The sequence below is a fragment of the Dermacentor andersoni genome, chromosome 4 (genome assembly GCF_023375885.2).
Source record: "Dermacentor andersoni chromosome 4, qqDerAnde1_hic_scaffold, whole genome shotgun sequence".
In the NCBI taxonomy this organism is placed as follows: domain Eukaryota; kingdom Metazoa; phylum Arthropoda; class Arachnida; order Ixodida; family Ixodidae; genus Dermacentor; species Dermacentor andersoni.
Genome location: NC_092817.1, coordinates 161,584,825 through 161,656,913, shown reverse-complemented (window position 1 = coordinate 161,656,913; position 72,089 = coordinate 161,584,825). Strand labels below are relative to the sequence as shown.

The window sequence follows — 72,089 nt, the reverse complement described above, 5'->3', positions numbered from 1 at the left end:
AGACCTGCGGCCGGAACATCTTCAAGACGCTGATGCTTGTGGGATGATGCCGCGCGCTGAACTACGTGTCGCTTTTCTGTTGAAACGAATGAAACGCCAATGATTACAGTGACTATATAGTAACACGCCTATATCGTAACGCGTCGTTGTTCTGCTTTTTGCTGGCGTTTGTTCTCACCGAAATCTCGCAGTTACAAGTTGTCGCTCAGAACAAGACGCGCCTGCTCAATCTAAAATTTCCTTGATCTTTGTCGCCAATTCTCAAGCTCTGGAGGCCTGTCTCGCAACATTTCGCGCGATTCGCGAATAGCGCTGCCCTAGGCTAGCCGAATAAAACATGCACTTGCTCATAATTCAGGCGCACAAGGAGAAATTGACGAGTGCACCGGAAAGTTCACAATCGTAAGTGCTCACTCAAGTTCGCAATTTCAAGTTACATTCATACGCGGAGAAGAAAAGAGGCTTTATCGCGGAATCGATGGCCTGTATACTTTGCTCGGGGGGTATACGTGCAATCTCGAATGTAAGTGAGCAACAGTGATTACTCTGGAATGTACTGCCAGGAATGTATAAACAGCGGACGTATTTGAACCAGAGTGTTCGACATGATTCAGCGACTACGCTAACTGCTTTTGTCGTGATTTGATTTGAGCCTGGCGAGGGAACAGGATTTCAGGATCGCCAGTCAACATCTGGGGCCTGTGAAGGAGTACGTTTACCTAGGTCAATTACTCACAGGGGACCCTGATCCTGAGGAAATTTACAGGAGAATAGAAATGGGTTGGAGTGCATACGGCAGACTTTGCCAGATCCTGACTGGGAGTTTACCGCTATAATTGAAAATAAAGGTGTACAATCAATGCATTTTATCGGTGCTAACATATGGGGCAGAAACTTGGAGATTGACAAAGAAGCTGGAGAACTAGTGAAGGACTGCGCAAAGAGCGATGGAACGAAGAATGTTAGGCGTAACGTTAAGAAACAAGAAGAGAGTGCTGTGGATAATAGAGCAAACGGGGATAGCCGATATTCAAATTGGCACTAAGAGAAAAAAAAATAGAGCTGGGTAGGCCATGTAATGCCTAGGTTTTATAACCAACGGATTATTAGGGTGGCAGAATGGATGCCAAGAGAATGGAAGCACAGTCGATGACGACAGAAGACTAGGTGGGGTAATGAAATTAGGAAATTCGCCGGTGCAAGTTGGAGTCGGTTGGCGCAGGACAGAGGTACTTGGAGATCGCAGAGAGAGGCCTTTGTCCTGCAGCGGACATAAAATAGGTTGATGATGATGATCAAAATGGGCAGAAAATGACTTGCCATTCCTGAACCGTTTCGCTGCGAAACTCCACACACAGCGAAGAACAATTCGGGCATTTCAGAGGTGTCACAATAGCTGGCGTACTTTTAATGCGAAACATTCTTTGGCTCATTCCAGGCACTTTGGGGTAGGTAGGCAGGTTCCGGTTTTGCACAGTTTCGGACTTCTTCAATAAAGAAGAGATCAAGTCTCTGCCGGTGGGCTCGAATCTTGGCTCCCTAACACAACAACCGCTTTTATTATGAGGACATGGCTATATAATTATTTTTTCTTTCTTTAGTGATCAGTAGGCGATGGTCGCACGCAAACGTCTCTTGCGCCAACGCGAGCTGTTTCAGACGCACAGTGCATGTGACATGTAACGTAGCACCAGCAAGAGTACGTGCACACGCGCCAGTTTTTATTGTCGTCTGCTTCCAGGTCGACGACACTTTGTTCTTTACTGCCTGCGTAGGCAATATTTATCGTACGCGCCGGCCTCGCAGCTTGTTGTTGTAACTGATAGCAGTATGAACTGCAGCCACTCAGGTGGAAATGTTTATAACTGTGCCAACCTCCGTAAATCGAGCCGCTGCACGTTATTGGAAAGATGTATTAGAACTACACAGAACTCTTCAGGAAATTTAAACCACGTTTGCAATAATTTACCAGTGACAAATCAGCTTTTATTAGGCGGCGCTCTACTTAGCTCAGATTGTTGTGTTCTTATGCTTTCAAAACGCCATGACCGTTGCTCTTCCTTGCAACAAAAGTGCTTTCTTCTTTCACTGTGCATGTGTAACATTGATGCATCGCCGGAAGAAATTAATAGGTGAGAAATCGGAGAGAAACAAACTAAACGAAAGTAAAACAAATAACTGTTTGCATAAGAATTTTGTCAGTGACCTGAATAGCCGGGTGCATCATGTATTTCATTCTGTATATATAAAAGAATTTGAAGGAGTGACTTCAAGACACAAACCTACGTCAACCTACTACGTTATAGCAAGGCTGACATAAGCATTTTGCCCGTGCTCCATCCCACTCCAAGTAAAATGACCTTAGTACTGTTCATCAGCCTAGCTTTGGAGGCGCCTCTTTGTGGAACCCCTGCCTTCATCGATAACAATCCGAAACTGGGATCCTAACAACACGATCGAGTAGTAAGACTTGCTTGGTGTTAAACAAGATGAAAGAAATGAAATATCTCAGGTTCCCCTGCTATATTTAAGAGAAAGGTGCCTAGGCATTATGAATTGGAAGACCTAGTGCAATGCTGTTTTATGCTCATTTCGACAAAAACGTGTGACTGACGTTATGCAGAGGCAGGCGAGCTTTACAAGAAGTTGTTGCTTGAGATAAAGCTGGGTGTTTTAGACATGCGTTCTCAGCAGTGGCACTTTTCAGTGTCTATGTAAGTGCCCAACTGCACTTTCAAAGGAAGGCTTCAGCTTATTAAAAAAACAAAACTGCCTCCCTACGTTTCCTGACAAAACGGCCAAATCGCTGTCATCGAGTCTGCAATAGGTTTCGTTCGATTATTGTCTGGTGCGTTGGTGCGCTAGCATGAAATAGTTCACGAGGGCATGGAATATGTGTAACGCTCAGTCGCCGCTAAACGCATCGTATGTTACCGGAGTGGGCTGATCAAACCTTGAACTAAATTGCGTCCAGCATGGCATCGCAATGCCTCCTGAACGCTGTAAGATAAAAGCACAACCGTTACTTTTTCTCACTCGTGTATGCTGACAGTCCTATATTTATGACAGAATATCATCATCATCATCACAATCATCATCATCATCATCATGTCCACTGCAGGACGAAGGCATGTCCCTGCGATCTCCAATTACGCCTGTCCTGCGCCAACCGATTCCGACTAGCACCCGTAAATTTCCTAATTTCGTCATACCACCTAGTCTTCTGCCCTCCTCTACTGCGCTTCCCTTCTCTTGGTATCCATTCTGTCATCCTATGGCCCAACAGTTATCTAATCTAAGCATTACATGACCTGCCCGGCGCCATTTTCTTTCTCTTAATGTCAATTAGAATATCTTCTATATCCGTTTGCTCTCTGATCCAAACCGCTCTCTTTCTGTCTCTTAAAGTTATGCCTAGCATTCTTCGTCGCATCGCGGTCCTTAACTCGTTCTCAAGCTTCTTTGTCAGTCTCCATGTCTCTGCCCCACATGTCAGCACAGGTAAAATGCACTGATTGTATACCTTCCTTTTCAATGATAACGGTAAGCTTCCAGTCAGGAGCGCACGATGTCTGCCGTATGCGATCCAACCCATTTTAATTTTGTGGGAATTTTCTTCTCATGGCCAGGGTTCCCTGTGATTAGTTGACCTAGGTAAACGTACTCCTCCACAGACTCTAGAGGCTGACTTGCGATCCTGAACACTTGTTCCCTTGCCCGGTTGTTGATCATTATCTTTGTCTTCTGCACATTAATATTCAACCTCACTCTTACACTCTCCCTGTTAGTCCTCAATAATTTGTTGTAACTCGTCTGCAGTGCTGCTGAATAGAACAATGTCATCGGCAAGCCGAAGGCTGCTGAGGTATTTGCCGTCGATCCGCACTCCTAAACCTTCCCAGTTTAATAGCTTGAATACTTATTCCAAGCACGCAGTGAATAGTATTGGAGAGATTGTGTCTCCTTGTCTGACGCCTTTCTTGATAGGTATCTTCTTACTTTTCTTGTGTAGAATTAAGGTGGCTGTGGAATATCTGTAGATATTTTCTAGCGTATTTACGTAAGCGGTCTGTACTCCTTGATTACGCAATGTCTCAATGACTGCTGGTATCTCTACTAAATCAAATGCCTTTTCGTAATCTATGAAATACTTATAGAGAGGTTTATTCTACTCTGAGGATTTCTCAATTACCTGATTAAAGACATGGATGTGGTCCATTGTAGAGCATCCCTTCCTGAAGCCAGCCTGTTCCCTTGGTTGACTAAAGGCCAGTGTCAAACTTATTCTGTTGGAGATTATTTTGGTCAATATTTTATATATTCCTGGGAGTAATATAATGGGCCTATAATTTTTCAGTTCCTTTCCGTCTCCCTTTTGTGGATTAGTATAATGTTTGCATTCTTCCAGTTTTCTAGAACCCTTGAAGTCGGTAGACACTTTGTATAGAGAGCCGCCAGTTTTTCTAGCATGATGTCTCCTTCATATTTTATTAAATCCGCTGTTATTACATCTTCTGCCGCTTTTCCCCGTTTCCTGCCTTGCAAAGCCTTTCTGACCTCATCTCTAGCTATAGGAGGACTTTCCGTGTATTGTTCATTATTGTTTTGAATAGTGTGCTCCTGAGTCGTCTGGGTACTGTAAAGGTCAGTATAGAATTCTTCCGCTGCTTTTACTATATCTTCGAGATTGCTGATGATATTACCCTGCTTACCTTTTAATGCATACATCTTGGTTTGTCATATCACAAGTTTCTTTCACACTGATTTCAGGCTGCGTCCATTTTTTACGGCTTCTTAACTATTTCTCACGTTATAATTTCTAATATCACTTATTTTCGCTTTGTTGATCAGTTTTGAGAGTTCAGCGGATTTTATCGTGTCTCTTGAGTTGGACACTTTCAAGCTTTGTCGTTTCTTTATTAGGTCCTTTGTTACTTGGGAGAGCCTGCCTACTGGTTACATTGGTGCCTTGCCTCCCACTTCAGTTGCTGCCTCTGAAGGCAGCCTCGTTACGGTTTCATTCATTACCTCTATGTCATCATCATCATCTCTCTGTTCTGAGGCTGCAAATTTGTTTGCAAGTACCAGCCTAAGTTTGTCTGCTTTTATCCTTACTGCCTGTAAGATTACCTGTTTCTTCTTGACCAATTTTACTGTTTCTCTGTTCTTATTGAGTGGAATCCTAGCCCTCACTAACCTTATGATCACTGCACTTTACCCTACCTATTACTTCTACATCCTGCACTATGCTGGGATCGGCAGAAAGTATGAAATCAGTTTCATTTCTTGTTTCACCATTAGGGCTTTCCCAGGTCCACTTTGTGTTGCTACGTTTCCTGAAAAAGGTGTTCATTATTCTTAGTTTATTCCTTTCTGCGAAATCTACCAGCATCTCTCCTCCAGCATTTCTAGCATCGACGTCATATTGCCAATTTCCTGTTCACCCTCCTGCTTTCTCCCCACTTTTACATTGAAATCACCCATTACTACAGTATACCGAGTTTGCACTTTTCTCATTGCTAAGTCAACATCTTCATAAAACTGATCACTTCGTCATCGTCATGACTGGATGTTGGAGCGTAGGCTTCTACTACCTTTAATCTATACCTCTTATTAAGTTTGATTACGACTACTGCTACCCTCTCATTAATGCTGTAGAATTCATCAATGTTGCCCGCTATGTCCTTATGAATTAGGAATCCTACCCCGTATCGCTTCTTATCAGGGAGACCTCCACAACAGAGGACATGGCTGTTATTTAGGGATCTATAAGCCTCACCAGGGGTCCTATAACGTCAAACTATTCCAATGTGTTTTTATTCCAATCTTCTGACGTCAACTTTGCGTAACCGCCAAAGCAAGCATCGGGCGGTCACCCGCAGGGTTGTCTCAACAGGTCTATCAAACGCTCTCCTCATTCATAGCAGGTCACTTTTGTTTGCTCGGAAAACGAATAACATTGCCTACACGGAGCGGCTTGTCTTACCTAATTGGCTCACAAGGGGCGAGCAGCACGCTCAAGTGGAGAGGGATTCGATGGGGCCGAGCCACTGCACTGAAAATCGATGACCGGATGAAGAGGGTGGTGCCGGCATCTGCGATTGGTCCGCTTTCCATTACTTAGCTTACGGTAGCTCGTCGACAATCGCGGCGGCATGCAACGGAAGCTTAAGAATGACGCTAAAACGGATCTTCAGCAAGGAAGAGTTGGCGGCATGACGAAGTCGTAAACGTGCCGAAAGTGCTCGAAAACGTTACACGGCCTCGCAAGAAGTTTTATTACACTCAAATAAACTCATGCTCTCCGGCAAGTGCGAGTAGTCAGTGCCTGAGCGATCGGTGGCAGCCATCTTTTATTCCTTTCGGAACGGGTCAGCCTGTGCCTATTCAGGAGAAAATTCAGTTTTATTTGGCATATTAATGCATCTTTAACGTGTACACGTCACTTTGACGCGGAGAGTTTTTGCGGTTCTGTGACGTCGGGTGACAGGCATGTGAAGTGGGTGCAGCCCGAAAACTTTTGACCAATAGCCGAGGGCTAATGGAGAAAAGGCGTCGAATCAGAAATAACTATGTTTCTTTTGCTGAGTCAAATCATGCATAATCAGTGTGTACACGTCATATCAGATGGGGGCTGCCGCGGTTTTCGTGACCTCGCGTTACCGGCAGTAGAATGGGGGGGAGGGGTCCAAAAAAGTTTTTGACCCATCGCGGGGGGCTGATTGCAGAATTGCAATAGAAAAGTTTGGAATAGTTTTACGTTATAGCGACCCAGTTCTTCTAATCTCACTAAGACCAATAATACTGATGGAACAATGTCTGATGGTTCCTCGAAGGGTCCTGCTAAGCTAGCCTCACTTGACAGAGCTCAGCTGTTAAAGGTTGACAGGGTCAGTTTCCACAAGCGGCCTGTCCGGACCCAGAGATTCTCAGCACCCTTTGCTGCGTTACAGGTCTGATTGCCGCCTTAGGTGCTCCGCAGGTGCTATGGACTGAGGGCCCTTGGTTAATTGTAGATATCATCAGAGAGGTTGTGGCCGAATACTGCATCAGGGAGGCCACTTCCTGTTCTGGTGAGTGAGTGTGTTTGTTCAAGCCTAGTAGGTCTTCTTAATTTGGTTGTACCTGGATCAGTATAGCCCCACTCGCTCTCGGCATCTTTCGCCGGTGTCAAGCGTCACTCGGAACCTGCAGCTGTAGACAGAATATAGTGAATCGAATTTATGAAGAACAAGCTATACATCACACTCCCATTATAATGAACCAGGTTAAGCCGATTATTCAGATACGATAAATGTGTGAGCGTTTTATTACTTTTCCAGACCCATATGACAAACAAAATCCACTTGGAACCGCTAATTTGGTTAAGCCGAACTTCTGCTGTATCGACTTCGGAGTTAGACTCTTAGGATATAAAGGTGTCCTCTTTTTTATATCTCTTACATTCTACGCTGTTCATTACTAACTAAAACCACTACTTCATCAAAAGTTCCATCTGTAGATCGAATGCGTTTTTTTTTCTTTTTTTTTCATATAGCACCGCTCCCTGGGCTACTTGGCTCAGCGAGAGGTCCCGATCAACAGGCTCAAGGGAAGCGGCTCTGCTAGCTACCCAAGAGCCAAATGGTGTTTCTGTGGTTTCTGTGCTTCTGTGGAGACAATAGCTCACGTACTTTGCGTGTGCCCTCAATATGCGGCCGAACGAAGAACACTCAAATCTACTGTTGACTACTTGGACTCCCGCCCCTTTTCAGAAGAAAAGCTTTTGGGCGCGTGGAGGAGTGTTGACTGTGCCAAACGTGTCATAAGATTACTTTTGAACTTTTTAAGTGAGTCTGGTTTAGACGATCGCCTCTAGAAGCTGTGAGACGTGCAGTCAGTGCGAAACGTGTTTGCGCAATAACTTTTGTGACAAGATTACTTCTTGCGTGGACAAGATTACTCTTACGTGTATTGCGTCTACAGTGCGCATCCGCATACTGGACAACGTGTATATAGTACCTTAATGTACCATAACATAATCACCCGCCACCTACCTTTCCCTGTATTTCCCACTTCCCCTTTCCCCAGTGAGGAGTAGCAGGCTAGAGACAGGCTCTCCAGGCCGACCTCTCTTCCTTTCTCTTCATTAAAATCTACTCCTCCTCCTCCTGTGGATATCAACAACTCTGCCAGCGTTGACGATGGCATCGAAAACTGCAGAGCGGACACCATAGAAGCAATAACTGAAGGAAACCTCGAGCTGCGTCCGCAGGCTAATAACTGTGGCGAGGTCAAGAACCGGCGGTGTTCACACACGATACAGCTGAATGCATTATGCAGCTTTCTTGAATATGAGAACAATTAAGAATATTTTGAGCGAGCTAGTAGAAATGTGGGATTTTGTGACAGCCCACGAGCTCGCATAGTGGCGACAAGCAACAATTACTAAATAAGAATAGAATTCTGAGCGAGTTGGAACTGCAGCAATTAGCACAATTTGCAGCGTGAAAAAGGTGGAGGAAGGGTAACAGTAGGGACTACACGTGTGTTTTCTACTTGTTCATTGTTTTCGTCTTTTCGTTGTCGAAGTAAACAGGGAGGTGAGCAGGGGGGGGGGGGGTTAAACGAGACGTGATCCACTTCAATTACAGGCTTGCACGAGAAGTGGGCTGGTGACTTGCTGGTCGCGCTGTTGTTTTTTAGAGGGCCCACGGGCGCACAGAAGGCCAGAGTACGTAGTAATGACGAAGGTTCCCTAAAGGAACCTGAGAATGGCATCGTCGTCAATAAAAGAAAAAGGAGGAGAGCAAGAAGCTGAGCTCGCCATGCAATAGGCTACATGAACAAGCATGGCTGCATGTGAAAGGAAAACTGGGCAGAGATTGAGGAGCAGTTATATAAAGGACAAATAGGGATGTATGCGGTTGCAGAAACGCACCTTAGAGACTCAGAAGAGCCGCCAGTGATTGAGAAATATGTTTGGGAAGGGTGCAAGAAAGGGAGGGGGAGTCGGAATGCTCATCCATCAGGAAGCCAAATGGAAAAGAGTAAATTCGAAATTTCAAAAGCATTTTTTGGTTATCAGGTACGAGTGGAAAAAAACTTGACTGGGCGTAACGTATTTGTGGACCGGGAATAATTGCACAGAGAAGACTCAAGAGTTAGTGCAATGCCTAAGTGCTGGTATTAAGGGTTTCGGGAATGATGCCGAAATTATCCTATTAGGTGACATAAATGCCCACATAGAGGATCTACATGTCTACAACGACAACAACGGGAAGTCGATACTAGATCGTTGTGAGCAACGTAGCCTCGTTATCGTGACTACGGGGCCTAAGTGTGAAGGTCACACCACGTGGGAAGTGGGAAACCGGCAATCGATCAATGATTGCTGTCTGATCACAGAAATAATTCATGATAAGTTGAGAGAAATGGTCATTGAGGAGGAAGGGTATAGCAGCATAGGGAGTGACCATAAACGCATCATTTTGGAAATGGAATATGTAATTGGGAAAGAGAGGAAGGAGTGCAAGATGGCCAGCCCTAATTTGGACGCTGAACAAATAACAAATATCGTCACAAGAGTCGATAAAGAATTTTGCAAATGGTCAAGTAAAGAGTCCGGGTATAGTGAGCTTCTGGGTGTAATAACGACGGAATTACGGAAAGAGAAACAACATGTTTGTTGGAAAGCAAAAAAAAAAAAAAACAAACCGGAAAGCTGGTGGAACAGGGTGATACGAGAGGCGATCTTCGAACGACAGAAAGCATCCCGAGAGCACAGGCAGGCAATGAAGGCGCAGTTGCTGAAGGATAAAGTGGCCTGTAAATGGGAAATATACCGAGAGAAAACGTCTGTGATGCAAATACTGGTGTAAGCAAAGATAAAAGTGAAAGTGAACGTTGGCTGTGAGAAATACGTGAGAAAAAGAAGGCCGCACCTACAATATTTTGGAGCCACATCAAATTATTAGGCAGGAAGTCAACCACAATACAACAACATATCCTAGACGAAGATGGAAATAAACTGGAAGAGGACGCGGCCCTATATTACATCCGTAAAATAACAGCCGAATGTTTCCAAGATAATGACGAGGCTGTATTTAAAAAAAAATAGCATGAAAGTGAACCAGATGGGAAAGGAACTGGTGCTGACAAATTTCAACTGGAAGAAAACTGAAGACAATATTCCTAAGCGCACAGCCACATGGCTAGATGAGGTTCCCGTTAGGCTGATTACTTAACTAGGACCAAAATGTAAGGGAGCTGTGGTGTAAGCAGTGGAAAAAATTTTAAAAGATAGACGAATACCAGACAGTTGGCGACAAAGTACAATGAATTTAACTTATAACGGTAAGGCGGAGAAAGAATTTACTGGTATAGATCATCGTCCATTAAATCGGTAATATACAAGTTAGCAATGCAGGCAATTAAGTTAAAGCTTCAAGCATGGGCAGAGAATAATGGCATTTTGGGAGAACTTCAGAATGACTTCAGAATCGGTATGCGTTTGGATGATAACTTATTTGTTCTTGCTCAGTGTAATAAAATATCAAGAGTAGAAAGCAGACCATTACATGTAACCTTTTCAGATATTACAGGAGTGAATGACAACGTAGACGGCAACATTCTGAGGGATATTCTGGAATGGGAAAGCTAAGGCGACGATAGTCTACAACTTTTGAGAAAGATTTACCTAGCAAATGCCGTTTGCGTTGAATGGGAAGGAATGAGGGGCGATGAGAAAGTTGATATCAACAAGGGACTGAGGCAGGGGTGCCATTTATCCACATAGCTGTTTATGATATACATGGTGAGGACGGAGAGGGCGCTAGAAGGCAGTAATATCGGGTTTAGTCTCTCATACAAACAGGCGGGTACGGTAATAGAGCAGAAACTCCCAGGTTTATTGTGTTGCTAGCTAACAAGCTAAGCGATTTGCAACGTCTGGCTAATATCTGTGGGCAGGAAGGCAACAATTTAGGTTTGAAATTTAGTGTTAGAAAATCAGTTATTATTGTATTCAATGCAAACAGTGAACAGACAGTGGAGATACAGGGCCAGGAAATCCCTCGGGTAACAGAATATAAATATCTTGGTATACGGATAAACGAAGGCAATAGATATATGGAAATACAGGAAAAAACAATAACAGTGAAGGGGAAGAGAAATGCAGCCATAATGAAGCACAGAGCGCTATGGGGATACAATAGGTACGAGGTCCTCCGGGGTAGGTGGAAAGGGGCAATGGTTCCACGACACACATTTGGAAATGTGGTTGTTTGCTTGGAATCAGGGGTGCAATCAGGACCCGATGGCAATGAAAGGTCAGTGGGATGCCTCGCATCGAGGGCTCGCGGGGACACTACAAATGAAGCTGTGCAGGGTGATATGGGCTGGACAAGTTTTGAAGTGAGGGAAGTTTAAAGTAAAACCATTATGAGGATCGACTGAAAAATATGAAATAAAGTAAATGGGCTGGGATAGTGTTGAGGTATTTGCACAGGAAAAACATTGATTCCCAGTGGAGGAAAAGAACTAGGAAGCTTACCAGGAATTATGCGGCCTGTAGGTTGAGCAACACAGCAAGAAAGAACGTCAAGCGGAAAGTCAGAGAGGCTGAATATATTCTCATGAGTGGCGGCAATGGAAAAGAAACCTGCCATGAGTAACTACTTAAGAGGAAAAAACGAAATCAGGAAAGAAACAATTTATGACAACTCAAAGGGAAGCTCATTACTTTTCGAAGCGAGATCGGGATGCCTTAGAACACGCTATAAAGCGAGATATAAGAAGGAAGAAGAAGCATATGCTTGCTGTGGTAAAGCTAGGGAAACTACGGAGCATGTTTTATTAGAATGTGAAGACGTCTACCCAGCGGTCGATTTAAGCACCACTGGCCTCCTTGAAGTCCTTGGGTTCAGCGAGAGCAGGGGAAAAGTAAACATATCCGCACTAGAGGTTAATAAGAGGCGATTGGAAGGTTGGTGGAAGAAAAGTAGGGAAACGACAAAAAACGGAGACGTACAAAAGTAAAGTTCGCAATAGGGGATCAGAAAATTTTGTTTCGGGAGTTCATAGTGGTTCTTTTTTCTTTTTAACCTAGGTTAAACATCAGGTAGTATAATAGCAAGAGCTTGGTGGCGCAACCCACCGCCCAGTTCCAAAGGGAACGCTCATAACATCCATCAATCCATCCTGTTGGGAGCCTCTTCTGTGTTGGAGGCCACGGAGCCCTTTGGCCCGCGCTGCCCGAGCGGCAGGTGTGAATGCACGCCGTATACTTGCTGAAGTATACTTCCTGAAACTAGTGTGTACGTGGAGGCTTGTCTGTGTTTCCGGAAAGTGTTGTGTTGTGCCTGCGAATGCCTTTGTTCGGCTGATTCATGTTCTGGGGTTCACTCAACGTATACCGCGCCGCGGCACCTGATGCCGAGTACCAGTTAGCTGCGCTCAGGCTGGCTGCGCTTCAAACTGCGCAAAAAGTGTTTTGTCCCAAATTGCGAGTCGGGGTAGACCTCGTTACGTCGGACGTGGACGTCGTGACGGAGATGCTCCCAAGCGACGCGTCTCGACAAAGTGTGGTCATCCTCAATGTGCACAGCAGCCCCAGACGAAGGAGTCAAGGTTTCCGATGCCTATTCCAGAGAGCCATCCGTTTTGCAGCCTCAAAACCACTCGTGATAGCTGGCTACTTTAACGCAGAGCATCGCACCTGGGGTTGACACCCCCAATGGTACTTCGCTGTGGCAGCAAGTGAACGACCTGGATCTCACCCTAGTGACGGACAAGGCATTTCCCGCCCGCATCGGCACGTCCACGCACAAAGACACCACGCCGGATCTCTACTTCGTGTAGAATACAGCCGATGTTCGCTGGTCCAATCTCGCAGAGTATCTTGGGAGCGACCTTCTCATAGTGGCTGTGCACTTACGCACCATCGTCAGGAAGCCCAAGTCGTACACGTCGGTCGACTGGGACCTGTTTCGCAAACTCGCGCCACACGACTCCCTCTCGGCAATGCCCCGAACCTCGAGACGTGGACGTCTCAGTTAAAAGCCGATGTCGGTAAGGTCACTAAAACAGTCACCACGGACATGCCCACCAAGAAGATCGACAGCCGCCTCGCCCACTTGCTCGAGACCAAACAGACTCTATTGACCCGATAGAAGAGCCAGCGTCTCAACCGCAGTTTCCACAAACGCATTTCAGAACTGAATAAGAACATAACGAAACACTGCAGCACCCTATCCAAACAGCAGTGGGACGAGGTCTGTAACTTGGTCGATGGACAGGTCCGCAACGGGAAGACGTGGAACCTCCTGAAACACCTGCTCGACGACACGAACACCCGCACGAACTAGCGCCACTCAGTAGCCAAAGTCCTTCACTAGGCCAAAGGCACCGCTTCGCCGGATGACGTCGTCAGACACTTGTGCACAACTACCTGCCGATAGCCACAGGCCCGCCGACCTTACATCCCGATTACACAGGTACCGACAACACCCTGCTCTCGCCGAATTTTCCGTCGAAGAGATACGCCGAGCTCTCGACGAACTCAACAGCCGTTCCATCCCGGGTCCCGATGGCATAACCAACAAGCTCCTGCGAAACTTAGACGACCCCTCGGTCGTGTATCTCACGGGCGTTATCAACAACGTGTGTGGCCAGGGTGAGTTACCTGACTCTTGGAAACTCGCCCAGATGATCCTCATTCCAAAACCGGGCAAGGTGCCTGGCGTCGATAACCTTCGCCTGTTACGACTTTGAGGTGGTCCCGTAGCGTTCGTTACCCGTTTCGTGACAGAGCTTTGGTAGCGAAGACTCCGAGTCAGGCGTCGGTGAGAATAACGAAATATACATCATATACAGGTCATTATACAGGGCAAGATCGGATCGGCACGGGGGCCGAGAGCTGACAGCAAACGCGACTGTTCCCGCACGGCGACGTCCGGCGAGACTGCAACGCGTGACACATTTCACTCGACTCGAGAGCGGCACTCAGCTCCCGGTGGGTCGGTGGATCCGGCTTTCCAGGCGGCGGCGTCGGGGCTTATAATGCCCCGAGAAATCATTGTCACTCAAACGGCCCAATACAAAGCCAGTACTCGACGGTCGTCCGAGAGGTCCAACCAGCGACCGCGCTGGCCACCCGGTTCAAAGCTGCCGCGCGCGATGACTTCCAGGCAAAAGGAAATACGGCGCCGGGTTGTCTGGCACTTTGTTGCACGTTTGGACATGTCGCTCGCCGATGCTTCTCCTCAGGACGCCGCTGCTTGACGGATCAGCATCTTGACTTGTCCAGGGAGAATTAGGGCGCTGTGCCTTTCGGCGCAGCACCGGGTTTGTCCAAAGGGCGTTCGCAGGATAAATTCTGCATCTTGTAGATTCGGATTCCGGGCTGGTGGTAATGGCACAACACGCCCCATCTCGCTCACGTCATGCGTGGGTAAGGTGGCCGAGCACGTCGTACTCAAAGAGTCAGCCGCTATCTCGAAAACCAAGACTGTTCCACACACCGCATGATCGGCTTCCTAACCGGGCTGTCGACGCAGGATACAATGCTTCTTCTGAAACACCAACTCATAGACGCCAGGGCAACTTGGGACGCCAGCGCCATACTTGACCTCGATCTGGAGAACGCGTTCGATAACATCGAGCACTCAGCAATACTTAAGGTGTGAGAAGGTTTATTGGTGGCGCCTAATGCGAAGGCACAGCGACCGGGAACGGCGAGGCAGCCCGAAGCACTGTCCAAACGGACGCCAGCAATCAACAGCGCGAGCGGAGACGAGCCGCGTGTTGGCGATGCGGCTGTGCCGCGAGGCGCGTCTTCTTCTTCACAATCTCCCCCCGGACAAAAAGAGCCATCCTGGCGCCTTAAGAATCGGGAGGTAGAGGGTCGTGGTAGGGCTTGAGACGCGAGACGTGGACAATATCACGTCCACGCCGGCGCAAGTCTTCAGGTGGTGACAGGGGCTCAATGAGAAAATTCACCGGGGACGTTTGTTCCAAGACTCGGTAAGGCCCTTCGAATTTTGGGACGAGTTTGGAGGAAAGCCCCGGCGTTTGGAAAGGGACCGACAACCACACAAGAACGCCTGGAGCGTAGGTGGTGTTTGGACGCGTGTCGATGCGGTTTTCTTTCTGGCGCTGCTGTTGCTCTGCCGTAAAGGAGCGCGCTAGCTGGCGGCATTCTGCGGCTTGTCGGGCGACGTCGGACACAGGTAGACACTCGGAGGCGTCAGGACGGTATGGAAGGAGCGTGTCGATGGTATGCGTGGGCTCGCGGCCATACAGGAGGAAGAAAGGTGAAAATCCCGTAGTGGCCTGGATTGCGGTGTTGTACGCGAACGTGATGAATGGAAGGATGCGGTCCCAGTTACCATGATCAGATGCCACGTACATAGAGAGCATATCACCAAGTGTGCGGTTAAATCGCTCTGTGAGCCCGTTAGTCTGTGGATGGTATGCCGTGCTTGTCCGATGAATAATGTGGCATTCCGAAAGCAAACTTTCGACGACTTCGGAGAGGAAGGCGCGACCTCGATCGCTGAGGAGTTCTCGAGGTGCGCCGTGTCGAAGCACGAAGCGATGTAGGACGAAAGAGGCTACATCCCGAGCTGTAGCACTTGGTAAGGCAGCAGTTTCGGCGTAGCGTGTCAAATGGTCAACAGCAACTACGATCCACCGATTGCCGTCTGGCGTCATAGGAAGCGGGCCGTATAGGTCGATGCCGACGCGATCGAAGGGTGCGGCAGGGCACGGGAGCGGCTGCAAGGCACCAGACGGGCGTAAAGGCGGCGATTTGCGGCGTTGACAGTCAAGACAGCACCGAACAAACTTGTGTACAAAATTGTACATGCCGCGCCAGTAGTAGCGGTGGCGAATTCGTTCGTACGTCTTGAAGACTCCGGCGTGGCCACACTGCGGATCGTTGTGGAAGGCGGCACATATTTGAGACCTTAAGCTGCGGGGCACCACCAGGAGCCACCGACGACCTTCAGGGGTGTAATTGCGTCGGTGCAGCAGCTGGTCGCGAATGGCAAAATGAACTGCTTGGCGTCGGAGGGTTCGGGATACAGGGATGGTCGACGATCCAGAAAGATAGTCGAAAAGAGAAGCGATCCACGGGTCACGACGTTGTGCGGTGACAAAGGAGTCCATGTCGAGAGATGACACGGAATGTGCGGAGGTTGTTCCGCAGGCCGAGTCTGGAGGTAAAGGTGAACGAGACAAGGCGTCTGCGTCGGAGTGTGTGCGTCCGCTGCGGTATACGACACGAATATCGTACTCCTGGATGCGTAGTGCCCAACGGGCTAGGCGGCCAGTGGGATCTTTCAAGTTGGCGAGCCAACAAAGCGCATGGTGATCTGTGACCAAGTCGAATGGGCGCCCGTACAGATATGGTCGAAACTTGCCAAGTGCCCATACTAAAGCCAAGCACTCTTTTTCGGTCACGCTGTAATTGGCCTCAGGCTTCGTCAGCGTGCGACTCGCATAGGCGACTACGTATTCGGGGTAGCCCGGCTTTCGTTGGGCGAGGACGGCGCCGAGACCAACCCCGCTGGCATCTGTATGTACTTCAGTTGCAGCTGACGGGTCGAAATGGCGAAGAATAGGTGGGGAGATGAGAAGACGACGCAGCGTCGCAAAGGCGGAGTCACATGCAGGGGACCAGCAGGAGAGGGCGGCGTCGCCGCGTAGAAGCTGAGTCAATGGCGCCATGATCGATGCGAAATTTCGAACAAAGCGCCGGAAATATGAGCATAGGCCCACGAAGCTTCGAAGTTCTTTGATGGTCTGAGGCTTCGGAAATTCAGCGACTGCTCGAAGTTTTGCAGGATCGGGTAGAACGCCATCCTTGGACACAACGTGGCCTAAAATGGTAAGCTCTCGCGCGGCGAAGCGGCACTTCTTGAGGTTGAGTTGAAGGCCAGCGTTCGTTAGACAGGTCAAAACTTGTCTGAGGCGGAGCAGGTGAGTAGGAAAATCAGGCGAGAAAACCACGACATCGTCGAGGTAACACAAACATATAGACCACTTGAGGCCACGCAGCGTGTTGTCCATGAGTCGTTCAAAGGTGGCAGGGGCGTTACAAAGCCCGAAAGGCATCACCTTAAATTCATATAAGCCGTCAGGTGTAATGAATGCGGTTTTCTGGCGATCGGCAGCAGCCATCGGGACCTGCCAGTACCCTGAACGCAAGTCAAGGGACGAGAAGAATTCTGCTCCCTGAAGACTGTCGAGGGCGTCGTCGATGCGCGGCAAAGGATAGACGTCTTTGCGCGTTACCTTATTTAACCGACGGTAGTCGACGCAAAAGCGAATAGACCCGTCCTTCTTGCGAACGAGAACGACAGGAGATGCCCAGGGACTGTGCGAAGGTTGGATAACATCACGGCGCAGCATATCTTCGACTTGGGTGGTAATGACACGACGCTCTTCGGCAGAAACGCGGTACGGTCGTTGACGTAACGGCTGATGTGAACCGGTGTCAATGTAGTGCTGCACTTCCGACGTGCGGCCCAGGCGAGGTTGTGAAACGTCGAATGAATTTCTAAATTTGTGCAGGAGATCAAGAAGGTCGGCGCGTTCGGCAGGTGTGAGGGTATCGGCGATGGCATTCGAGAACGCATCCCTGGACGTTTCCTCAAGCGCGGACATCGAAGACGGTTGGCCGGAGTCGACATCAAAAGAGTCTCCGGGGACGTCAACCAAAGACGAAGAGTCGAGGAGTTCCACGAAGCCAAGGCATTCGCCAACGAGCAACGTAATAGGCGCACAGAGGGGATTGTAAAAGTATATATTGCTGCAGCCGCCAGCCATGTCAAGCGTCGCGAAGGGTAGTGGGAGAGATTTACGGCTCATGAAGACGTCGGACGGTGTGAAGAGGACCGTTGCATCAGTAATGGCATCGCAAGAGACAGGTACGAGGGCGAAGGAGCCAGGTGGAATATCTGTGTCCTCGCGCACGGTAAGCTTAGAAGGGCGGTCGCAATCTTCGTCCAAGGGTGCGTCACAAGGGGAAAATTCAACTTCGGCGCGTGCGCAGTCGATCACGGCTTTATGGCTGGATAAGAAGTCCCATCCGAGGATGACGTCATGTGAGCAGGTGGGAAGGACAATACACTCGACGATGTAAACAATGCCGTGAATAAGCACACGTACAGTACAGGCTGCGTGCGGAGTGACGTGCTGCGCGCTTGCCGTACGAAGCGACAGTCCAGAAAGCGGCGTGGTCACCTTGCGCAGCGAACGGCACAGTTTGGCGGCTATCACAGAAACGGCTGCGCCGGTATCCACAAGAGCGAATGCAGGAACACCTTCTACACAAATTTTGACCACATTAGCAGGAGAGGCGCGAGGACTTAGACAGTTCGAATGGGGCGCAGTTCTTGCCTCTTGAACTGCGACGTTCAGTTTTCCTGGTCAGGTGGTGCGGGTCGCCGACGCATTGGGGAGAGCGAGCGTCGGCGAGGGGATGGCGAGCGACGTGAAGGAAATTCTGGGATGTCAGCACGAGCGTACGGTTGGGGGGAAGGAGCGGCGTATTGGCGAAATGGCTGGCTGCCGTACTGGAAGGGCCGCGAGGCGTCGCCGAACGCTTGAGGGCGACGGCGGCAATATCGGGCGACGTGTCCGGGAGTGCAGCAAGAATAACAGATAGGTCGATTGTCGGGTGTCCTCCAAGGATTAGCTCGCGGTGTGGTCCAAGATGCAGCATGGGTTGCCGGTGGCAGCGGTTGGGACTGGGTCGCGAAAGACGACTGTGGAGGCCTGCGCACTGCCTGCGCGTACGTGAGAGGCGCGGCCACAGGCAAGACTGGCTGCGCATAGGTGAGAGGCGTGGCGACAGGCTGCACTGGTAGCGTAGAGTTGAGATTCGCGGCTGCAGGCGGCTGATGGTGTGCGGAAGGGACAACTTGGGCGACCTCTTCTGAAATGAGGGTGCGGAGCGTGTTTGGAATACGGGAGGTGGGCTCCTGAGTGAAGGGGACTAAAGAAAGTTGGCGGGCAACTTCCTCACGCACGAAGTCCTTGACCCGCTGAAGAAATGAGGATGGGTCGTACATGTTGTCAAGGCTCGCCAACAAGTCGTCGCTTCCCAGAGGACGCCGAGTCGAAGCCCGTTGCTTCCTTAACTCATCGTAACTTTGGCATAGGCTGACAACTTCAGACGCAGTGCGCGGATTCCTGGCTAGGAGCATCTGGAATGCGCCGTCATCGATGCCTTTCAGTATATGGCGAATTCGCTCAGCTTCGGGCATTGCGGCGTTGACTCGTTTGCAAAGGTCCACGACGTCTTCGATGTAGCTTGTGAACGTTTCTGCCGTCTGCTGTGCTCGGGCGCGCAAGCGTTGTTCGGCGCGCAGCTTGCGAACAGCGGGTCGGCCGAACACTTCCGTAAAGGTTGTCTTGAAGAGTGACCATGTGGGTACGTCACTTTCGTGGTTGTGAAACCACAGTTGGGCAACACCAGCCAGATAAAAGATGACGTGCGTTAACTTGGCGGGATCATCCCACTTGTTGTGTGCGCTCACCCGTTCATATGACGCAAACCAGTCTTCTACGTCTTCGTCGTCTGCACCGCTGAAGATCTTGGGGTCCCGTTGTCGTGGAACGCCGGTGCAGGTGACGGACTGTGGCGTCGGTGCTGTTTGGGATGAGCTGTCGGTCATGGCGGGTGGTAGCGTTCTTGATCTTAGCTCCAGGGTTTCAAGCGACGGGGTTTGAGTCCCAGCACCTCCACCAATTGTGAGAAGGTTTATTGGTGGCGCCTAATGCGAAGGCACAGCGACCGGGAACGGCGAGGCAGCCCGAAGCACTGTCCAAACGGACGCCAGCAATCAACAGCGCGAGCGGAGACGAGCCGCGTGTTGGCGATGCGGCTGTGCCGCGAGGCGCGTCTTCTTCTTCACAAAGGCAATAGCGGACATAGGGCTCGGGCGCCGGTTCTACGAGTTCGTCCGCTCCTTCCTAACCCGTCGCAAGGCCATGCTCCGTGCCGGAGACTCACGTCGGAAGAAGTCGAGCTCGGACAGCGTGGCACCTCCCAGGGCTCCATCCTCTCGCCGACGCTGTTCAACCTGGTGATGATCGGGCTCTTCGAACGCCCCTCGAAGATACAAGGCCTCAACTATACGGTATATGCGGGCGACATCACCATCTGGTGCTCCGCGGGGTCGGGCGGCTTTATCGAATCCGCTCTGCAGGAGGCAGTCGAAACCGCCGAGTCCTACCTCGACCACACGGGCCTCAAGTAGCCTTCCGCCAAATCGGAGCTGATGCTATACTGTCAAAAACCACAAGGCAAAAGACCCAAGGGGTGGAAACCCCCGACCGAGCGCAACATCACCGTCCGCACCAGAAACGGTCATCCCATCCTCAGGGTCAACTCCATCCGAGTACTGGGAATGATAATCGAGGCGGGTGGATCAAACATTCAACGGTCCACAAGCTGACGACAAAGACAGACAACGCGATACGTCTCGTAGGCAGAGTGGCCAACCGTCACCACGGCCTCAAAGAGAATATGCTACGCCTCGTACACAAATTCGTCCTATGTCACTTTACCTACGTTGCAGAAATGCGCAAGTAGAAGCAATTGGAGCGTGACAAGCTCAATACACTCATCCGAAAGTTAGTGAAGCTCGAAGAGATGGCTGAGGCTCCGGAGAGAGCGCAGGCGATACGACTGATGACCACCAAGGCACCACATCTTGCGCGAGCTCGGCTACTTCCCACCGAACACCCAGGATAGACCGGAGTTTACGCCGGTTTCCCGCGAGCTCCGCGACCTGATCACTATAGCACCAATTCCGCGAAACTTATGTACATCCGGAAAGCGATCGAGGCAGGCGCTGAACCCGGGAGATACATTCCTGAAACGCATACACAAGAAAGCGGACGACATCGCATTGGTGGACGCCGCCGCCTATACCGATGCAACCGAGCCTTCGCCGTGGTCGCGATCTCGTCCTCGCAGCGGACCCTAAACGCCGCCACAGTACCCACACGCGACCCCGAAGTGGTGGAGCAAGTGCCCATAGCCCTGGTAATGCTCGACGACAAGCGAGAGGTAATATTCAGCGACTCGAGACCGGGCATCAGAGCGTTCGCGAGAAAAGTCGTCTCCGACCAGGCGTTTCGCGTCCTTCGCGGCGCTGATCCGAGCACCCTCAAGCACCACACCGTCATCTGGTCTCCCCCCCCCCCCCCCCCCACCTTGTTCGGATCTCGGGCGCCCCGCCCAACCTCAACGAGGCAGTCCACGTCGTTGCGCGCGTGCTTATCGACAGCGTCGTCAACACCGGGCAACCGCGTGTCGAGGAGTTGGAGGTGAACAGGGACGCCCCAGTAATGTACAACGAAATCACTAAACACTTTTACTTGGGACGACGTTTTTTTCTGCCCTCACACCCCAAACTAAACAGGCCGCAGGAGTTAACGCTACGCTTGTGGCAGATACATACCTATCCCAACCCCGCCATGTTCCACATCATCTACCCGGACGTCTGCGCCAACGTTGCGAGCCCCTCGTGCGGCGACACGGCGACACTCGCACACGTGCTCTGGGAGTGCAGAAACGCTCCGCCCGACTCTACCTCCGACAAGCGGGAGAAGACCATACAAAGTCCGCTCCTACAAGACCAGCAATGGGCCGTCCAGCAGGCCCGCGTAGCGGCCTCCAGGTACTCCCTGTCGGTCCCTGCGTGGGAGACGCCCAATGCGCGCGAACCTGCGCCCTGCGGGACCTTTAATGAAGTTTATCCAGTGCAATCAAACGGCCTTAGCAACCACGTTTGAACGCAAGTGGCTGAAAGGGCGCCAGTGACTCTCGACGCCCCTGCAACGTACGGCGGGAGACTACATTCCGTTTTTGCATTCCGAAGCTGTTTGTGCGCAGGCGCGTGTAAGAGCGGGTGCGAAAGAGAAAATCTCGGGGTTTTAGCTCCTTGAATATATGACTCCCACTAGCCACTATGGAGAAGGTTTCTTAGCGCGTGTTGTATGCGTTTGTCCATAGGCGTGCCGGCATTGAGGAGTGGGGTCGAGTTTACGCTCAGACGCTGACTGCCGGCGCTGTGAAATAGGTGAAGCAGCGGGCACTGACGCCCCATTATGCGACAGTTGTGTCGGACAGACTGTTTCGCACCTGCGACGCTCGTGCTAAGACAGTCTTGCCGGACCGTAGCTTTCTCTCGCCTTGCGGCGATGTACCTGGGAAATAACATCACAAATATTTCCGTGGGAGCAGTGGGGACCGGGGAGCACCAGCGCCGCAAGTGCGAGAAAGTCTGTGTGACGTACCTTCAGACACGACGATCACCAAATTGGTATTCCGTGCCCACTGCCTCACCGCGCGGGCACCAGCGTCGGAGCGTAAACAAACTCGACCCCACTCCACAATGCCGGTACGTCTAGGGGACAAGCGATACAACACGCGCTAAGCTCCTGCGCAAGAATGGCTGGCAGTCCCTCAAGTGAACGTCTCGTGACAGGCCTAGACGACGCGCGCTACTCTGGCACCATCTCGTAGCCATCGTCGCAAAGCCCCTCGTGCGCGACACTTTTCTTATACTTTCGCCGCGCTCTCCTCCGCTTTCCGCCTTACGGCCCCGCTGCCCCCTCCTCTCTACTTTCTTCCTCTAGCCTATTTTCACTCGCCGCATTTTCATCCCACGCTGCCCGCCGAGTTCGCTCTCATCTTTCGCTGTTTTCGTTTGCTCGGTTACGCCGAGAACACCGACGCTCGCCGCAGGAAGAGGCGTCCAAGAGCTGCGCTCTAAAAGCAAGAAACAGAATGATAGGACCGGATCCGTTACAGGCATAGATAGCAGTACAAGGCAGATGGAGAAGTTTAGAGGAAGCAAAAAAAAAAAGATATAGAGGTGCATACGAAAACCTAGAATGAGCCGCATGCATGCGTACCAAATTCAAGCAGGCTAGGTGACTGTTTGTCACCGCCCAGTTTTAAAAAGGTTGCCAATAAATCATCCCCTTACAAGAGCTTCCTATGCTAGCAGACTGGGCTATGGCGGAAGCATTTATTGAACGCTATGCTTGCTGGAACCTGATAAGAAACACCCTGCCCGATCTATGTCAGTATTCGAACACATATGGCACTGGCCGGTCTCGAGCGAGAGCATCTGCCGAGACGGCAGACTCGTGCTCGAGACTATGACTCGGCATGCACTGTTGCACTAGTATAACGTGAAATGCTTGCATGGAGATAAACGCAGGATAGTCATCATGAATGCGCAACGTTTCCTACAAGATTTGATTCCCCCACTCGCTAGGGTGTGTGATCTGGTGCTGCTGCTGGGATGGAAAGTTTGTGCGTCCGCCGCCTATGCCGTACGCTATACACGTATATTACATGTAAAAAAAATGGTGTTTTGGATTCTGCTCACCTAAACCAGCTTTGGGTACCCACAGGGGCAGTCGACTGCGACAACCTGTGCACCTAAACCAAAACTGCCTGCTTGCGTTTCTTTGTGTCTGTTTTGCTTTCTTTTCTATACCTTTTTACAATGTTTTGCAAGTTTGGAGGTCGGCGCCCCCAAACTTTGGGGGCGGAAAATCTGAAACTCGCCAATAGAGTTTCAAATTTTAGTTTAGAATGCAGGTCGCATTCGTTGTTGCAGTCGACTGCTCGTCTCTGGTCTTGATGCACAGTTTGTTTCGTCATCCATGATTTTATAGCGAATGACTGGAGGAGTATCTTGTCACCATGAAACAAACGAGCGGCCAAGCAAGCGCAGCCGCTGTCCTGTCGTCGTCATCACGCTGTCGTCATGCTACTTTCGCCGCGCCGTCGGGATTATTGTCGTCATGCCGTCTCGCTCATGCGGTCATCGGCGTCGAGCCGTCATCGTGCCCATCACCATCGTTCCATCATCCTCACACCGTCGTCGTCATGCTGTCATGTCATCTACCAACACAGGTCGACGATAACTTGTGCCGCCATCATGAATCACCATCACCATGGTAAGCAGTATACTTTGGGAGTGGTGCTGGTATGTCGATTTCATTTCTACGGTCCACAGAACCTATTCCATTACTTTTGAGATCATGATCTGCATCATTTCTTCGCGACCCCTAAGCCTTACTCCTCACGGAAGTCAGCACTGACGTTTCGGATTCCCAAGAGCAAATTATAATTGGAAGTCGTTCACGTGCATTAAGCACGGCCTTGATGGGTAGGTCGCATACACCACGTGAAGAGACCAAATGTATGAAGAAGGAAACGGCTATGCAACTATGCAAATGTTCCTATACTGCTATCAGTGACAACGAAAAGATATGGTACTACTGGCGCAAACCATAAATATTACCAACGCAGGAAGCAAAGAATAAACGGCTGTCGATCGGATTGTGAAAAACTCGCTCATTCGCGGAGATAACTTCCTGAGGACAAAATTCTTCAACTCACATTTTTCGTCCATTATGCTACATCAATGAGAACTCCAGGTATAAGTTACCGTATATGAAAGCTCTAAATAGAATAGGAGATCATGGGACGTGACAAATATAAGCAAGGAGCACTGTTCATTTCTTGTAATTCTATTTTCTGCCAACTGTAGTCCTTGCCCCTCTATGGGCCAAACACCTCTAGTGAGCCCTCTTTTCCAGATGAGGCAAGGCTCTCGTCCTGAGAGCTAGGTACTAAACACGGTGTGGGAGAACGATACTGTGATATTTCTCGGCTGGTCTCATATGAAAGACCACAGCATTCTTTAAGTCGATTTTATGATGCATTGCTTCAAACACCTCGAGGATTGGTCCAGCATTACCGGATAAATTATTATACCCTACAAAAAATATAAAAAATCCCATACGTTATATAGAACTCTTCCCGAAGTAGTGCTTTTACTTAGCACTCTGCAGCAGGGCATAAAGTAAAAGCCCTCAGAATATCTGCTTGAATTCTAGTTCCAAAAATATATTACGACAAGTCTTTATAATGGGTTATTAACCCTGCTTTTCAAGCGAGACATTCGCCCACGTCCACAGCTGACAAATCAGCTCATATACAAATGAAGAGTGATGCATTACGCCCACAAGTATACAGCGGGTGCTTCAAATGCAGTGAAAAGAAATTAGTTCCTTCATTTGCATAAATTATAGCTAAATTATGCGAGCACTATGCAAAGCTTGTTATTGCAGCTACGATATTCAGCGTACAAAAGGTAACTTGCAGAGAGTGGAGGCCAGTGGGACAGGCAACGAGTGTTCTTGGGAAAGCGCATGGGACGGGAAAAAGTGAAGGAAAGGACAGTGTTTTGTCGCTTGCGTCTGTTTTCTGTGTCCCATGCTCTATTACCCTATAGGGATCGCTCATACACTGTAAATTAAGCCAGAGTTGTTGCTGATATGGCGTTGAGGACGAAGCGTACATATTGAATAATTTTGTGCTCACGAAGTCATATGAACCAGTATGATGTGAGCTCAGGCAGACGAAACTTTATTTTTTACTTTCTCTGTAGACAATATTCATGGATTGTAGCGGCACCGCAGCTCTTTGTTTTCACAGAGAACAGTGATTAAAATGCAGCCGGCCAGTCATAGACATTTAGAACTGTGGAAGTCCATCGTAAACATCATGGTGGAGCCCATTGTTAGAATGATGTACACGAACCTTGCACAACTTTTCTGGAAGCGGAAATCACGCTTGTGGTCGTTTGCAAGCGATAAACCAGCTCTTACTAGGCAGAGCTGATCATAGCTCATGTTTGTTTTGTTAAGTTGCTTTCAAAACGCTACCCGTTACTCTTCTTTGCAAAAAATGGCTTTTCTTTTGTCACTGTGCAGGTCACACGCTATTCGCCGGAAGAAATGAACAGGTTAGAGCCCGGAGAAATGCGAGTGACATGGATGTTAAAAAAGACTCGTTCTATAAGAGCTGGGCCAGCGACCTGAGTCGACAAGCACAATCACGTACTTCATTCTACGCATCTGAAAAATAAAAAGCTGAAAGAGTGACTTCGTCAAGGCATAAAAGATTCTTCAGCCTACCACTTTGTAGCAAAGCTGATTTCAGAAGCATTTCGATCGTGCTCCACGTATTGTGTAAAATGACCGTAGTTAGTAATATGACCGTAGTCCTGATTATGAGCCTGACTTCGGCGGCGCTTCTTTGTGGAACCCATGCCTTCATCGACAATAATCCAAAACTCGGATCATACCAAGACGACGGACTGGTGAGGCTTGTCTTAGTGATAAAAAATACAAAAGAAAAGATCACACGTTCCCTGCAGTCTTTCTTTACGAAGGCTGCTTAAGCAGAAAACGTTAAGTAGACAACGTTGTGCATTTGGTTTTTGATCTTAATTTCCCGTTAAGCAGATCAGTGCAATGCCAGTGAGGTTGTGTTGACGTAGGTGGGCTTCACGGGCAGTTGTTGGAGATGAAACTGGGTAATATAGATTTCCCTTCTGAATGTTGACGCTTCTCGATGTTTACGAAAGAGTGAAATTAAGTGCGCATCCAAAGGAAACTTAGATTCTTTAAAAGATTAAACTTCAGTACTTCTTATCCTGGCATATAGTAGCCAAATCTCAGTCATCATGTCTGCAACGTTTGAGTGTGCGTTGTTCTTTTGCCAGTGTAATCGGGCTGCGCTGGTGCGGTAACCAAAAACGGTTCACGAGAACGCGAAGTCTGTGGAGTTATCACTCGCCGCGAAACATCGGCAGTGTTAGAGGAGTGGGCCGCGAGAACAATGAAGTAATTTTCGTCCAACATGCCACGACAACACCTCTTGAAACATATTTAAAACAAAATTGAAACCTAATCGGTATTTTCACTGAGTCCTGTATGGTAGTGATCTGCGATTTTAAGGCGTTAAGTTTTCTTACCTTAACATGCTCTTAGTAGCACAAACTCGAAAATGAAAGATTACAGTGAGAAGAAGGAGAGGAAAGGAGAGACGAGCGAAGTTATTCTGAAGTACATTTCTTACCTCGTTGTTTAGTTTCACTCATTGGTGCCGTCCAGTGAGGTGTCATATGATGCTTCAATCAATGAGAGAGTGACGTGACGCAGGGACCAGTTCTCTGTAGCAACACCATATGGTGTTGCTCTCCATACATTACGGACGGCGAAACCCACCGAAGCATCCGTTGTCGTTCCAACTACGTGATTTCTCCTTCGTCATTCCTTCAAAAACATGCTGTTGTTGTTCAATAGTGTATACGACAATTTATGACAATATATGACAGTACCGTCGTTGTGACGCCGTCGTGGTCATTCCATCGTCGTTTTCCGCCCATTTTCCTCCTTCCGTCGTCACGTTGTCATCGTTATACCATGGGTACCATTTACTAATCGCCATTGCGCCGCCGTGGTCATACCGTCATTGTGATCCATCGTGGTCTTTCCATCGTCGTCATTACATTTTCGTCATTTGATTCTCGCCATGCCGTCGTCTTCAAGCCATCTCACGCCTTCGTTGTCACATAGTCGTCGTCATACAGTCGTTGTCATACAGTCGTTGTCATGCTATTGTTCCATGCCTTCGTTGTCGCGCTTCCGTCGTTATACCACCGTCATCTTTTCAAAATAGTCCCTGCATTCGTTGTCAGGAAGTCACCGTGATGCCGCCATCGCTCCAACTTTGTCATCCGATTCTCCACATACCATTGTCGTCGTACACTCGTCGTTCTCCATTGTTCTGATGCCGTCGTCGTCATACCATCGACGTCATTTCAGAATCATCATCCCAATGCCGCGATGCCTTTGTAGTCATACCACCTTCGATCGGCTGCGCGAGTGCATGCTCAGAAAGCTTTAAGCACACGAGGTTCGGAGAGTAGGTCAGTAGTCTAAACGAGAACACTATAAGACACTCTCTACAGTGAAATTAAATAGATAAAGCAGGATCTTCAGATATTCAAGTGGTTCGGCGAGCTCCGGGAGCGAAAACACGAAGCAGGGACGGTATTATTTAGAGATTCCTTTCTTTCTATTCTGTTGTTTTCTTATCCTCCCGCGTTCGCGGCCGACTGACCCGGGTAATAACGCGGACACAGCGTCGCTTGGACTACTGACGGTGCGCGAAAAAGAATGACCATTGAAATAGAATCGTTACATTACCGCGCCTAAGTTGCTAAAACAATCGCTTCTTCCGGTGTCTTGATCCTCTTTTATCAGATGCTACATCATAGACAAAATTTGTAACGTAACGGGCGGATACGTAACGGATACGGACGACACGTAGGGAGATACCTGTCGTCAGAGCGCAAACTCTCGCAGCGCCGACGCGAGCGCCGCGGTGCGGCTCGCGGCCGCTCCGCCGACTGGAGCCGTGGGCCGCGTATTTTTGACCGCGACTGTACCTATTGCTTCCCTGGTTACCTAGTGATCCTCCAGTCCCCATTTCGAGGAGTTATTATTTCATAGAAGCTCCTGCCACGCTGCGACACTATCGCGTTTTGCGCCAGGACATTCAGGCGACCTGTGAGATTGCCCCGGTCAAACCTACACGCTGTCTGCGCGCCACTGAGTGATGTCGGTGACGCCTGTCGACTCCCGCTATATAACCCTGCCCTTTATACTGCACCCTGACTAGCCCCGTGTCAGGGATATTACCCCGAGGGTAGCAGGGCGAGACTGAATTCCAACGCATCTTCTCAAATAATTTTGACGAGACTAAAAGACGAAAATGTTTTCCGTGACAGTTTACTGTGTACTGTTGCACCTCCACTTCTTATTGTTTCTCGTAAATATTTACAAATACACGCTTTTGTGCAACAATATTATTCTCTGCACTATACATAAGGTCTTCACCTGAAGTAGATTCAGACCTGAAGACAACGTTACTGTTAATAATAATAATAATAATAATAATAATAATAATAATAATAATAATAATAATAATAATAATAATAATAATGTCTGTTGTTCACTTGAATTCGTACGTGTTCCAGCCTGCTTAAGCTTTGCTGCCTGTGTGCGGGGCTTCGCAGTCAGGTTATGTACTTGGAACAACAACGAACAAAACATAGCAAAATATATTGACTGAATTCGCAGAAAATGTTTGTGCGGCGTAAGAACGAACAAACAGAAAACTAACAGTGCAAATGACAGTAGATTTTCCGCCGTGTGCACCTTCACACATGAAATGAAAACATTAAGAAAGAAAACAGTAAATTACCTCAGTCTGTATTGTCGTTCGACCACGATCGAAGGAACTTCTTATGATCTTTTAATCCGGTAATGCTCGAGAGAGTTCGCATTTTATTGAAGTAATAAGGAACATAGTAGATGCGGGTTTTTTGCTATAGGTGGAGAAGATGCGGGGTGTGACATACTTTTTCTGCTGACGGAGAGACCGTACTTTAACATTGTAGATTTTAAAGGAGCTATGAAAGAAGCGTTTGTGTCAAATGTCAAAGATAAATGCGTGTGTACAAGTGGCATGTCAAAATCTTTCATACTGGCTTTGGCTGACTTATCGTGGTAGTTGGTTCCATAGACGAGATTGGTTGCGATTCTGTGTAATATGCAACTTAGCGGGTTTAATTTATATACGGACGCTGTGCCGTAATTTGTTATTCCGTATAGTAATAAGGACTATTCTAATTCCTTATATACCATTTTTCTAACCGACACATTGCAAATAGATCGTAGAGCACATGTGCAAACATACACTAAGCGTAAGCGTTTGGCTAACCACGTACAGTTCCTCCAATGAAAATATACATTTTAGAATATTCTAAATACTTCGTTTGGGCTATGAAAACGAAGTAGGCCTGATGTTAAGATTAATAAAACTCGGATTAGCGTTAAACCGTTCTGTCCAAAAATTCACATACTGTTGCACTCTGTATGAGGCTTCTTCATATGCTTCACTTTTTATCGCCAGATTAGTATCATCCACGACTAAAAACAGCTGTGAGTTCAGTGGAAGACAGATCATATAATTGACGTAAATATTAAATAAGAAGGGTCCTAAAATTGAGCCCTGAGGAACACCTATCGAAACGTTCAACACTGAGCTATGTCATCCACTTATGTGGACACACTGGGCTCGATCAGTAAAGCAACATTAAAAAACGACTTGTAGGGACCTCTGAAAGCTAAATTATCGAGTTTATCTAATTGTAGATTATGATGATATGGTAACGAAGGCTTTTTTGCAAATTAATAAAAAGTGTAAGGACAAGGTTATTGTTATCTATTTCATCGCAGACTAGGTTATGAAAATCCTCCAGTAGGTTTGCAGTACTTTTGCCTGTGCGAAAATCGTACTGGGCGGTACTTAGTAGATGGTACTTATCAAGAAATGATTTCATGATAAGATGTGCAATTCTTTCCATGATACAAGAGATGGAGAACATTGCGATTGGTCTATAATTATTATAATCCCTTTTAGAGCCTTTTTTGTGGAATGGTCTTATTGCACTTATGTTCATGTACCTGTGAACTAGGGCAGTTATTAAAGCTTCACTAATAATAAAAAGCAATATACTTTTAAGTTTGTGAATAAGGCACTATGAGATCCCTCGTCCTAACATTATCATATGCTGGCGATACCGCTATTGACATTGTTTTTAACACACCCCACAATTCCGGCTCTTTAACAGTAGGCATGTAAGCTGAATGAATGCTCGAAGCAACAGCAGTGTCGTCCGCCATTTGCTTCCTTGTCTGTACAGGAAGATAAAAGATTCTACAAAGTGCTTATTGAACTCAGTTTCCAAGTCTACCTTGTTTTTATCTGGAAAGGCCTGTCCTAAAGTATCATCAATGCTTTTCTTGGGCGGCTTTCCTACGGTGCTTTGCACGAAGTTCCGTGCTTTTTACATCCCTACGTCATGCCTAAAATTGATTTAGCCGGTACTTTTTTTGCCAGTAGAAGTTTTGCTGTAATATTATTTCGTAGTTGCCTGAATTCTTCTGTTGGTACAAGGTCGTGCGGGTGCTCATTGCACCTTCCTAAAAGTTTACTTTCAATGTAGGATAACTTAATATTTTTCTTATTTATTGAAGGGCTTGCCTGCTTTCGCTGTTTCAGCCTTACCTTTGTTTTCGAGTTATTGTAAATTGACTTAAGTTGCTCTAGAAGTTGAATAGAAGTTAATTAGTTTTTCTACTCTGCTATTATTTATGACAAGCCTTTTGCGGGTCATTCCAGTGCCGCCATTTTACTATCTCTTGACAACGTACGGGAAACGAAATAATGATCACCAAATTTTTCTTTAATAGTACAGCCGAACGTTTCCTGTTGCGTTACGCTTGTACCGATGCATGTCTGTGTTAATCTAATGTGAAGAAATTCTTCTCCCGTATAGCCCTGAATTTTATTCTGCAAGCCAAAGCTGACCAACAAGGTCAATTACTCACTTACACCTACCTTAATAGTCACCGAAATGTGACTATTAAGGTAAATCTCCAGCGAGAATCACGCGTTTATTCACTCTATATATAGTAACGAATCTAGGGAGCTCCTCTAAGAAATGCAACATTCTTGCTAGGACATCTGTAGATAGCACAAACTAACAATTCCTCTTCATGGTTTATAAGAGTAAGCGCTACAACTTTCACTTCATCTAAATAAACCTTCAAGACTTCACAAAACCAGCAGTTTTTTTTCAAAACTACTAGCACTCCTCCACCTCGTCAAGGCGTGTGACTGAAAATTCTGTGTATTATAATGAGAGCAATCAGACTCACTGATATTGATCTCTGATAATATTATGACCTCCAGAAAAGCTACAACATTGTACAAGTACATTTTTAACATTTTCCAATTCTTGTGAAGGCTTCTCGCATTGACATAGATAAGATCAAGACTTTTACAAGAATGAACTGACACGAATTCCCGGCGTATCTTCATCTATTCAGAAAAGGAACGTACGTGCACTCTCATTCATCCCCTTATCTTGCGTAGGTCCACCTAATTCTATGCTAAAATAAGAGGAGCACCTTGAATTTTCCATACAAATATACAACCATTTCGCACCCAAACCTATTTGTAGTGCCTTTCAATTCCTAGACGCTTTGTCACCCATTGAAGCTTTTTGGTTAGGGGTGTTTGACTTTCGTTGATGCAAATGTTATCATGTTTCAGCGAGTTTCATTTCGCAAACTATTTTCTCTCGTTTGGTGGAACGGACTAATATGGGGGCCTCAGCATCTGCTTTGCCTTTAATCCGGCGCACTGCTTCGAATTCCTCATTGCTGGGAACGGAGAGTTCGAGCCTGCCCGCAAATGAAGTTATAACTGTTCTCAAGTATTCGCTCTCATTGCACTTGAAATCACGTATCTCCAGATTATTACATCTTGAATAGGATTCCATTCTATTCATCTCCATTTCCAGCTGAGAAAGTCTAGTGTCCTTTGCTAACAGTTGAACCTCTATATCCGTAGTTCTTTTCATTTACACTGTAAAAAATTTCCGTAATTATACGGAGGATTTCCGTCATTATACGGAGAACTGCAGTGTAAAAATACGGAAACTATGCCATATTTCAAAAATACGGCAAAATCTGCCGTTAATATACGGAAAGTGCTCTCCGTTTTCAGCTTTACGGACATTTTCACTGTAATCATATGTACGGCTATACACTGTTTTGTACGAAACAGACAGAATTCCGTATTTTTGTTATGCGAACATCCGTATTATTGTGAGAAAACTTAAGCTGTCTGAATGAGCGCTCGTACTCGTAAAGTTTCAGCTAACAATATTTTATTGAACACGCAAACTGTACGCATTATGAAGATGCGTACAAAATGTGAGAGCTAGCCTTCTACCAAAAGCTGCAATAACAGACCGTATAAATATATATACGCATCTTCTATTGCGGTCGCAGTTTGCCGCGCATATGGGCCTCGCTGATCATATGCGCAAATATATGCGTGTTCTCGCAATGTTCTCAAATTAAGCGCTTTGTAGTTAATAACACAGCATATATGTTTAAGTGAACGAAGAGCCGTGGACATACGTGCATACGTAAACAAGCTTGCAGCATTCAGGTGCTGGTGCACTGGGAATGACATTGGTGCTCTGTATACGCCAAAAATTGTGTGCACTCTAAATCAGTACCGAAACGCAGGGAGTGGTAAATGACCGTAACGGCATTTACATTTTGCAACAAATGGTCTCGAAGGGGGCTGGCGGCCTATAGATCCAAGTACAACGGTCGGATGAAATTTTCGAATGCGGCAAGCAATTAACCCAAGTGTCAAAGGGCATTGCTGAACTGCAATGTAGTTGGTTTAACTCATTCCCATAATATTTACAAAATATCTCGTCTCTGACAATAACTGCCCATTCATTGAGACAAATCGATTACGCATAATCTTCACTGTTCATGTGTTAATTCTTGCGATAAGATGTAATCGCAAACATTTGGCGCTTCATCTTGAACCAAGACCGGTATAAGCGCGCTCGTTCTTGTACGGTAGAATAAAGAACGCGAACATGCACCGACATGTGTGTAAACTACTGGAAGGTGACTGAAGATGAAGGACCTATTACCGTGCTAGTACTGTGTGTACTGTCAAAAAGAAGAAAAAAATAATACGGAAAGAAAGAATGCCCAGCGCCGAGATGTAACGATTCAAGCTTTATTTCTTCTTGACCTAGAATGCAACACCATTAGTTCCATGTGCTTTATATATGGGTAATGTTATGACACAACTCATTATTTACCCGTTCATTACATGCACCAACCAGCCCAAATTATCACTATACTAGAGATTATGGACGCATCGCAGTGCATTTTTTTGCACTTCATTGCAGCACAGGGGTTAGCTATCCCCAGTAGCGAACGCTTTGGTTGACCTCCCTGCCTTTCTGCTTCTTGCATTCTCTCTCCCTTTGTATAAAACGCACTAACTTGTGGGAGAGAAAGTGTTCTCCTCTTTTAGAATTCAATTATTTGTCAAGCAATTATATTGCAGTTGCAGTAACTGTATCGACCGGGTCCCGGTCGAAGAAACCAACAGCTGGCGTTTCAAGACAACAGTGAACTGTTATGTTTATTGCGCTGGGCTTTTTATACCAGAGCGAGGGAAAGGGGGTAGTGGAAATAGAGGGCAAGGAAAGGCACGTGTCGTTCCAGCGTGCCAAGATAGCTTGTGCTCGTTGAACTGATACGATACAGTAACTAGAGCACAAAGGCGAAAACGAAACCGATTCTGAAAACGAAACCGGCACCAGGGGGCAGCGCGCGCTGCGCGTCCGTTAGGAGTGGCAGACGGAGCTGCACATGTGTAGTGAGCCGGAATTCTTCGTGTCGTGTTGTAAAAGTTGTTAATTTGCCGTAAATATCTCTTGATTTGTACTCAAGAGTGAAGCAAGACTCCAAGGAAGAGAGATTGACGCATCGGGAGCGAAGGACAGAAACGATGGATGGTTACGCTGCTTGGGTCTCGGCACGTTCGAATTGGCAAAGTTCCGAATTTGTCGCTGTGTTTTGTACGCTTGTGCGCTCGTCATTTGCCGTCATCGCGCGGAGATATTTGCGCTGGATGTCTTTCACTTCGTGTACAAAACTCTGCACGCTGCGGAATCGAAGAAGTTGTCCTGTGTTTGGGTGCACGTATGCGCTTGGACACGGATATATCCTGCTTGCTCTCAACGGGTGTTCAACAGTCTACGCGCACTTGTTACTTGCTCATGAGGTAAGTCCATTTTAATCTTATTTGGTTTGCATGACGTAGGTGTTAAAATGATGTGTGGTAAGCTGGTGTCGCGAACAGAAATATTGTTCCAAAAGACCACTATGCAACGTCTTAGGGCAAAACTGACGCATGAATGGGGAAAGGGATCACCCTACCTTTTCAGATCGATTCCAGTCGTAGCGCGATCAGCTCGATCGCAATTTCCGTGAGGTACTTCTAACCTTTTGCTCACTCGCGTTAAAAGCGTAGAATAAAACTGCGTTCAGTTGCGCACTTGTATTGACGCTTGTATTGGCTTGAGAGCATACTGTGTCCGATACAAGAACTTCTGTTAAAATACGGAAATAAACGTTCGAGGCAATAGCAGTCGCTCACTACCTGCGATCGTTACTTTCTTGCTTGGGTGCACGTTTTAATTGTGACCAGAAAAAAAAAGTTCTTTGCTCTGGCTGCTCTGCTGTGTTTCCTCGGTGCAACTTTTTGCAGTGCAGCAAGACGTGTTGCTTCGAATGATGTCTGGGCAGTCAAGGCATTCGTGTCAGTAAGCAAGCAGTAAACGGGGTATCAGTGCGAAAAAAATTGGACATACAAGAGAAGCGAATGGCATCATCATTGACTCTTTTATTTTACGAATAATTCAGTTGTATTACTAAAGCGGAGAGTGGATATGCATGAAAGTCAGATTGTATTGATACTCAGCAAAAACAAGGTAACTTATCATTACTAATCAATCCTTTTCTTTTACTGAAAGGCAAGTTGCTGTTGTGCTGGAGCTGAGAAGAGGTCTACTGCCTGCAATGGGTCCATCTCTCTCAAGTTATCGCAGTATTGTAGCTCTCAAAGTGAGTGGATTTTTTTTTCTCTTAGCTATTTGCCACCTGAATCATGACTGCCACCTGCCACCTGAATCAAGCTGTGTAGGTGATCACTGTTAGTGACAATGGAGTGCTGGTGGACAAGCACTCCTTTATGATTGCAACGCATATGACAGAGTGTAGCTGTGGCAGTATGCGAAGGTGTTCATCTATAAGCCAAATTAGGTTCTTTGAGGTAATATGTTAATATATTGATGACATTGGATTGTGGTCTAGCAGGCAAAAATGCTAAACAAGGAGAAGTAATTTTAATTTGCACTTGGTAAGATGTGCAAGCAATTCAGGCTGTTACACATGAAATGGGACATTTGTAGATGTCTTCTACAATGCTGCAGTCCTGAATAGCTTCAGAGTTTAGTGATACCACGATAATTTCTCTGTAAAGCATGCAGCAGAGTTTAGCATTGGGGGAGGCTGGCATCAACCGGCGTCTCCTTACTTAGTTAGTTAAATGGGGTTTAATGGCGCAAAAGCGGCTAAGGCTATGCTGCGCCAAACATGAGGTGTTTTAAAATCCAGTTAATGAAGGAAAAGGCTTTGTTAATAATCTATATTTTATGTAAAAATCCAGTGTCATCTAGAAATTTACGAACGTCACATAATGGGACTAGCGGATCATCACCTAAAATTAGAGCAGGGTGTAAAGGTATGTGTAGTTGACATAATTTGTGCAAAAGTGTTCGTCTGTGTGTTTCAGTCTGCGTACATGTGAGTAATATGTGCATAACTGTTTGTGGCTGTTGACATTTCTCGCATGTTGGTGTGTCTTCTTTCGTAAGTAATTGTGTGTGAGGTGTGTGTGCCCAATGCGTAGTCGGCATAAAACTACATTGATGAACCGCTCCTGATGGTAGCATGACTTCCACTCGCCAACTATGGGTTTCGTGAGATGTAGTTTGTTGTCAGCACAATGGTCCCATTCGCGTTGCCATTTCGCCGTTAAGGCTTTTCTAATCGCGTGGATGCTATCTTTGTATGGAAGTGTTGTCTTTGTTATCTCTTTGTTCGCTGCCATCGATGCATATCTATCGGCTGCTTCGTTACCCAGTATCCCAACATGACTTGGTACCCAGCAGAAGTGGATTGATCTCCCATATTTGTTAAGCGCGACCATGTTTAGTATGTCCCCTAACAGGGGTTCACACTCATATTTTAGGTTTAGAGCCTTCAGTGCACTTAAGGAATCAGTGAAAATGACTGTGTTTTTGTGCTTGCCAGTGATAATCTTTTTAACTACAACCCATACAGTGTAAACTTCAGCAGTGAAAACAGAGGCATGTTTTGGTAGACGAATGCTTCTTTCCCAATTTTCTGTTACGGCCCCTACACCCACGTGTTCTTTTGTTTTGGACCCATCAGTGTAGAATTGCATGTGATTTTGATATTGGTCCTGAAGAGCACGGAATTCTTGTATAATGTGGTCGTGAGGAGTGTCTCTTTTCCTTAAATGTGTTAATGTCCACTCGCACAACTGCGTGAAATCGTACAACGGGGCCAACCATTCTGGTTTCTTGGCAACCTGGAGGACTTCGTGGGGAATTTCATAATCCCGACACTATTGCTCATACCGCAGTACAAGTGGCCTAATCGTGTTTGGTTTATTTGTGTAGTGTAAGCGTGAGTTGCACTGTGTGACGATGTTGTAGCATATGTGTTGCGGTGATGACTGAATTCTGAGTACATAAGGAAATGTGAGGAATGCTCTGGGCTGCTGTAATGAGGGTTCGTTACATTCAACATATAAACTTTGAATAGGTGACGTCTACTTACTGTGAAGTTCAAATGAGATGTTACTGTTAGGGTGACTATATATAATTTATGGTTTAATTCTAATCTTGTATGAGGCAGACATAGTTTACCCACTTCGTTAAACAATAGAGATGTAATATCTATGTATACAAGTATTACCCATTCATTTATGCCATTTGGACAATGGCAGAAATGCATGGGTAATACTTGTGTACATAGACATTACATCACTATTGTTTAACCAAGTGGTGCCCCTGCATGCTAAATTTTACAGGGCTATTATTAAGTAATGTCAACTTTTGTTGTAACATTAAGGCACCTTTTATATTATTACAGATTACCACCATTGTGTACCATCATAGTGTGATATTTACACTAAATGTATTTGACTTTGCTATAAAACCCTGCACAGTGGTGCATCATGAAATGTTTTTCTATAGTTTCTGGCCTCAGAATGCACTTCACGTTATATTCTTGTTTGCAACAAAACTATAATGCAGGTTTCTCTCCTTATATTTTGTGGCACTTCAAACTGCGGCGAGCTAAACCACTGGGCAGCAATACTGGAATCGCTACTGCGTGTGGAGCTGTCTTCAAACACACACAAGGAATACATAATTGCTTTTTTAGCGCAATACAATGGACACAAGAAAGACGACAGAACAAGGCGCTACTCTCAACTGACATCACTTTATTGCGTCCCTCCTTTGTAGACAGCAGAATCTAGAAGAACATGCGCTGTGAACACCATGTGCAGGAATCACCAAGATCTGATCACAAGAGCACACTCATACGACAGAATCCAAAAAAAAACCATATTGAGCACTGTACAAGGTTAAAGAAAGCGCACTAATGCACTGTGACCCCAATGACTGTATGAAGAAAGCTTCCGATTACTCTCTGGCGGTGGTATCACGGCTCTTTTTTAAAATCGTAGTATCACGAAACATTGCGAACATAAGCGATCCATACCAACAGGCACAGGTTCCCATGTGGCTCAACATTGTAAAATATGGAAGTGCAAAGCCATGTTTCGTGATACTATGATTGTGAAAAAGTGCTGTGATACCACCGCCCGAGAGTTATCGGAAGCTTTCTTCATACAGTCATTGGGGTCACAGTGCATTAGTGTGCCTTCTTTAACCTTGTGCAGTGCTCAATATGGTTTTTTGGATCCCGTCGCATGAGTGCGCTCTTGTGATCGGTTGTTGGTGGTCCCTGCACATGGTGCTCACTGCACATGTTCTTCTAGATTCAACTATCTATAAAGGAGTGACGCAATAAAGTGATGTCAGTTGAGAGTAGCGCCTTGTGCTGGTCGTCTTTCTTGTGTCCATTGTTTTGCGCTAAACAAAGTATTTATGGATTCGCACATACTAGCCCGCCAATGCATTGTGTTGAACGCAAAGAAATGCTGCTTTGCCTTCTTTGACTGTGTTGCGGGCACTTCTGAAGTACTGTCTGTCCAATAACCTTGGTGGCATGGAAGTGCCGTCCACTTCTATGCGTTGCTTTCTGTTTCATTGTGGCATCACATCACATTATATTCATAATGTGTATGTACTTTTTCTAAGATACCCATATTCCTATCCTTGTGTTATATTTGCTGTCGCATTATTTATGTGCAAATGACCAGTGCTCCAAGTTCCATTTTATCGCAAAGTAAACTACTGGTACCTAAACAGTTCTGTATATCAGAAAACCAAAGCCGAACTGCTGAACACTATCAAGCAGCAGCCTTAGTACAGTGTCAAGTAGTCAGATTTTATTGGTTATGCAGAGGCGCACAGCGTACCTCTTTATTACTTGCTGAACAATTAAGCTGTGTGAAAACTATTTATGTAGCTTCAACCACATGCGATTGGCCATTGTTCCTGCCCTCAGCAAGTGTGGAAGATTATCATGGCATTTCTTTTTCTAACTCTTTTTCCTTATTACAGTGGGATTACTGCATGTGTAAGTAGGAAACGGATCACATAGGCAATCAAAAGCCAACAACGTGTAAACTTGGAACATTGATTGTACAGTTTGATGGCCCAGAATAAGTAGAAATACACCATAAATGATTGACGATTAACTTTTACTTGACACAGGGCTAGAGCATACAGTAAGCATACTGTATGCTCATACGGTGTCACATCAATTTAAATTTTAGTGTAGCTTTACAGTGTACGCTTCTATTGTTGCATTCTGTCAGAGGGATGGTAATGTTTCGCGTGTCTAGCAACTAGACTGTCTATATACAGTAGTAAAAATGTGCGAACTGTATTTTTTAATGATTTGATAGAATGTGTAGAACAATAAAGCCATACAATCAACGCACGGTGATGTGACTTTCTCTGCACATGTTGCAGGTTCAAAAAAGTATGGTGGAAGCTGTTGCCAAGGTTCCGACCAGAAAAGACAGCCAGTATAAAAGGGTCCACACCACTGATCTCTACTACAGGGGATGGACAGCACATCGAGCACTCTCGACTGAAGCCAACCTTGTCCCGGAAGTTGGTGCTTCACAACTTTGCGGCAGCACTTCGTTTGCACGGGTGTGTGGCATTTCTTCCCCTAACATGCCTGCCCGATGTGCCATAAACTACCCAAGCAGTGTTTCGAGGTGTCCAGAATTTTTCCATTGCAGTGTCTACAGTGTAGCTAACATAAGTGGCGTGCAATGGGGACACTGGTAAATGAGAAAAAACTTGATATAAGAGAACACTATCGTATACGGGTTCAGATTGTCATAAAAGCGCTTACCAGACATGTAGAGACCTCCTAAAATGTAAAAAAACCACAAAGAAAAGTTTTTCGGCAGCAATATTATCTGATCGCACGCACTAGTTAGTCCACCATATGCCCTGCTTCCAGGACAAGCGCCTGCATGACACCGCATTTTCACTGGCTTCACCTGCATCCGGTGCAGTGTGCTGCATCCAGCAAAACATTAGAAATCACTGGTGCACAGTGTTTTCTGTCCCCTTTCTCGACACCTACTGAACACATGGTAAACTGTTTCCAAAGCAAAAAAACAGAGGCAAAGGGCTCTGAACACATTGCATTTTAAAGTGGCTGGTACTGGGTAACGCAAGTACTGTGGCATAGTAGATTTGCACCAGGCAACCTGGGCGCCCAAAAAGGCTGCTGTTTACTTGCAAATGGCCAACGTATTGTGAGCATGTTGAAGTTCTTTTTTTATTCTCATCGCTTATTTAGCTAGTGGAGACAGCTTTCACAACTGGAGAAGAAGCCTTGGAAGCATGAAACACTTCACAAAACCAGCTTCAATATAACGTGTCTGCATCACAATTTCATGGCTGCATGAGTGAACCCTCTGGTTAACATGTAAGAGTGTTCATGATGTTTGCCATGCATTATCCACTTTATTTACAGGTCAACCCTATCTTGAGATTTAAGCTGATGTTGCGTTTAGAGAAATTATGGCCGAGAGCCAGCTTTTGAGAATACAGATTGAGCTCGACAGATTAAACGCCAGAACAAGTCGTTGAGGATTTCAGATCAAGAATCTTCAAAGGCCAGTTCATTTAGTGGTGTTAATATTCTGCTCAAAGTTGTTGATTGTTACGTTCATATGGTGCCCAAGCATTGCGGTAACAACTTCACTTGGAGTACATAGCAAGGGTGTATTCGACGTAAGCTGCTGGCTTTCTTCTGTGTTTTCAAAAACTGGTTTCTTGTTCAGTTTAAATTTTCAAATTTTGCATTGTTTATTAGGTGTTGTGTCCTTTTTCCTTTTCCTGCAGCTTCTTAGTTAAACATCTGAATAGTGAACACAACTTGACCTTTTGCTTGATTTTCTAGATTACACGCCCTCGATGCAAAACAATTTCACTTCAAAACTGCTTGTACTGTACTGAAAGAATAACTTGAAGCAGCCATAGCCACCAATAACACGCAAAAGATGATTATGAAAATTGTAATATTGTTTTTTGATCTACAGGGTGTCTTAACTATCGTGCACCAAAATTTAGAAATATGTAAATGCGATGTAACTAGACAAAATGAAGGTAATGTTGTTTGCCGTCGCTTGGAGATACTCTGATTATATTTTGCATTCTGCCTAATTACATAATTCTTAATTAGTTAATAAATATCTGAAATAATTAAATGAAATGTGTCAATGAAAAGTTGTAGAGCAATATGAAAGCCTCCTTATACACTTTTTTGTTACTGTTACTCATTGTGTGCTACATAAAAGTGTTTTTCCAAGGAATGAGCCTGCGAATACACATAAAGTGTCTTGAGTGGCCAGTCATGTGTCAGTTTTGTGGTGCAAAGCCACGAATACACCTTAAATGGGTTCTTTTAAGAAAAAGACTTGGCTCAGAAAATTATCCTTCTTTATGCAGCCTGTGGAGACAAGGTTTCTTAGACATGGCCATAGCCCTCAAGGAAGATGCCGAGGCCACAGGCAGTTCCTCCAGTGACCGTGAAAAGGTCCCCTGGGGCACAAGTCTAATTTGGCACCCCTACCTTTCTCCTGCAGCTTTTCTGTCTACTTAGCTAACCAGGTGGGTCAATGATGGCAAAGGTAAAAAAGAATCAACAGCTTCAAACGTAGAACTTGCTCAAGCTCAACGCATTTTTGGTGTGAAGTTTTTCCCTTATCATTTATCAAAAAACGGGTAATAAGTATATGCTATAGTCTTCATACGGACGCCTCTTTCCCACAGAGAATTAGCAGTAAAAAAAGCAGCTTATGAAGGCTTGAATATTAGCTAGGATGATGTGGCATAGATAGGATAATGATTATGAATGTTTCTGGTAAAGGTAGTGGTAGTAGAGTGAATAATCAGTTTATATATAGATTAAAAGACATTTCGTTCCAATGCCAGAATTTTAAATCATCCCAAATAATTCTTGCGTTTGATAGTCTATGCGCATTGAGTGACAGTGCTTTTTGATGCTTGCTTCTTGCTGACATCATTTTTATGCTGCATAATTCACCTGTTTAAATTCCCTATTTCTCCCGTTCAAGCAACTTTACATTCATCATAACATACCTTGTAGATGAGTTCCAGAAACTTGCTGATGAGATTAGGGGGGGCGTGCACACCAGGCTTAGATATGCATTCAAGAGCCTCATATCTTGCAAATGTTAGAAATACTCCTGCTAAGCAAGTTCTTGGTGTCATACAAGGTTATTTGCGAATACGAATTTGCGTAAATTTAGAAAACAGTCAATCTAAAGCATGTCAAGCAATATCGCTGACAGTACACACACAATACAACGGAACTAAATACAAATAAATATAGCACCAAATGCAGAATCATTGGCATGATGCCATTCTTTCAGTGGAATAAAATCTGTCCTGCGTTGTAAATCTGGAATCCTTTATAATCCAGACTACTAAATGCCTCATGAGGGTTGTGACGTAAAATATACGTGTATTTATTCCTCGTTTTTTTACTTTAAGACCCGATAATGCTTAAACAGCAGTGAAAGAACTGAGATCACGGTACTTAATACTTTATATTGCTCCAGAAATCCGTTTTTCTGCCGATCGCAGCATTTGACACTAACAATTTTTGACAGAAAATGTGAGACAGAAGGCACATAACACTTAAGGTGGTGCTATTCACTTTGATTGTTTGGGAACAAAACTCATAATGTACATGTTATGGCCCTACGTGTCATTGCCTTTGAACAACAAAAAGGTAGGGGGTTTGCGTTTTGCAAAACTGCATGGAGGTTTTTACTGTGTGCAATTAAAATTAGAAACCTTCACAGCTGATACTAAATGCATTCTCCACAGCTTTAGGTTATACAGGTGCACTACTTTACACAGAACACACTCTTACCTCATCACTGCCCACACTCTTAGGCAAAGTTACACCCTTTGGAGTGCCCCTTCTGCCACACAATGATAATCGTCATCTGCCTTGTTGCGTTTCCTTTCTTTAACGCTGCGAGCCCTGTACTTTCCAGTAACGAACGGCATGCACATTATCAGCATGATAGCATTCCCGAAAGGAAAGTAGCGGGCGTGGCGTTTTAAAGAAAGGAAACACATCAAGGCAGATAATGATTATTCTTGTGTGGCAGAAGGGGCACTCCATAGGGTGTAACTGCCTAAGAGTGCAGGTGGTGATTCAGTTTCTTCAAAGGTGTTTCATTGTATGGGATGGCACATCGCTCTTCACTTATTTGCAGAATATTGCATTCCGATTGTGTCATATGAGATGAATCCATTAGAGAGCTTTAACTTGCCCTAAATTTATTACAGGTCTGTACTGGCAAACTGGCAGCAGCTTGCAGTGCTTGTGGAAAAACAATTGTAACTGCCATATTATATGTAACTGCTAGTGCACAGGCATCGGCAGCAGCAATGGTTAGGGTACACTTGTTTCTTCTGTTCTGGGGTATGCATCCTCCACGAGAAAGTAGTTTTTTTCGTCTTCCTCTTCTACCACATTGGAATGTGAAATGGGGTGTAATTTGTAGGGTATACTCTTGCATAAACTTCATGAGCATTTATTCTTGTCTGTGCCACAGATCATTGTTGCTACCACTATAAAAGCAGTTTACAGCACCCGTAGGGAACAATCTGTGAATCTTTAACGAACAGTAAGGATAATGAATAATCGAATAATTTTTAGTAATTTTCAACAAATTTAACACTCTTTGCTTTCCACTGTGGTGTTTTTCAAACTGTAATGTTGGCACAAAGTTTGTCTGCAGGATGTCATTTTGTGTGAATCAGTGCACTTGTGCGCATAACACCTCATCGTCAACAATCTGTTGCACAGAATGTCATTAGCTTTCGTATGCATTGGTCACTATCGGCTGCTCCTTTGTTAGTTGGAATGTAGCATTTATGTAAAGCACATTTGATGTTCTAACAAAAAGCATTGTGCCCTCTTATCTTCTAATTCTCCTACTTGATGCCTAGTGCTATAATAGCATGGTTGACACCATGAGAGTCAGTGTGGTGTATAATTGTGTTTGGTGAGGGGGGGGGGTGTACATTAACTTAAGCAACTTTTCCAGACCACTTGAATCAATATTGTGGAATGCTGGTTTTTTTTTTCAATCACTGTTACCAAGTTTCACTTTGGTTGTGGCAACAAGTTTAATGTAGTTCGCTAGCACTCCTGCCAACACATATAATGTGCAGGCATCTGTGTTGAAAAAAAGACCAGCTAATGGTTTGCGAGGAGCTAAGGTCCATTTAGACCATTAAATTTTGAGCTTACACCGGTGGAAATAACTGGTGAATGAAAGCACACCCAGGAGAACTGACCATAATATTTTCTTTCAATATAATAATGCTGAAGCTTTGAACTGCATATGAACTGACTTGTTTAAAAAATGACCCATTTCCTTGTTCAAGTAAGACAAAAGTTCCACAGGAAGACAGAAACTTGAAGCCGTCAACAGCAGCATGAATATAAACAGCGCTCGACGTTTTGCAATCTTGCACCTGGTTATCATATTGTCCATCCCATTTTTTTCCACAGGCTGTTCTTTACTGTTTTATGGTCATACCCAGTTTAATTTTAATGTCCCTATTTTTTAATATTTCGTTAATATATCTTTTCTTCATCGCCTTTTAACAAAATATATATTCGTAATGTGCCTTCATTTACCATTTGCAGTGATCTTAACTAGATGCATCTTGATACAAAATTTATTTTCCCTAATTCTTCGTTTTCCTTTTCCAAAAGTGCAAACTGTTTATCTTGATACCTATTTTGTCTTCTCGGAAGATTAGGTCTACTGGATTAGTGACTGCTTACATGTGTACATCATTTTCTGTTTTGGTCACCCCTACTCTTTGCAAGAACTGACAGTAGTGCTCATACCCGCTCCATCACAATCACCACTGCTAAGCACACCCTTCCTTCCTTTATTTTAACACTTTGGCTTCTCTTGACCTATTATATGCACCAGTTTCTTCCCCAATGAGGCTAGGGGCCAGTGAGCTATGCACAGTCCAAAACAACACAGCCAAGGAAAACATTTGCTACCCTAATGACAAGCACCTATGTCGAAATGTTGGCTATAGCAACATCCCTTGTTCCAACAATGTTGGTCTACTTACATGTTTTTCTAACACAGAAGTTACTGCTTTGTCGTGTTCTGTGATTATACTTTTTTGCCGCTTTCTTTAGGATGGATATTCACGAATACTATTTGTTTCTCCTAACAGCAGCAAGTTTATCCTTGCAAGCATTTTGGGTCAAGAACAACTTTCACCAGGAAGAAGTGCAAGACGAGTGATTGAAGAAAATAAAGTTGCTTCTGTGATCTAAGAACTTGAGGACTGAAATGTTGCACCTTTGTGTATATATGCTATGCAGTGCATTCATATCACAAAGTGCAAAGTGTTTTATCTCTGCAGCCATGTCAGTGTGTTGGCAAGACAATTTTCTCAATGGTGACCTGCTGCTTTGTCTATGAGCTGCCTTCATGACATTTGCATTTAAGGCGATGTACTATCCTGGACAAAAGTACCCTGGAAGTGCGAGCGTTGACCAAATTGCATTTCTGTTCAAGACCGCTGAAAACAGTGGGTTACGTATGCACATTCCGAACGCAGATGGTAGCACGGCTGATCCCAGCAAATAGTGCACCATAAGATTCGGTCGACTCTCGCACGTCCTGGGCAATTTTGTCCCCGATGGCACATTCTTCGAACAATGGATATGCTCTGCAAGATGAAATACGGGAAGCACCTGTACTTTAACGGATATAGTACAGATTTAGCATACGGAGTCTTTCGTTTTCTGAATACGGCAAGCACCTGTATTTTAACGGTTATAGTACAAATTCAGCATACAGTGTGTTCCGTTTTCTGAATACGAGACGCACCGTACTTTTACGGTTATAGTACAGATTCAGAATACAGAGTCTTCCGTTTTCTAGATACAGAAGCACTCGTATCTAGTATTACGGTCTCTCTTTTACAGTTGTCCGTTCTACGGAAATGACCGTTCTTAATTTACGGAAGAGTGTTCGGTCACAAATTACCAGCAAATTTTCTGTAAAGTAAGGAAAATTTTTTTTACAGTGTAGCTCTTCTACTTCTTGCTTCTGGGTATCAAGAGTTCGAAGCACTTCACCATATTTAGAATACAACAAACCGAGCGATTCTTCTATACTCTGTATTGTTAATGCTTGCTTCTCAAGATTTTATTCGTGGTATCGCGTTTAGCCAACTACTCCTCTTGTTTTCTTTCGAGCTCATCAACAAGCGCAGCATGGTATCTAGCTTCGACATGATGTCAACCAAAAAAGATTGATCACTGTCTGCCATTAGCTTCTTAGACTGAGAGCCAGCCCCGTCTCCAGCGTTCGTCAACCGTGTTTTGTGATCCGCCCACGGGGGACACGACCAAGTGCAGATCGCTTCTACTGACATGCTTTTTAGGTTAGACTTTGTGACGCCAGCACATATAACGGTTATCACAATATGTGCAACGGAGGCACTGGTGCAGGTGCAGTTGCTTTCAGGCACGCGAGGCAATCATTGGTAGACATTGTGAACGCAAGTTCGTAGAGCAGAATTTAAATTCAAACGCAGAAAAAGTTACGAAAGGACGCTCTCACCTACACAGGAGAAGGAAGAGCGTTGTGCAACGCTCACGTGCTCTGCCGGACTGCACTCGCTGATAAGCGTCGTTGGCTTTTTAAGCGTGGTCACCCGGTGTCGCCTGCCTTGATTGGCTGCCCCCATGGCGACGCACTCGAAGCCACGGTCTGTGTAGCCATTGGCACTCGCACGGAATCTTCTGCAGTGTACCACGTCGATAAGGGTGTCGCGAATATATTGCGATGGAAATGATAACCGCAATAAAACAATTTTCTTTTGTTCCTCAGGGCCTAAATACAATTACAACATGACCGACGTGTTCATCGCCTGCGGCAGCTGCAAGGTGTTTCGTAGCGACTACATTGAACGAGGTAAAGTATTTGTCGAGAGACCATCCTGTATATTATTGCGTGATATGAAAAAAAAAAATTTTTTTCTTTGGTACTGGTGGAATTTATGCTGCAAATATTGTGACGCAGATCCTCACAGTAGGAAATCGCGGTGTTTAGTATAAAATTAAATTCTAGGATTTTACTTGCCAAAACCACGATAGGATAATGAGGGCTGGCTCCGCAATAATTTTGACCACCTGGGGTTCGTTAAAGTACGACTAAATATAAGTACATAAACGTTTTTGAAGTTTGCCCCCATCGAAAGCGGCATTTTCTTCATCTGTAATGCGTTCTGGCCCGTACATCTTTTTATGTGCCTCCTAGTTGATACACGCACAAATTCCAAGAACACCTGAATTCTTGTGCAGCAAAAATCACTAGTCTACTGCGGTCACAGCGTCTACGAAGTGGCCGGAAGCAGAACGCCTTGCGAACAAAAAACAAAGCTGTTTATTTGGGTAAACTTCCACCCTCCGAACCTAAATACACTTCCACGGTCTTACTAGCAGCGACTGCGCTCATCGAATCTAATGTACTCGAAATTACGCTCGTATGTTGGTACAGAGGGCTAGACATCTGCTCCTGACAGCCCGTGCGATATCTAGCAGTTACACTCTGCACAAGGCCGGTGCGATGTGAGAATGCACGCAGCTTACTTTACGGGATACCTTGTCACATCCCGCTCTGCTTTCCTCAGACGCTTTAAAATATTTTGCCATTAAGAGCACTGTCTGCCGGGCATTGCTTGAAAACAAAAGTGGGGGTAACACAATTCGGCACCCGCGATAAGTAAACCCTCGTGAACTCGAACTCTGATATCGCGAAATATTGGCTAAGTCGAAATTTTTTGGCGTCGTGGTGTCAAATGTATGCATATATTGTTTACCGCTTATCTCAAATGCTTTTGTGCCGGACTGCAGGCATCTTTAAACCTCGACTGTTTGATTGTGCCCTGGGAACGGTGCTTAGGGGGAACAAATTTGAGCTTTTTCACGCAGAGCCGAGCACACCTCCAACTTAGGCCATATCAGAAATAAAATCAGCGAGCGCGACCAGTGCAGAACCTTGGCGTCCAAATACCCACCAATCGACAGCTACCCCGAGTTACAGACGCCGATCTCGAAGGCTGCGTTTTCACTTGCAGCAAGCGCCAGAAGCGATTGGGTAAGCCGGAAATACGTCACGGCAGCCTTGTATTGCGCACCGCCAATTTGCGTCATGACCGAGTGGAGGAAACAGCACAGTACTTTCACCAAGCTTCGCCGTGCAGCTCAAATTGTTGGAGCCTCCTAGCCTTGCACTCCGTCGCGTGCAGGTTGCCGTGGCTTGCACTCGCTTTCCACCCGGTACCAACAAGGCATCGCATGGGCCAAGCTTCCAGTTGATTTGTTTCTCCTTTTTTCTGTGTGTCATCGCTCATGCGCACTTGCAAACCTGCTTGCCGCCGAGGGGTGAACTGGCAGTCGAGTCTACCTTGTTTTCCCAGTTCCATTTTAGAGCTCTGCTCTTAGGTGCCCGTTCCTGCTTCGAACGTCTGCATCGGCGGCGTAACCGAGCGAACGAGCGCAGCGAAAGACGAAAGCGAATGCGGAGCGGGTGATGAAAGACGCGAGGTGGAAAGCGGAGGAGGGTGTGGCGAAAGCGCGAGAAGAGAGCGTAGTGCGGCGACGAAGACTACGAGATCGCGCCAAAGTAGCGCGCGTCGTCTTGGTGGTCTGGCGGCGGCAACTGCTGTGAACCGCGCCGACGCGTCACCCAAGCGCTGGCTCTCGCGATTTCCAGATTAGCGAGGCAGTCGCTCCGCACTTCATTCATTCATTCATTCATTCATTCTTATTTCGGCATTATGGTACATGTCTAGCACGCGCAAAAATGATGTGGGTATAGACTAAATGCCACATAAGGCTTGACGGGGTCAGTCCCCGATACTTAAACATGGACAGGGGCAAAAAACAATGTTCGTATGTGACAAGCCCGCAGTGACAAAAATGTACATGTGAAATATACTACTAAAAGTCTAACACTAAAAACGAAATACTTTACTGCATAGCATAAATAAAGACCAGTACTGCAGTAAACAATGCTGGTGCTTAAAAGAATAGGCAATGTATATGCCATCATTTGTATGCCATAGTTAGTACGAGTCCGTGGCAAAAACTAAAAAGTTATTGCGCGCGTATCACAAACACTCACTCTTTCTGTAAAATTAGCAAGTTTCTTCAAGTACACATTGTTTGTTTTAATCTCTTTTTTGTAGCGTGTCCTTAGTAACGAATCGTGCAACTCGACAAGATGTATTACGTCTAGGTTTTTAGAGATGGGTCTTAAGCGTGAGCTATACGGAGCACTGGCAAACAAACAGACAGCCCTTTTTTCTTAACCTAGAAAGCATGAAAATTTTGTAAATTGCGGCGGTTCGCAAGACAAGGTAGCAATAGCACAGTTTTGAAAGAAATAGTGAACTGCAGAAAACCGTTCTACATTTCCAGGCAAACGAAAACGTGTGCTCGATTTGCAACGTGCCGCACGAGACAGATTGTCTGCGTCACCCAACATATCGCGAAATGAAAACACCTATAGAGCTGCGCGCAAATTTCGCGTTATGGAGTATCGCAATCGCCGGTGAATTTTTTTACGACGCTGAGAGTGACGCATCAATGTAATTACAGCGTAATAATCGTGACCTTGTGCAAGTTCATCGATGTTTTTTTGAGGAGGCGCGATCAGTCCATTCGCTTAGCAGGCGAGCATGCGAGCCAGCCTAAGCGTAGTGTTTTAGTGAGATCGCGCCCTGATCATTGATAAGGACGTGCAGTATACCCTTCCAAGCTCAATTCATGGTCGCGTGACGGTGAGGTGTAAACAGCACACAACTCGCAGGCAATGCTAAAGGCTTGAAAGCTCCGCAGTTCAGTTTCGCATGCCGAAGTGAAGTCCAGAATTCATTATGCCACACAATTTAGCAGCGCAAACTTTTCGCAGCTTGAGAATCGGTTATGAACTCCTTGGATGACGTGCTTCTAGTCTTGTGTTAAGAGGAAGGTTTGCTTCCGGCGCTGGAATTTCGACACATGGGAACGGAGAAATATTTTGTCTCTGTAACAACTGCGCAGAATTTGATGAGGTTTGTTGTATCTAAAAGAAACAGATAAGATCCTGTGGTTAAAGAAAGCGGTTGCTCCATTTAGGTCGTAAATATTTTGTAAGGATGCTTGAAATGGCAAAACATGAAAAAAATGAAGGTATTAAGTTTACATCTTTGTAACTCAATCAAAATTAATATCGCAATTCGGTAACTTGCACGTAATAACACATCTAAAACGAACCAAGATGATGTAAAGTACACAGCTCTGAAATATACCACTAAAATGTAGGGAGAATGCAAGAACGTCGTAAACGTTGCCACAGATTCACGTAATGCAACTTCATATATGAAATTTGTCCACTTTAGATGTTCTGACTGATGCAGTTTATGGAACTGCGACATGTGTTTTTGTTGTAAAGTTACTAATTTGTATGCTTCGTTCATCTACATTTTTAATCTTGCCACTTTGCCGCAAACTTTGTAAAAAAACGTCATAGCCTAAATCATAACTCTGTTACGCTCGCTGTAATTTCCCGTTCCCTTTGAAAGGCAACAAATTTCGTTCCGATCGGTTGAGGTATGGCTTCATAGAAGTATATTTGTGTTTCGCATGTATTTGAATAGAAGTTTGTAAAAGCTTCCTATAAGCTATAGCTCGGGGCCTACTCTAAGGCCGCCCATTCAAATGGATGTGAAGTGCAGAGCGCTTCTATTAAACAACAGTGGTAGAAAAGGGACAAATGTGATTGAAATTTGTTGCATTTATAAGGAAAATATGAATTCTAGTGACTGTACAAAGAATATTTTGATTTAGGGGTTTAATTTAACGAAAAATGCTCCAAATCGGCACTTTTAAAAATAAATAGAAGCACGAAGCTTACAAATCCGTAACTGTGTACCAATAAGGAAAGTGGTAGTTCTTTAAACCTCATCTTTTAGAGCATCAGAGGCGCAGAAACTTGGCATGTGAACTTGGATTTCTCAAATTGGTGACAAATTTTACGGGGGCCTTGCAATACTCCTACTGCTTATTAAGAATTGACGGCTTAAACTTTCTTTTTTTTTGCATGCATCATATAGCCTAAAATGTGGTGCAGTAGTAGCCTCGAAGGAGTCCCCAAGCTAAAGCTACTTCTTAACAAGACCAATCGTCTGACTCAATGCCGAGGACGCTGTCTTGTCGCAGTACCGTTAACGTAGGCGCCGACATGTCAGGTGCCGGGTCTCGCGTGAGTGATCCACCGGAATGATTACTACTGCCATTTTGAAAAAGGCTCCACGTAGTCCATGAACGGCCTGTAGATGTTCGCAAGTTAGTACTTTCTTCTAGCTTTTTTTTAGTGTGCAGTCCACTTCCTAACTGATTCGTTTTCGTAACTGATTCATTTCGCTGTAGGCGAGGAGCGTTGTGCGAGTGAACGGTTGAAGAAAAGTTGCAGAGGCACTTAGGTCTCCTTAAGTGCGTTGAATGCGAAAGCATAATGACCCTTCCGCGCGATACATTTCACTTGGTCATCTGCTCGAATTGGGCAAAGTTAATTTTGAGGGTGGGTCGCAGAAATTTTGGGAGTGGGCCAGGTCGGTTTTGAACGTGGGTGAACTCAACTTTAGAATTGGGCAAATTCCATCTGGGGGGAGGGGTGGCACCAGTCAAATTTCGGCGATGGTCAAGTTAATTTTGGGACTGGGCCAGGTCGGTTTTGAACGTAGGTCAACTCAATTTTCGAACTGGGAAAAGACGTTCTTTTTTTTTTTTTTTGGGTGTCCGACGCCGTGGCTGTTCGCCTTCGAATTTCGCAGTGCGAGCTGCAGCAGCTCCAGCGCCGAGAACATGGTGTCATTACTTTTTTATGTGGGTTTTCTTGTCATCTGGTATTAAAGCCAGACGCTCGCCCGATTTTCCGCTTCATAGAGCACATAAGGCTTTCGCATTAATAAAATGAACGGCCTGACGGGAAGTAAGACGGGAGGGCTTCGTTCTTTTACCGCTTATTACGGCACGTGGGTAATGATTAACGAAAATTCGAGCTAAATATCAGACTTTTCACTTCTAGCGGTGTACATATGTTTAAGATTGAAAGACCGGAATTTTAGCAAAAAACACAATCAGTAAAATATTGTAACACCTGTATGTATGCAAACAACACTGAATATACTGCATATGTTTGCCTTGTTTCGCACAGGAAGCGGCTGCACTCTATGGAAGCCTAAAAGCAGGGTTATGCAAGAGGACCAATGCTGCGATTTCGTTTACGACGTGCTCTGCGGCACATCACCAAAGTACTACATCTACGACCACTGCTAGCAGAAGAAATTTCACTTATCATGTGGCTAAAATGGCAGATATAACTAAAGTGGAATAAAAATAACGAAACGAGGAATACATAAAAATCAATAAATAAAGCACAAGGGGGTAGGTAAAAGGGCCTACGGATGTGTCACTGATACTGTACTATCCAGGTACTTCATAACGTGGTAGGCTTCTACTATTTTGAAATTTCAGGGAAATGTAAGAACACGATCGCGAGAGAAATATTAGTAGCCTAACGCCTTAAGAAATTACGGAGGTAGTTGTATCAGTGACACATTTGTAGCCTTGTATCATTCAGATAGCACCTTGGCGGAACTTGTAGCACGAAGCCATTATCTGTTTCATTTCTACTTTCTTTTTCAATTGCGGTCCTGCAGTTCTGCGCATGTCTTCTAATTCTGCGCATTCAATAGGTGATGTCGAAGGCCTAATAAAGCACTTGGTAGTGGCGTTCATGCGGTGTCCTTCGTCAGTGCAGGCGTTAATTTACGCACCTCTTCTATAAATGAGTTTACGCTCTTATAGTCCAGCACATGGTCAAGATCTTTCATTTGTTAGATGTGCTTGCTTCCCTTTAAACAAGTAAGATGGCATAGCCGTTCACAGGTGCCATCAGACATTATAGTGCAATCGCTGGTCCTAGCGTATATTCGGAATGTCCAAATGTACAGCAGTACTCGCTAAGCGTGCGCAACCTCATTACACAAGACCATTTGACTAAAGCATTATTGACGTCACAAACGAGATCAGACTCCCTGAGCTTTAATCTTACGGCACTACTTCCGAAGGAAAACTCACGTAGTGCCATGTTCGCCTTCTATAAGGCCCATTGAGCGATAAAAAGCCGGCGTCGTGTATGGCAGAGAAAGAGCGCCCAAGTTCCCATTGGCTGTGACGACACGTCATGAGCGCGCCTCGACACAGCTGAGCCGGCGAATCGGAACACCCGGTGTCGCGCCAGGTGTTGCATGAAGGGAGTGAAGTAATCACGATAACAATTCAACGGCGACATCCTTGCTGGGCCGTTGCGTGCCAGAGCCTGCAGTGCAAAACATCCGACGTGGTCTCGCACGGTTTCAACGCAAACGGCACAGCGGTGACCCCTCATTTCCTGATGTCACACTTCCTATGCGAAGATCGCGGTGACTGTCGCTGGGAGGAGCCTAAGAGAAGCGATTTGAAATTGAAATTTTAGATTGAAATGTGCTCTGAGAAGCCAGCTTTGTCATGCGTATAACCATATTGCGCCGTCTACCCTCAGTTACAATGATAAGCGGCGAACAGACGGACGACCGTGATCATGGTTCCTTTTAACACCAGATAATGCCCTCTCTGCGCTCCTACGGCATTTTGCTCACTTTTCGACCACTGAAAGTACTCTGCTAGCATTGCGTTTTTTTTTTTTTTTTGTTTTGACGGAAATACCACGTCTACAGCGAACCTCAAGGAACACATTTATAAGCAGCGGTAAACTGCGTAAATGTGAGCCGGAGTAACCACTTTTTTACGTTACACGCCTGACTTGCCAACTTCTCCGACTACATTGTACTTGGATTTTAGCGACCGCATTCGTGGAACTCGGCAAACTTGAAAAGTTTTGAGACCTAGCAAGTTTCAAGGAAACTATAGCGTTATATCTCTTTAGGAACAAACTGCCATTTGAAATTCCCTTCTCTCGCACACATTATGGTACAGAAAGGGTTCGACACCCAATTCCACTTACATTAAACGCATGCTATGCACGAGATATAGATATACTAACACTAACGAAGAAAGAAAATGTTCGATTTCTGTATAGCCTAAAGAAAAACTTTGTACCCTGAAATAGATCCACTTGATTTAATTATACTAAGATGTGTGATTAGTACTTATGGTAGTATGCTAAAATGATGGCTTTGCGCTTATGGTAATTAGCTAATACGTGTCTTGGTGCAGTTTCTCTTTGTATTGTTTGCATTTATTGCTTAACTGTTTCATAAGAGGTTCCGCACATATTCTGTGTCCACCTGAAACTGTAAAAGAAGAAAAATACTTATCTCTATGCTCATTTCTTACCTATGTATATTGTTGTATGTTGCCTATGTACGGGTAGCAGGAGCTCAGTCAAGCTGCGACGAAGCAGCTTTTTCTCTTGCCACCTTTTTCGTTCTGTTGTGTATACGAAAGAAGAAAATAAAAAAGACTGAAATATCTTCTGGCCAACATTTCATCAGGATAGCGCACGTCGCTCAGCCTGCCGACCTGCTCAAAGGAGCTCTCGTTCTTCGCACAAATACGTGACTTTTGAGAGGCTCACTTCGATATAGACTCGACAATACACATTCGAACAAGATTCTAGTGCGCTGACTTAAAATCTAATTAGGATTCGTGAGTCCTGGGGCTGCACTTTCAGAAAAACATAGCCGTCTCGTGCGTGTAGTAACGAATCTAGGAACTACAGTTTCTAACGAGGAAGGGCGCCTGCAGTGGCTGAATTTTCTGCTGCAAGTACGAGTCGACCACTACTGTAGGAAGTGCAGCACTGTGAGACGCAAGTCCTTATTCGATTGTAGTTCAACGCACTCAAATCTTATTGGTTGTAGGCACTTAGTAGTGGCCGCTCGTACTGTCCGTTGTACGATCTGTCGTCGAGTCTATTGCGTTACGCTCACTATTTTTTTCGTGACTGTACGCCTTCGTAGCCTAGAACTTCTTCCACTTCTTAATATATGGTGTCCTGTTCTCGTGCCAAAATTTGGCAGGAGAACTTTCTTCGTACTTGTTAAAATTATGCGCGGTAAAAAGCTAGCTTTGTTTTGTAGGGGAAGTTGTCTCTTCTTCCCGGAAAAATTATTGTATGTCAGAAATAGGCTCGGATACATGAGCCTTTGAAAAGGTCGGTAGAGAAGTAGCCAAGAATGCATTTTGTGATGTCGATTCTTTTTACGTTTTGCAGTGAGTCACTCAGGCAAAACGCCCCTGCACCCAATTAAAGTCAAAGCCATTTGCAAGCGGAAAACAGACGTAATTTAATGCACACAGGATGGCAAAATAGGCGGCGAACACTTACTAAACCATTACCAGCAAGTGGCAATTACAACTCAAGTAAAACAATAATAACGCCCTTAGTAGTGGTATATCACGAGGGGGAACATGCTGTACAGTCAACGCAGCAACAATTCACCGTTGATTAGTGGCGAGCGAGGCGATGAGGCAAGTGGCGACGAGCTCACCAAGGCAGTAGACAGGTTGAGCGAGGAGTCGGTGACGGCTGGCTCGTCGTTGCGTTTCGCTAGCCGTGAGTAAGAAAGCCCGGCGCGGAGGCCGAAGAGGGAGCGCCAGACGGAAGGGTGTCCTGACTAGACAGCTGTTAGCTAGTTCGGGCCCACAGTCTGACAGCTAGGGGTCCGCCTACGGACGCAAGAATCCCCAGGCCTCGAGGCTGAATCCTGTGGCCAGGTGAAGTCATGAAGAGCAGGAAGGCGTACATAGGCCGACCCTTGACTGGTAGTACGAAAGCCGACTACCCGTCTTCAGCGCTCGATCCGGTGGCCGACCTTCTTCCTGAGTCGCTTCCTGGAACTCCGTCGCCTTGTATAACGCGCTTCGCTTTTTCCTCTTCTTGGGCCTCGCGCTTCCCCATGGCGGTTCCATGAAACTTCGTGTGGTTCCCCAATTGGTTCGTTGCAACTTCGTGGATTTCTACGATTGGCTCCTTGTGCGCTTATATCTTCCTTTACGGAGCATGTCTTCGTACTTGGTTCTTGTTTGTCGTCGTCTCTTCCCAAACACAACACTTGCGGCCGCTCCTTCGCCCCTACTATCATCTACCTTTTGTTCTTTCTAAAGACTGCATTTGGCCTCGCGCACTTAACTGAAAGAGTAAAGGGAAAGGCGCAAAAGACCAGCACTGAAGAACACGAACGACCGGATCGGCCCCTCCTGTCGTTTGTGTCTTCTTCAACATAGACTCGACAATTTGACTCGACAATATAGACTCGACTGTTTGTGCCTCCTGTCTGCTGTCTTCAGTCCTGGTCTTTCGCGCCTTTCCCTTTACTCATTCAAGCATGAACTAACTAGCCCAATGAAGAGTGTTACTTGTACTTAACTGATCACGCAAAGAAACCGCCGAGTTCAAGTGTTTGTTCTAAAAATGTGGCCATTGTCTATTACAGAGAAGCTTTCTTTGCCTCTTCTCTCGACTTTCCGGGTGCTGCTGCTGTTGTGACTGTCTTGCCGCACGTGCCGCTGGGTTCCTTGGAACACCACCAGATGGCTCTCGCCTCCGCTTATATTTAGGGTGCCTCGATGTCCTCCTCGCCCGCCAGTTCAGGGTGGAGACAAGTGCGTCGTCTGCTACGGCGTCCGCCATGTTCTTGCCCGCTGCGAGCGGCGCGTTCTTGGCGCGCTTGTGGATGAGCGGTTTGACGGAAGCAACGAGCTTTTTTTTATTACTTCGATTACTTCGATGACGAATTTCTCTACTATTAAGAAATATTTTTGCACCGAAAAAATATGTGCGCATTCCCTAAGGCCCCTCTTTTATGCCAGCTCAACTTCGTGTTTCTATTTAATGTCGTTTTAAAGCAGTTGTTTGGAAGTACCCTCGTAAAACGCGTTGCAACCAGTGATCAGTGGCCTGGCGTGTTTTGTTTACGAACTGTAAATACAGAAATTAAGTTGCGCGGCAATAACTTTGTTTCACAATGAGAAATGATGCGTTTAACACAAGCGTTCATAGAGGAATGCAAAAATTGCTATGCTTCCAGCATTTCTGTTCTTCGCGAATTGTTACGCCGTGAACCTGTGTTGCTTGTGAGCATGTTGGTATGCAGCTCTGGAAATTCCTATTGCATAAGAAGATGCCGGTGGTAAAGAAAAGAGGTCAATAAGTGACGAGTAGATACGTGATTTTAGTCACGACGTTTGTGTCGCTATGCAGGTTTTTATTAGGTCAGCTGTCAGGAGGTGTCAATTGTCACAGGTCTTTCGTAGATCTCAGACCAACGACCAGAAACTACAAAGAAGCCTTGAATTAACTTGAACAAAATAAATTAGAATGTCAGCTTGCAGCTCAGCTCGATAAGTTGGAAAAAAAAAGCGGAAAACTTGTACAGACACAAGGTGAAAAATCAGCACGCACAGCAAAGTAAGAATAAACACATGAATGAAAACTATATTAAAAGAGTAACACAAATGAAACGAAAGTTTTTTAATTCTGGCGATATGCATTAAAATTTAATTTCAGTGTTCACTGTAGGCTCACTCCTGCACACGTCTTGCTTGCATGCCCGTCAAGTCCCGTTGCCGCGGCTTGACGCAGGTGCACACGCAGCCCCAGTCTCGCGTAGTTTGACACAAAGAGCTTTTCCACTGTTTCTTTGTGTTCCTGACAGGCACCCGTTACGTCGCACCGCAACATATTTGTCAAGTATGCGGTTACAGCCTTCAAAGGAGATTTCATGGTGAAAACGTTTTCCATCCAGGTGGTGATACCATTAAAATGTTCCTCGCAAGATTTGAGAACTAGCATGACTGCATCGCTTGGGTAATGAAGGTTGCTGCCTTCAGAGACGTATTCCTTGAGGGACGTCAAGTACGCATGCTCACTGCTGCTTGAGCCTAACAATGCAGGTTTGCACTTCTCGCAGTGGTCAACAGGTTTGAGGATCCCTTTGATAAGAAACCCACCGATATGAAACAAAATCTCGCACTCAGCTGATGTTAGCTCTTCGACAAACGGGATCTCCCCGTCGTCGATAGCTTCAATATCGGCTGCCGCTTCTTCTTGCATACCTGCCGACAGCAGGTCGATCAGGTACTGTGCGTCATCGACATCGTAGCTAGTTGTTGACGGTGTGTGGAAGAATTGGCTGACACAAACACCTTGAGTGATTACTGCACAACGGCACGCAGCAGCCGGGCATTTTGTGCCGACAACACCCAGCGAACTCGTCGCAGCAACGTCCTACCACCTGCACCGTGCAGCGCGCGCGGCGGGCATGAACATGGCGGCGGTGGCTAGAACGAACCGGTTCTGGCGGCACCGGCGCCGTCAAAGAATGTCTCCACCCTGAACGGAGCGGCGGGCGAGGAGGACATCGAGGCACCCTACTTATATTGGCCGGCGCCACCACGGCAGCGTTTCACAGTTTCTGCCTATGGCACGTGCTGTGTTTGCTTTCCTATGCGAGAAAAATGCAGGTGCTGGGCTGTGATAGTGTAGACATTCAATCGTCCATAGCCTGAAGAGAGCGCTTGGAGCTTGTGTCTCAACAGCGTTATGGCTACGAACGCAGAAGGAGCGCCTAAATACGGGCCAGCGAAATGGCTCGAAAGCGTCCGCTCAGCGCCCGGGACACCCAGGCCCGAAACAAGTGTCGCGCGGAACAGGAGCATCTTAGCTAGGCCAATGCATATATGCAATGTATTCGTAGAATTGTAATATTTTATTGAATTACGTACAGCACCATAATTCAAATAAAGTGTAACAATTCTGCCACGATGCGATGTGTCTGTGAGGCAATGATAATACTCAACCCTCTCAGAGGTTACGGACAATGACGCACAACAACACTTTAAGCAAACACGTCTCCCTGTGTGTTTTGGGGGCTACGCAAACAAACAGCAGTGGTGCACGCAAAGTAAAGATTGGCATCAACTCACCACTCTCGTGTTGGACTAAACGCAGAAGAAATTACACATTCGCCGCAAACACCACCGACAATTATCGTCAATCAAAGCAAACAGCACACAAAGCTTCGCTTACATCGATTCCCACAGTGCGCGAGATCTGCATAGTTTTTTTCCGAGATGTACTTCTGCATGAAGCTGGTCGCCACTTCCACAACGTTCCCTCAATTGAACTCAGCTATTCACTTTGCGGTGCAGACTTGGTGGTCGAGCGGCTGGTCTTGGTTGCAATCTACAATGCATTCCATGTCTGCTGGTAAGCTACCGCAATGCTCAATGCAGGTCCGAGAGTAATAATGATACTGGAACATGGCGCGATGGCCATTTTATGACCAAGCGCATTAAATACACGATGCCTGACAGTGCTATACGGTGGTATGGCTTGGTCTGTAGACACCATTATAACTTATAGTTTAAAGTTGATTACTTCGCCATGTGTGCTTATAAGGTCGATGCCCAGAATCGAAAGTCGATGCTGACTATGGTTGCATGGAAGTCTGCTTATGTACCATTACAGTTGCAGGACAGATCTGAATCTGTGTTTTTACGTTACCTCTGGGTTTCCGTATTAGCGGATGTTCAATGAAGCCATCAATTTCTTTAATTCGTCGGTGAAATATGTTTTCGTAGCCTTCTTTGTGTATTGTAGTGGAACCATTTTGGCTGTCAATGAATAGTTGAAAATTGGTGGTTCTTTATCTCGCGATGCATTGGCCACCTGGAGGCACATGGTGACTGGGTCGCGTAGCTGCCACCTTGCTACGTCAACTGCGGATTCACGTACGTTCATGGCTATGTATCTGTCGGTAAAACGCCGTGTCCTTGCTGCAAAGCCGCATTGCGCAAGATATTTGGAGTTTAAACGACGAGTAAAACTTTGATTTGATCGAGTTGGTTCATGGCTATTCAAAAGGCGCAGCGTGACTGGGACGGAGACAAAGAAACACAAACCACAACAAGCACTGAATATCAACCGGTTTTATTTGCACAAAACCGGCGTATTTATGCGCAAAATGGCTTGCCACCAGCATCGCAGTTAGCACAAATATGGTAATACATAATCAACCAAAAACAACATACTGCAAACGTTTAAGAACACGTTACTAAATCCATAGAAACAGTGAGAACAAGATATGATTATCGAACATAGTCTACTATCGCCACGTATCTCCATGCTTCGGCCTAAGGCGAAGCCACTATGCATTAGAAAATATGACAATGGAAACGACGAACATGCGCACAGAACAAGGTATCTACATACTTGGTTTAAGCAGGCTTCTGTAACAAAAAAAAGCACATCTAAAAGGGGGTGAAATTTTTTAGACCTAAACAAAACCTTCAAGAAACCCAATCACATCGTCACTCAAAAGTATGGATGGCTTGCTGATGCATCTTCAAGGGGAGTACGGTAGCGCGATTAAAAGACGGGACAAAAGAAGACACATAGGGACACACACAGTCTATGTGTCTTCTTTTGTCGCGTATTTTAATCGCGCTACCGTACTCCCCTTGAAAATGCATTATCAACAAGCCCACATTGCAACCCTCGTTGTTGATGCAGTTGTCCGCCAATATTTTGATAAAAAAAGCTTCCACGATTCCTCGCTTAGTCTTTGCAATGTTCAGCTTTCCGGCTGAACATTGCAAGCTGTGTGGCTGTAAACCGAAATTTGACGACACTAAGTTTCTGATGAAAGCAAAAGACTGGAAGCTTTTTTTTTTATCAGCCTTGCCTGGAAGCAATGAAAAGGCAAGCGGCGATTTCCACTGAACTTTTTTGGCAACGAGCGCTTCGAAGCCTGGAAATGCGATCAAGGAAGCCAGTCGTCAACGGGAATAAGGTGAAGGTTCTAGGGGGAGCGAAGATCCCACCAGTGGTCAAGGATATCTTGGGCAAAGTGCCAATGTTCAGCTTCCCAGCTTCTGTCAGGCGTTTAGAGTTGCTTTCCATGGTACGCCGGATTGCAGACCGCAGCGCTGAGCACAACAAAGCTGCCCTTATGGAAGGAGTGGCATGCTTCAAAAAGACCATTCCGGCCTCAAAGCCGCCTTTTACGAGTATTTCAAAACCCCTCGAAGAACACAACTTTATTGTTCTGCAAGATGACAAGGAAGGTGGCTTTTCCGTGTTGCCAAATGCAATGATTCGGGAGAAAGCAGCTCGTGCCATTGACAAGAATTAAAAAAAAAAATACGCTCAATCCACAGATCTAAAAAAGAGAAGCACTTGATTTGCTGCAGGATCTTCACATAGTGAGCCTTGCTAACTAAGCAAAGTTTCGGAAAATGGCTCATGGCAACACGTCTTCGCTCGATACCTTCAAAAGCATCTGCAACTTCTGGTGAGCGGAGATCCCTTTTCAATAACGAATCTTTCGGACATCGTAACATTTTTGAATGAACTGTCACCTTGGTTATACAGTGGGTTTTCAGTTGATATAGAAGAATTGTTTTACTCTGTTCCACATCAAGAGCTGTTAAGTGTCCTAAAAGAAAAAATAGCGGCTTACGGAGAAAGAAATTTTCAGAATGCTATAGGGATACGAAATAACGCTTTCTCAAACTTGTTAGAATTTTATTCGAACTCAACTGCTGTGAAGTTTGAGGGAAACTTCTTCCTCCAGAAAGGCGAGGAATATTTATAGGCTCGGGTGTAGCTCCGCTTCTTCGTGACGTGTTTTTGGCCTATGTCGGGAACGCATCCACTCACATGTGGAGGATCCTCGCGTTGTTAAAATATGCCGGTATGTAGATGATTTTTCGTAATTTTAAGAAATATTTCGAAAGATCATCTGAAGGCTGCTGTTCACGACACTATTAAGGTGTCCTCATCCAACTCTGCCGGGCTTAGCTTCACTTGGGAAACTTCAAAGAACTGTCAACTGCAATATCTGGACCTATTGTTGCTATTTAGGGATGACTATATATGCTGAAAATATAACCCGAGGTTCACAAATGGGCTACTGTATTTTAGCAGTCCCCATTTTAAACTTGTCAAAAGAGGAATTGTAATGAATTGCCTTCGATCAGCCCTAACGAAAACATGTTTCCACGTAATGAGCGAAAGTTTCAGCTTCCAGGTGACGCGGATGAAGGAAGCCGGATACCCATCGATTTTAGTTACTGCGGTTTCATAAGCGTTGCTTCGAAAGATCAAGAGCCCTAATCCAAAAAGTAAGCCTGGTAAGCAAAAAAGGCGGGTGCAGGTGATTGCGTATATTCATAAATTGTCCCATGCACAGCATCAAGAAGATTGCTTCGAAGCATGAGGTTCCGATTGTATTTTCTGCACCGTGTAAGCTGTCAGAAATTTTTACAATGAAAGAAACAGAGAAGTTGCCACAATGCACTACTAAGCAAAGAAATAATTTCACAGACTGTATGTCAAATGTTGTCTATGAAATTCCTTTGGGTTGCGGTCGCCGGTACATAGGCCAAACGGGGAGATGTTTCAACGAGCGTGCCAGGCCCCATAATCTTAATGTACGTAATAAGACAGGAAGCTTTCTGTCTGAACATTGCTAGCTGTGTGGCTGCAAACCAAAAAGAAAGGACCGAGCGAGAAATCGTGGAAGCTTTTTTATCAAAAGATTGGTGGACAACTGCATCAGCAGCCATCCATATATTGGGGTGACGATGAGATTGGGTTTCTCGAAGGTTTTCTTTAGGTTTAAAAAATTTCACCTCCTTTTAAAGGCGTTTTTTTTTCGTTGCAGAATCCTGCTCAAACTAAGTGTGTGGGTACCTTGTTCCGTGCGCAAGTTCATTGTTACCATAATCATATTTTCTTATGCATAGTGACTTCGCCTTAGGCCGAAGCATCGAGGTACGTGGCGATAGTAGCCTATGTTCGATGACCATATCTTGTTCTTACTGTTTCTATGGATTTAGTAACGTGCTCCTAAACGTTTCCGGTATCTTGTTTTTGGTTGACTATGTGTGACCATATCTGTGTTAACTGCGATGCTCATGGCAAGCCTTTTTGCGCATAAATAGGCCAGTTTCGTTGCAGATAAGACAAGTTGTTGGCGCTTGTGTTGTGGTTTGTGTTCCTTTGTCTCCGTGCCCGTCGCGCTCCGCCTTTTGAATTAAACGAGGAGCCATGGTTCGAGCTTCAACAGTTCCCTCCCTCGCTTTTTTGGCTAGATAAGGGCCAACGGACCTGCCAAGGGTCTAAGATGCCAAAGTGCAATCGGCGCTGCCAGAAGCGGTGGGTTTCAGGCGACACTGACCATGTAGGTAGTCATTGACGTGTCTGCCGAGTCCCTGCTAGGTAATCAGCAATTTCTCGTAATCCTTCACTGCGCTTGTGGGCGCTTCGCGCTGTCGGTAAACCTTCGCAATAGTATTTGGTGGTGTAAGGGCATCTGCAGCAGATGTGTCTCGTGCTCCACAGCAACAGCAAAAAGGGCTGTGATCGGGAGCGTGCCAAACAGCTGTTTTTCATCGGGAGTCCTTATACGGACGCCTAGACTAACAACACTAGAGCATCTAATGTGTAAAATGCTTCGTAATCTTCCTTTCTTGCTAAGTGGCATGGAGTTGGGGGTGTGCTGACAGGCGGCGATTGGCAGTGCTACAGCGGCGTTATGGCTAGCCATTTCGCCGCGCGCATGTCTGTGTGGTGTAAGTAGACGTGAGCACCGAACCACAATGTGGTATGCGCGAACGAGCGCTCATACGGACTACATGATGCTATTGTTTATGACGTTTTGCAGTGTCGAATTATTCATAGGCAAATATGTTCATTCGCGTTTTAGGAAATCTTTTGTGAATAGGCTGCGTTCGCATTTACGGGGTCATGTTGAGTAATTTACAGTTAAGCTTGCCTCGTTAAACCAACCTGAAGTGACAACCTGCAGCGCTATCATGACCGACAGCTCAAAGAAGCTACGAAAGAGAACACAAATGGTCAAAAGCTATATAGAAGAAAGAAGATTTATCTAGGAACATGACGTACATTGTTGCGTTGGAATGTTCCTAATCTTACATTTCATGCACAGATGTGATTGCGGAAATGTAGTACAATCAGAACAGAGACCGAAACATCATCATCATCGCTTTTCTTAATTTGTTTATTGGAGTTGTTGATCACACATGCGCAGCCGCGGAGAGCGAGCTTTGAATCTTACTGAGATTAGGCGAAGAAGTCTGGAACTTCAGGAGCAGTTGTCGGAGATGTGGTACTTTGGTGATGTGCCGCACAGCAGGTCGTAAATAAATTCACAGCAATCGTCTCTCTGGTTTATCTTGCTTTCAGGTTTCCAAAGAGTACAGCCCGCTCCTGCAGAAGAATCCAAATAAATTGTTCTCTGTTTTTCTCCTTTAATGTAATTTCATTTGGAGAGAAAATTGATATCCATTTTAATGCAGATCTAGAATAGAACGTAGTAATAAGATCACAGGAACCTAAGCCATGCATGCCAGATTTCATGTAGTCAATATGCCGTCGTCGATCTCTTAAATAATATAACGTGACTCAGTGTATTTGAGTAGTTCAGCCAGCTGTTATTTGCTTTTCCGAATTTCAAGCACTCCTCTGCGGGCTATGCCGCATCCGCAGGTCTCCCCTCTCTGGGCCAGGAATAGGAAAGAAATCAAGAATACGGACAGCTAACTTTATATTAAATTAACGAGAAATACCGCGACATTTGCCTTGTGTTTGTAGATGACTCCACCACACATGGCTGTACAACAGAAACAAGTGGTTAAAGCCCGACGCTTCAAGATCACTCAGAAAACTTCAACAACTCCGTATTAAAAGCTGATCATTAAAGAGCAATTCTGGCGACTTGTTGGCCATGCCAAGGTGATGAAACACTTACGTTCCCGAGACGCCCCTGTCAGGTGTCTGATGGTAAAATTGTTACGTAAATTTGAAAATAATTTTAAATAAGCAAAAAGAAAGTGCAAGAACGAAACCGAAACCTGGTGGTCTCGCCCGTGGGGTGAACGAAAGCGACGAAGAGCATACCCTCGGATGATTCGTTACCGCGGCACACCTTCTTGTGACAATGTCAGCTGCAACAGGACTTCGGATTTGTTAAAAAGTGCGAGCTACGATTACGACGAATTGAAGAGCCACGAATCACCGTTCGAATTCAACCCGCCATCACGACAGCCAGCACCCCTGCGCAACACATCGCGCTGCAACATGAAGACATGAAGACTTTCCCTACATCAAGTCTTTCTGAAGTTGCATTCCGCAAGAGTGCCTCTGACTGTCCAAAGCCCCGACCGGTGCATTTGTTTACATCGGCAGGCACAGTGAGTGCACGTAGTTAGCTTGAGTTATAATGCTAGCCGCTCATCAGTGACACCAGTCGATGTCAAAAAATAGCATAGCATGCAGATTTTGTGCATGCAGGCACCGTTGCATCAATCTGAGCCTCGCTGATATGAGCGACCACAGACCTTCGAAAAAAGCGAGCTCGAGAGTGTAGTACGGCAGCGTTGATGCACATAACGCACATAATTATGCTGTTCCATAAAGTAGACATAGATAAGGACATTGCGGAACGGTCGTTCATTTACAGAACACGAAGTTTTTCCCGCGGAAACGCCTGTGCCAGTATTGGCACCGTTGACAGCTGAATGAGGCGGTTGGTTACGCAGCTGTATCGAAGGGGCCTCCGCTTGCTACCCATTTGGAATGCGAGGCAAACAGTGCACCTCGCAAGCTAAATAATGAGTCAGCATAACAATGCGTCAAACTGAACCGATGTACGTATCCACATTTAATTTAGGGGAATGCCGGCGATGGCAAGTGGTAGCCTTTGACAACAGCAACGTACCGATGTGGATAGCATGTCGTGTCGTTGCTTCTAGTTTTTTTGTGTGCGCGCTGTACTAAATGAAGAATGGCTTATTTCTAATCCAAATGTACAAAACCGAACAACACAAACAGTTTTCTTCATCCTAATAGCTTTATTGGCTTCAGGTAAGTCGCTCAGGCCGTCCAGCAGTAGGCGCACGCACTCAGCGACTGTGATTGGCTTAACCTCGATCGACCTCGGCTCAAACTGTGTGGGCCAATGGTGAGGGCTGAAGTCCGTGCAGCCAACAGCACAGCACCACTTGCAATCCATCTCTTGTCTGTCCAAATAAAATGCAACTTTTCGCGACAGCAACTTGTCACGCCAAACACTAGCTCACTCTCATCCCTCCTCGGCCCTGACGTCGGCGTTTCATTCCCAGCATGCTCTGCGTATACCACCTTTTACGTCATAACACAATGTGGACAGTAGCTGAGAGAGCAGGCAGGACCGGTGGTATGAGGGAATGAACGAAACTGATTTGTAAAAATCTGCACAACTTTCAAGCATGATGTCTTCAAGAAATGACGGGAGGATGTAAAAAAATTATGGGGCTTTACGTGCCAAAACCACTTTTTGATTGTGAGGCACGCCGTAGTGGAGGACTCCGGAAATTTCGACCACCTAAGGTTCTTTAACGTGCACCTAAACCTAAGTACCACGGGTGTTTTCGCCCCCGTCGAAATGCGGCCGCCGTGGCCGGGGTTCGATGCCGCGACCTCGTGCTCAGCAGCCTAACACCATAGCCACTAAGCAACCACGGCGGGTTCGGAAGCGTGTACAAGAACACGCTCAGCAAAATTAATTCAGAGCCACTTACCGAGAAAGATTGCTGCAATTGCATTACAAGGTACTAGGACTAATCTGTTTTGACATAATGCGTCGGCGGAGAGTATGCTCAGGTTCTAAGTCAGCTCTGTGAGGAGTCGAATATTCATTGCAGAGAGGAGCGAAACGGTGACTGATAATAGACATAGCTTTGCTGTATCAGGAAGCACATGAGAAGGGACACGTTATGGTGCTCATGTAGATACCCAGCCATTCCAGAATCATAGACAGTGAGCCAGCAGATACGGAAGCAAGGCTTGCACATACCGACAGCAACTGAGCAGCCATCGCCTTCTCCAGACAACGCTATGGCTCTGCTTTCTTCTGCAAAGTTACGCGCCTACAGTTCGCGCTGCAGCACTGGGCTCAGCCGCGATCGCCCTTTTTATCTAGACCTATACTAACCATACATAATTTAACAAAAGCAAAGAGAAGTCATGCAACTTGAATACACAGACTGACTCGGGGTGGTGTTTACCCATCATTTATTTCATAGGCTCCAGGCTCTAAAACTGTATGACAGGCACCTGCGCATTGTCCTGTGGGATACGTGTGTTCGCAGAATGTGTAAGCATATCGCGTTTGTGCAGAGTTCAATGTGCACTTCATGGTCATCCGCACACTGCATCTTTTTTTTTTATCTGCTTCCCCCTTTCTCTTGCGTAGAGTAGCAGGTGAGAGACAATAGCTCACCCGACCGAGCTCTCTATACTCTTTTTCACATTGTAATGTTCTCTCTCTTGATTCAGCTACTTGTAACGACTACGGAAAAGCACCAACGTGAATGTGTGCGTTAGAATTTAAAGTAAATTTACATAATACCAAGTGAGGTTGCCATTTAACAGGTTCACGACTAATGGAGTTGCGGTAGGATGATATTTAAAACGTATGAAAACTCCATGTTCTCGCGTACCACCATTGGCAATTAATTATTTGCCGGCAGATTGTAGTGCGCGTTAAAGGCAATTCCTCGCTCGTGGACAAATAAACAAAAATTTCTTTGCTTATTCAATATCTCAGTATGGGCGTTTACGTCAAAGCTGAAGCAGAACAAGTTCCTTGCTGTGCGTTCAGGTTGGGCGTCTTGCCTTAAATCCTATATTTTCAAAAATGTGTCAACTGTTCATTTTTTCTCATTCTCTTTCAGGATGAAAGATTCATTTTTCTACTCTTGATAATAGTGTTAAGGTCAGAGAGCCCTACCCACCTTCGTTGTATCCCCTCAGGACATGCCATGTCATATGTACTGCTGAACAACGTTGTTGCTTCCTTTAGTCTATTTCATTCCAAATTTACGAGTGAAGACTTAGGTGGTGTAACCCGTAAAAATCTGTACAAAGGCATCGTTGACATGTTTCTCCCAGTATCAGAGCAATCCCACTAAAGGGCCAGGACGGTATGTGTTGAAAAGCGTAAAACGATGCAATGCACGATGAGGAGCTATGTCGTTTTTCTTTACGTTCCATATTGGCACCTTAAACCCTAGAAGGATGCGGGTGAATAATCTGTTTGTTTCTTGGAGAAGCCTGTTTTAGATAGCTTCTGCACTGGAAACAAATAGCACATCTTTCTTGCTTTGTTTTTCTGTTGAGAAGGCGTGCATCCACTAGTAGATACTTATCGAATGTGAGTTTTAGCAGTGCAGATTGCTGCAGATGAAAATGATGTACGCTTCGACGTCGTTATGTTGCTGGGGCTATAAATCACATCGCGCGTACGCCTGGCGTTTGCATGCTGACGTCAATATTTTGCGTTATAGAGAAAAAGAAACGTCACACCTGGAAGCCTCGATGACATCACGTGTCTCGGGACGAAAAGATCGGCACGCTTGAAATCACCGTCGCCATCGTGGTTCGCGCGGCCGGTTCGCTCGTTCAACTGAGCTCAAGATAACGTATGGCGTCTCGACAAAACAACCGCTCACCATTGTGACGACAACGTGGAAAACCCGGAAAGACAGCTAAATAATGCCTCGCTTTTTACACTGTATACATGAGCAGCCTTCTGGTCAATCACGTTTCCACGTTACATTGCAGAAATGGCACTTCCAACCGAGGCCGATTGTCCAACTTGCTGAGCCCAGCTGCGAGCGAGAACGTCTTCACACACTATCGCGGGTACAGGCGCAGAATGTACTGTTTATCGTCGTAGTTGTCACAGGGTGCAGAGTTGGCCAGCCTCATACGGAAAGCGTATGAATGACGTATGACGCCCGACATGTGGATAGCCTACATGAAAGGGTCGCGTTTCTTCGGGGCAGTGTTGATGACAACCAAAGGCTTAAAAAGGAGTTCTGGGAATTAGGTTGGGGATATGCCAATTGCTATTAGTAAAAATGAGATAATGGGAGCAATGGAGCGCAAATATGCAGTTTTCTGGCGGCGTCTATTCTTGAAACTTGGATACGAGAAATACTGGTCTGCTTCATAGGCTAACACAACTGCTTAATTCTTATGTTCTTTGCCGATGATGCGGCTGAGAAGAAACTGTCCGCATAAGTAGGGTAGGTGAAATCCTTTCATCTTTTAGGCGAATATGTAAACTTGAAGAAAACAAAAAGAAAAGTTCGTCAAGAGACAATGCTTGTCTTTAGTAGCATCAGTTATCTCTTTGAAGAAGCGCTCTGTTGTAACTGTGTAGTACCTTCATCAATATAGAGGTGACGAAAGACCTTGCAACTATTGCAGTTGATGAAAACAGAAATAATATAAACGTCGATTTCGGGATCTGAAAAAAAAAAGAAAACAGGAATAAAATTCACAATGCAATGGCAATGTTATGGAAACACTCTTTTTGCTTTTTCGCGTATTGTCGCTATTTAGCGTCAGACTACGACAGCACAATGCGTGAAATGGTGAGAAGAAAATTGAGGACCGAATGCAAGTGGCCATTGCACTGCCATGGATGCACAACTTGCAAAAACTATAATGTCTACTAGCTTTCCCTCCGAGGAGGCGACAAATGTCAACTCTATTGTGACGACCCTACATTCTGTTAAAAAGTACGATCCCTTGGTACCTGGACAACAGAAAAATTATGCGGATCCAACGCACTGTGGAAATCGATGTAAGCGAAGCTTTGTAGGCTGTTTGTTTTGATTGAGGATATTTAGCGGTGATTTGGCGGCAAATGAGTAATTTCTTCAGCGTTTAGTCCAATATGAGAGTGCTGAGTTGATGTTAAACGTTGCGTTGTGTGAGCCACTGCTGTTTGTGTGCGCAGTCTGCAAAACACAGGGAGACGTGTTTGCATGAGGCGTTGCTGTGTGTCATCGCTCATAATACCTGAGAGGGTTGAGCACTGTCATTATCTCCCTTGGCACATCGCATCGTGGCAGAAGTGTTAAACTGAAATTGAATTACGGGGCTGTGCGTAATTCAAATAACTGTAACAATTGTTTGTGTACATTGTGTGCATACATTGGCAATATGCACCACGTTTCGCTGCGTAGCGAAGACGCTCCTGTTCCGTGCGACGCTTCTTTCGGGCCTGAGTGTCCTCGACGCTGAGCGCACGCTTTGGGGCCATTTTGCTGGCGCGTGGTTACGTGCTCCTTCTGTATACGTGGCCAGCACTCTGTTCAGGCGCCAGCTCCGAGCGCTCTCTTTAGGTTATGGATGATTCTAGTGTTTGCACTATGTCAGCGCAGCACGCCACCTCCACAGCCCAACACCTGCATTTTTGTCGCATAGGAACGCACGCACAGCACGTGCTATACGCACAAACTATAGGCACAACAACCGGAAAGCCGGGTGCAGAGGTGACGAAAGCTTCGCTTTAAAAGAAATTGGTTCATCTCTCTTTCAAATTAATTGGTCATAACCCGAAATCGATACGTAGTTTCTAAGAGCCAGCCGCAGCGCCTTTGTACATTCACAAATACAAGCCCGTAAATGTGCAGTTATTTCTTAATTATATTATGGCTTGAAGGGCGAAGCAATGAAAGCAGCAGCGTGCACGGGAGACCTGTGGTGCTGCTTAGCGTGAACATCGCCCCGAATGCTACCCGGCGTCGTAGGTATATGCGACGCGACTCTCATGCCATATGTCGCTAGAGCGCGTCGTTAGAGTCAACCTAATTCCTGCCCGTTACGTATTCTATAAGCAGCAAAACGTTACCGCAAATACACCTTTAAGCACGACCAACGCGCTGCTTTTTCCTGTTGCCCACTTGTCTATCGTCAAGAGTGCGCTTGCGGCACTACTTGACTTTCGCAGTTCGACACAACTAAGAGCGCGGCTTTGAGCCCCACATTCGCTTATGTTTTTTTTTTCTTTTTTTGCCACCTCCTCCTTTCCTCTCTCATTTTCTTCTCCCCACACCCCTTTCCCCGTGCAGTGCTGTGGAGGTGTCCTCCTGAGACAGAGTTGCGGCACTGCACTTATCTCTTCCATTCTCTCTAAAATCACTTCACACACGCACACACCATTATTAATACCTTTCTAGGTGCCCAGGCTGCCGTGCATATTGTCTACAAAATTACTCCGATAATATAAATGATAGCGAAATAATCTCATTATATCAAATACACTTAGCAAAACTAAGCTAATAAACCAAACTTTCCTAACGGCACCCCGAAACGATTTTGACGATTTTGTACAAACGTACTGAGTCGTTATGGTAGTTGACGCATCTAAGTGCTCTGCGTATATTCTAGATTTTATTATTAGGTTTTAAAAGTGTACTTCGATACCGATCGCAGCGCACCACTCGGCTGAATTTTCAGTCGCCGCTGACCATTTGACGCAAAGTGCCCTAATGACGCTTGTAGGGTGAGCTATCCGACTGGCTACGCAGGGCGCCTCGCTGATAATTTGTCCAACTTTATGGTCGACAAATGTTGTTCGTAGTAGTTAGAATGTTAGTTGATGTGTTTCCATAAAGATAATTAATAGAAAGCCGAGCGTAAACAAGTTCGACCCCACTTCGCAATGCCGGCACGCCTAGGGACAAACGCATACAATACGCGCTAATTTAGAAACCTCCTCCGTAGTGCCTAGGCAGAGTCATATATTCAAGAATCAAAAGCTTCCAGATTTTCTCTCTTGCGCCCGCTCTTACTCGCGCCTGCGCACAAACGTCGGGCGATCCCTCAAATGAACGTCTCGTGCATCGCGTCCCTCTGCATGGCAGCAGACGAGCGGAGTGGCTGCAGAGCATCGGACCGTCGCAATCCGTTCGGCGTGAGAATA

The 72,089-nt window shown here is 45.7% G+C and overlaps 1 protein-coding gene and 1 long non-coding RNA gene across 3 annotated transcripts in view; both read left to right on the top strand.

The window, feature by feature from the left end:
* Window positions 1–634, top strand: part of LOC129386593 (papilin-like) — a 20,763-nt gene extending 20,129 nt beyond the window's left edge. Inside the window, exon 4 of the mRNA XM_055074674.2 lies at window positions 1–634. This exon is cut by the window's left edge and continues 159 nt beyond it. Within this exon, the coding sequence (XP_054930649.1) occupies window positions 1–47 (47 nt within the window). The 3' untranslated portion in view covers window positions 48–634.
* A 33,552-nt stretch (window positions 635–34,186) lies between these two features.
* LOC140217398 (uncharacterized) lies at window positions 34,187–45,513 on the top strand. Of its 2 annotated transcripts, XR_011893956.1 has the most exons (5): window positions 34,187–34,621; window positions 35,373–35,463; window positions 39,600–39,785; window positions 41,604–41,765; window positions 45,408–45,513. It is a non-coding gene; the product is annotated as an uncharacterized lncRNA (long non-coding RNA). The 2 variants fall into 2 exon arrangements; XR_011893955.1 differs by lacking the exon at window positions 34,187–34,621 and having other exon boundaries at window positions 34,999–35,463.
* Window positions 45,514–72,089: the final 26,576 nt, after the last annotated feature.